The sequence below is a fragment of the Gallinula chloropus genome (assembly GCF_964237585.1).
Source record: "Gallinula chloropus genome assembly, chromosome: 34".
NCBI classification, from domain to species: Eukaryota; Metazoa; Chordata; class Aves; order Gruiformes; family Rallidae; genus Gallinula; species Gallinula chloropus.
In genome coordinates, this window is record NC_140119.1 from 433,029 (window position 1) to 504,057 (window position 71,029).

General features: G+C 54.6%; 1 protein-coding gene across 1 annotated transcript; it reads right to left on the bottom strand.

The window, feature by feature from the left end:
• Nucleotides 1–14,166: 14,166 nt before the first annotated feature.
• LOC311202995 (olfactory receptor 14A16-like) lies at nucleotides 14,167–57,927 on the bottom strand (the record flags this gene model as incomplete). The annotated part of the gene is made up of 2 exons (XM_084277633.1): nucleotides 57,178–57,927; nucleotides 14,167–14,283 (listed from the first exon to the last, which is right to left on the bottom strand). The coding sequence occupies exons 1-2, from the start codon at nucleotides 57,910–57,912 to the stop codon at nucleotides 14,167–14,169; spliced, it is 852 nt and encodes a 283-aa protein (XP_084133759.1). The 5' UTR covers nucleotides 57,913–57,927.
• Between the last annotated feature and the right edge of the window lie 13,102 nt (nucleotides 57,928–71,029).

Here is a 71,029-nt window from a genome sequence, read left to right on the forward strand (position 1 = left end):
CAAATTCCTACAGCTGTTCCCTACAAAATCTACCTCCCTGCAAGCCAGTTCCTGTGGGCCTCCTTATCTGTTTCTTTAAGCTACACAGTTACGTGACTTAAATCTTGTGAGCTATTCTTTCTATTTTTATATGCTCCCCCCATATCACTTTAATGACTTCATTAAGTTCTATCTTGATTGCTTTCCAATGTGCCTCTCCCCACAATTAATTAATTATCCCACACAGCTGCCACATCTTCCCTGGTGACTTTATAATTAATTAATTTAATCACTGCTTGTTTTTACTGGACACCTGAGACAAGACTCTTGTAACTAATGAATTAACTAATCAACTTATTAATTAATTTCTCCCTGGGCCTCTGCCATCCTCCTCTTCCTCGTCGCCCTCCCAGGTAACGAGCGGATTTTGAGGACGTGGCGATGGAGATTGATGATGATGATGATGATGATGATGATGATGATGATGATGGTGATGATGATGATGATGGTGATGATGATGGTGGTGGGAGCGGGCGACTCACTGGTGTCCTTCCTCCTTCCCCAGGGCTGCGGGCGGCCGTGACGCTGGTGGAGTCCAGAGGGGCCTCCAGACACCCGGGGGGTCCCTGCGCCTCCTCTGCAAGGGCTCTGGCTTCGACTTCAGCAGCTTTGGAATGGGATGGATGCGCCAGGTACCCGGGAAGGGGCTCGAATACGTCACAGGTATTAGTAGCGGTGGTGGCACCAACTACGCGCCATCAGTCAAGGGCCGGTTCAGCATCTCCAGGGACAACTCCCAGAGCACGGTGACGCTGCAGATGAACAGCCTCAGGGACGGTGACACGGCCACCTACTGCTGTGCCAAAGCTGTTGATAATTATGAGGTTGGTGCTGGTGGAGGCCCCATCCCCGTATCTCCACCTCCCTGGAGAACAAATTCAAGTTCAAAAATCAACCTTTTTTGACCCTTTGACTCGCCCGGTCCCACCATCACCCTCCTCATCTGCGCCACTGTCCCTCAGGGGGAGCAAGTCTGGGACGAGCTACTGAACGTGCTCCAACAGTCAAGAGCTGGGATTGAGCAGTTGAGAATTGGGGTGACCAGGTGACCGTTGGGTGGAACAGTGTCGTGGTTTCACCCCGGCTGAGAGCCGAGATTCATGCAGCTGCCTGCTCCTTAAAGGAAAAGAGCAGGGAAGAGGGAAGGAGCTGGCGGGGGGGGGGCGTGGGGGGGAGTGGGAATGATATAGGAAGGGAAAAGGAAGGGGCAAATAACCCCAAAACCAAGAAATTAAGAGGCCCGTGGGTTGGGATAAGGACAGTTTACTAAGATAACAGAAAGCTACAATATAACAATGCTAACAGGACTTCAAAGCAAAAATCTATGAAGCTGTTGATACCCAATGCAGTTTCTCACCAAACCCACAGCTCAGGCCGTGCCACCCAGAGCCGTCCCAGAACCCGACCGTCCCCCAAGATCCGCGCGTCCCGGAGCCGCCCCCGTTCTTCCTCCCGTCAGTCCCCGATATCCTGGGCAGGACGTAACTGGCTGGAATACTCTCTTTGGGCAGCTCGGTCACCTGTCCTGGCTTCGCCCCTCCTGTCTCATGAAGAGCTGAGAAAGTCCTTGACTGTCTGGCAGCAACTAAAACATCAGGGTGTTATCAGCAGTACTCCCATTTTAACTCCCAAACACAGCATTCCATCCGCTGCTACAAATGAAATTAACTCCATCCTGACCAAAACCAGGACAAAAAGAAAGTCTGTGCTTGCAATAAAGTTGAAGTGCTTTATCAATCACATTGATTGGCAGCATTCTTCCCTCTCATCGCGGCATGCCTGTACCGGGTGAGTGGTAATGGACAGCCTGCATCTACACTGAGGGTGTCCCAAAGGACAGCCTGCTTCTGTACTGGGGCTCTCATAATGGACAATCTGCCTCTGTCTGAGTCATCTCGCACCCCGTGCCTCTGTACCAGGGTGCTCTAAAGGACAACCTGCCTCTATACTGGGGGTGACTTGCACCACAAGTCTCTATAAGGGGTGTGTGGGAATTTAAAGCCTTCTTCTGTACTGGGGCTGTCTTAATGCACAACCTGCCTCTCTACCAGGGATGTCATAATGGACAGCCTCCCCAGCTACTGTGGATGTCACAATGGACAGCCTGCCTCTGTACTGGGGGTGTCATAATGGACCGTTTACCTCTGTACAGGGTGTGTCATAATGGACAGCCTGCCTCTGTACAGGGTGTGTCTAGCACCCCTTGTCTCTGTACTGGGGTGCTGGAAAGGACAACCTGCCTCTGTATCGGGGGTTTCTTGCATCCTGTGTGTCTGCACAGGCTGTGTGGCAATGGACAGCCTGCCCATGTAACAGGGGTGTCGTAATGGAAAGCTTGTCTCTGTACAGGGTGTGTCTGGCACCCCTTGCCTCTGTACCAGGGTGCTGTAAAGGACAGCCTGCCCTTATAACCAGGGGTATCTTGCACCCTCTGTGTCTGTACCGTGTGTGTGGTAACGGACAGCCTACCTGTGGAAGAAGTGTGTCTGCAACCCCGCAGCCATGTACATGAGATGCTAGAATAGGAAGCCTGCCTCTGTCATAATGGACAACCTCCCTGTGTGCCATGGATGTCACAATGAACAACCTGCCTCTGTACTGGGGATGTCACAATGAACAACCTGCCTCTGTCCGTGGAGCCTGGCACCCCGTGCCTCTGTATCTGGGTGCTATAAAGAACAACCTGCCTCTCTACTGGGGATGTCATACTGGAGAGCATCCCTGTGTACCATAGATGTGGCAATGGACAGCCTGCCTCTGTACCAGGGGTGTCACAATGGGCAGCCTGGTTCGCTGCCACTGGTTTCGTAATGGACAGCCTGCCTCTGTACAGGGTGTGTCTAGCACCCCTTGCCTCGGTACCGGGGTGCTGTAAAGGACAGCCTGCCTCTGTATCATGGGTTTCTTGCACCCTGGGTGTCTGTACGGGGTGTGTGGTAATGGACAGCCTGCCCATGTACCATGTATATCGAAATTAAAAGCCTGACTCTTTATCAGGGTGTTGTAATGGAAAGTTGGCTTCTGTATCAGCTGTGTCTGGCAACTCCTTGCTCTGTACCAGCTGTGTCTGGCATCCCATTCCTCTGCACCAGCTGTGTCTAGCACCCCATGCCTCTGTACCAGGGTGCTGTAAAGGACAGCTGGCCTTGAACCGGAGGTGTCTTGCACCCTGTGTGTCTGTACAGGGTGTGTGGTAACGGTCAGCCTACCTCTACACTGGGGGTGTTGTAACGGACAGCGTGACTCCATAACGGTGGTGTCTTGCACCCGCTGCCTCTGTACCACAGTTGTCATAATGGACAGCCTGCCTCTGTGCTGGGGATGTCATAATGGACAATCTGCCTCTGTCTGGGTCACCTCACACACTATGCCTCTGTACCAGGGTGCTCTGAAGGACAACCTGCCTCTATACTGGGGGTGACTTGCACCACAAGTCTCTATAAGTGGTGTATGGTAATTTAAAGCCTTCTACTGTACTGGGAGTGTCTTAATGCAAAATCTGCCTCTCTAGCAGGGATGTCATAAAGGACAGCCTCCGCAGCTTCTGCGGATGTCACAATGGACAGCCTGCCTCTGTACTGGGGGTGTCATAATGGAGTGTTTAGCTCTGTACCGGGTGTGTCGTAATGGACAGCCTCCTTCTGTGCAGCGGGTGTCATAATGGACAGCCTGCCTGTGTACAGGGTGTGTCTAGCACCCCTTTGCTCTGTATCGGGGTGCTGTACAGCCTCCCTCTGTATCAGGGGTTTCTTTCATCCTGTGTGTCTGCACAGGGTGTGTGGTAATGGACAGCCTGCCCGTGTAACAGGGGTGTCGTGATGGAAAGCTTGTCTCTGTACAGGGTGTGCCTGGCACCCCTTGCCTCTGTACCAGGGTGCTGTAAAGGACAGCCTGCCCTTATACCAGGGGTATCTTGCACCCTGTGTGTCTGTACCATGTGTGAGGTAATGGACAGCCTGCATCTATACTGAGGGTGTCCCAATGGACAGCCTGCTTCTGTACCAGGGTGGTGAGTGGACAGCCTGCCTCTGTACCATGGGTGTCATAACAGACAACTGTCCTCTGTAACTGGGGTGATGCAATGGACAGCCTAACTTTGTACCAGCTGTGTCTGGAAGCCTGTTCCTCTGTACCAGGGTGCTATAAAGGACAGACGGCCTCTATACTGGGGGTTTCTTGCACTGTGTACAGGGTGTCACATTGGACAGCTGTCCTCTGTACCATAAGTGTGGTATTGGACAGCCTGCCTCTGTAGCGGGTGTGTCATAACGGACAGCCTACCTGTGTAAGAAGTGTGTCTTGAGCCCCGTGCATGGGATGCCAGAATAGACAGCCTTCCTCTGTAAGGCGGATGTCATAATGGACAACCTCCCTGTGTGCTGTTGATGTCACATTGAACAACCTGCCTTTGTAGCAGGGATGTCACAACAGCCTGCCTCTGTCGCGACGGAGGGAAGACAAGGATACGCTCAATATGAGTGATCAGCAAGCTTCTGAGTTGCTGAGGTAGAGAGCTCAGGCGAGGGAGACTCAGCGTTGGAGCCTTCTGAAAGCGACAACCCCCGAGCATTTATCCTCCAGGGCAAATAAAATAACGAAAGAAGAAAAGGAGAGACCCCGCGATGCACACGGTGGCAGCCATTGCCTCCCGCTGAGACTGCATGTCGGAGTGACTCATTGGGGGCAGAGCTTAGCGCGGAGGAGGAAGAGCTGGGGCAGGATGGCAAAGCCGGGAGAGGTGTCGCTCCAAGGGCCGAGGTGCAAACCACTCAAAGATGGTTCAGAAAAGGCTGATAATGGGTAGGAATTGTACTTGGATAGGTGGGGTCACAGGGACCCTGTTGGGGCCACCAGCATCAGCATAATAACCAGTACAAGAACCTTTGGCGCAGTAGTAGGTGGCCGTGTCACCGTCCCTGAGGCTGTTCATCTGCAGCGTCACCGTGCTCTGGGAGTTGTCCCTGGAGATGCTGAACCGGCCCTTGACCGAGGGCGCGTAGTATGTGGGGCTGCCATCGCTGTAAATACCTGAGACCCACTCCAGTCCCTTCCCGGGTGCTTGGCGCACCCATCCCATGCCGTAGCTGCTGAAGTCGAAGCCAGAGCCCTTGCAGAGGAGGCGCAGGGACCCCCCGGGTGTCTGGAGGCCCCTCCGGACTCCACCAGCGTCACGGCCGCCCGCAGCCCTGGGGAAGGAGGAAGGACACCAGTGAGTCGCCCGCTCCCACCATCATCATCATCATCATCATCATCATCATCATCATCATCATCATCATCATCATCATCATCATCATCTCCATCGCCACGTCCTCACCACCCCCTCGTTACCTGGGAGGGCAACGAGGAAGAGGAGGATGGGGGAGGCCCAGTGGGTGCCCATGGTGATGGGTGGTGGGTTTGGGGAGGGGGGTGATGGTGCCATGATGGGGTCGGGGGTTTTATAGGGCGGAGGGGTGGGGGTTGATTTGCATAACAAGGTGAGGATGGTGGTGGTGGCTCGTTACCTCCCCCTGGGTATCGGATTGATAACAACCTCGCTGACATGTTTTGGTTTAGACTTAATTAATTAGTTCTCCAGGGAATGAGTTTTGGTGATAAAATAATAAATTAGTTAAGTTATTAATTCATTACAAGGGTCTGGTCTCAGGTGTCTGGTCAAAACAAAGAGTTCATCAATTAATTATAAAATCTCCAGGGAAGATGTGGCAGCTGTGCAGGTTCAATAATGAATTATGTGGAGAGGCAGGGTGGAAAGAAATCAAGAAATAAGTTAATGAAGTCATTAAAGGGGGCATCCTGGGAGCCCATGTCAGATGCACAACAAAAGTAATTAAGAAATCAGTTAATCAGGTAATTAAAGGTGGTCTATAGGGTGCCCACAGCAGACAAACAGTGAAAGTAATGAAGAAATCAGTTAATTAATTAATTACAGGGGGTTCTCTAGAGAACCCATGGCAGGTGCACAGTGAAAGCAATTGAGAAATTATGTTAATGAAGCCATTAAAGGGGGTCTTCACAGAGCCCAAGGCAGATGCCCAGCAAAAGTAAATTAGAAATCTGTTAATTAAGTAACTATAGGGGGTGTCTAGGCTGGACCCAGGGGTCCAGCCCCCGCTTGGTCCCTCTTCCCCTTCCTGGAGGCTTCAGCACCCACCCTGAGCAGGGGCGTGGGCAGCTTTGCTCCAGGGGAGAAGAACTTCGCCTCCTCACCTCCTTTTTTGGACCCAAAGCTGCTCTTCCCGTGGCTTCTCTGGTCACTTTGGACCCAGATGTCATCAAGCTTTGGGTCTGCCAGTCCATCATGACCCAAACCTGCTCTTCCTTTGGCTTCTTCTGGTCCATCATGACCCAAATCTGGTTTTCCTTTGGTTCCTTGGGCCAATTTTTACCCCAATCTTGAATAACTTTGGGGTTTGGTGCCAATTTGGACCCAAATCTGCTCTTCCTTTCCGTTTTTTGACCAATTTTAACCCAAATCCGCAGGGTGAGGGGAGGCAGCTGTGCTGATTGAGGGAGAATTGCTCCCCCCTGTGTCACCGTGGTGCTGCTTGTGGTTGGGGTGCTACTCACAGTGACACGGGTGGTGACAAAAACCCGGTGCTTCCTCATTCTACTGAGGTTCTCAGCAAATTTGGGCTGGTTTTCCCAGTTTTCCAGGGTTTTGACCCAATCCTGTTCATTTTTTGACCTAAAGTTGGGAAATTGTCCACTTTCTACCCAAATATTTCAACTCTTCTCCAAATTTTGACCCATTTTTCCCATATCTTCACATTAATGTCCTATGTATGCCACTTTTTCCACCAAATGTGGCCATTGTGTGCCTAAAATTGTCACTATCTGCCTCCAAATTGAACCTTTTTACCTATTTTGCCTCAAATATGGGCATTTTTCAAACTAAAATTCCCATTTTGACCCAAAATCTGGGAATTATTTACATTAAACCCATTTTTGACCAAAATATTTCAAGTCTTTTCCCACTTTTCCCTATTTTCCCCCCAAATCTTCACATTATTTTACCAATAATGAAATTTTCTACCCCAAATATGGTCTTTTATTGCCAAAAAATAGCATTTTTGCTCCAATGTAGCAATTTTTTCTTGCCCCATTGCCGTCCAAATTTGGGAAACGTGACATTTTAGGGCATTCCCATTCCAATCTTTTCATCTCACTAGGATGAGCCTAAATCCGCCCTCTTTACCCCCTTTTTTATCCCAATATTTTCTTATTTGGGGGAGTTTTTCATTGTTTTTTGGTAATGTTTCCCTTTTCCCACCATTTTTCAACCAATTTTTGCCCAAGTCCGTCAGTTTTCTCTCCCAAAATCCACCATGCACACAAAAAATTCCTGGAAATTTATGAAAGAATGTGAAAATTTAAAAATATTTTGAAAATTTTAGAGAATTTTTTAAAAATATGGAAATGTTTTGAATTTTTAGACTTTTTTTCCCAAAATTTATCTTTTTGACCCCAAAAAATTGTGCAGAAGGAAATTGCCGGGTGTGAATCATAGTGGTTATCCTGGTTGTATTAGTCATTGGGGCGCAGGAGCCGTCATCACCGTCTCCTCCGGTAAGTCCTCATCACCATCATCTCCCCAGAACAAATTTTGGCCTTTTTTGCCCCAAAATTTCACCATCCCCGGGCGGGGGCGGGTGGGAGAGGTGATGAGGGTCGACCCCCCATTCCCAAAATTCCACCCTCAAGGCCGTCGTTGGGTCAAAATGTGGGGTTTTTGGGGGAGGAGGGAAATTACATTTCGAGGTGAGAAATTTGATTTTTGGAGAGAATTTGGGGAATGTTGGTGAATTTTGGGGGGTTTTAATTAGGGCGGGTTTAGAGTGTCGCCCAGTCCAACTTGCCCAACCCTTGACTGCTTTTGTACAAACCCCAACTTATCACCGCAAACTTGGACCCCTGGAGCCACAGCAAAGGCTGGGCCCAGACTTGATCCCCTTGAAGGACGAGGACACGGACATGGAGGGTGATGATGGTGGGAGCGGGCGACTCACTGGTGTCCTTCCTCCTTCCCCAGGGCTGCGGGCAGCCGTGACGCTGGTGGAGTCCGGAGGGGCCTCCAGACACCCGGGGGTCCCTGCGCCTCCTCTGCAAGGCCTCTGGCTTCACCTTAGGCAGCTTTGGAATGGGATGGGTGCGCCAGGCACCCGGGAAGGGGCTCGAGTTGGTCGCGAGGATTAACAAGGATGGTAGCGGCACATGGTACGCGCCGTCGTTCAAGGGCCGATTCAGCATCTCCAGGGACAACTCCCAGAGCACGGTGACGCTGCAGATGAACAGCCTCAGGGATGGTGACACAGCCACCTACTACTGTGCCAGAGCTGTTACTCTAGCTGATGGTAGTTATAATAATGATGGTGGCCCCGACCCCGTCCCTGCACCCTGGGGGCTGCGTGCTGGGGCAGGGACTCTGCTGCTGCTGGGGTCAGCACTCAGCCTGGCTCGTGGGCTTTCCACAGGGATGTAGACAGCAGCTGTGTCTGGAGATGTGACCCAGGGAAGAGCAGCATAAGGTCCTTCTGTTGGAAGAAAGTGCTGCCTGGGTCAGCTTTGCTCCCAGCTCCAGCTGATCCCTGAGAGAAGGAACTTTGAGGAACAACATCAAGGAAGCATTTTCCTGCCAGGCAGAGTCTTTGCTTTGACTTTTCCTCTCCTGTGGGCTGTGCTGACTGTGGGAGATGAGAACTTAGTTCTCCCCTCTAGAATGTCCACATCAGAGCATCTCCTGAGCCCTGCACACACAGAGGTTCCCAGGGCAGTGCCCTGATGCCAGGAGGGGTCTGCAGAGCAGAGCTGAGCACAGGGCAGGTTGGATGAGCTCTGTGAGCACAGAGCAGGAGGTGAGATGGGCAGAGAAAAGCAGCTGCAGGGACAGCTGCAGTTGGCAGAGACATTGTCAGGGAGGGAGAAGGAGCTGCTCCCAGCAGTGCCCTGGCAGTGGGGATTTGGTACCTCCTGACAGCCCCGCAGTGCTGATGTGATGAGGGCATTCCATTGGATGTTTTTTTTCCCAAAACTCGATCACTTTGGCCAAAACATGACTGTGGTGCCCACCAACCCCTTGAGCCCTGTGCCCAACCCTTGGCCATTTTCCTCCAGCTTTGACTGTTTCCTTCAAATCTCAACTCTATTCACCCCAACCCTCAACTGCTCAGCCCAACACTTGGCCCTTTGAGAAACGTCTTGCCTGGCTTTGCCATTCTGCCCCCAGCTCGAGCTGCTTCAGGCCAAGCACTGACCATGTTTGTCTCCATGTGGCCAATGGGAAAAGTGCTTCAGGGGTTGGTGGGCACCACAGGCAGGGTTTGAAGATAACTGATCAGGATTTGGGCTGAAAATACTGAAGGACGGATCAAAAACTGCTGGTGATAAGCCCAAATTGTTCTTCCGGCATGTGGGGACACGGGGACAGGGTTCGGGCCACCAATACTGTAACCACAACCACTACCATAACATTTGGCGCAGTAGTAGGTGGCCGTGTCATCATCCCTGAGGCTGTTCATCTGCAGCGTCACCGTGCTCTGGGAGTTGTCCCTGGTGATGGTGAACCGGCCCTTGACCGATGGCGCGTAGTCGGTGTAACTACCACTGCTGTGAATACTCCCGACATATTCAAGCCCCTTCCCAGGCACCTGGCGCACCCAGTACATGCCAAAGCTGCTGAAGGTGAAGCCAGAGGCCTTGCAGAGGAGGCGCAGGGACCCCCCGGGTGTCTGGAGGCCCCTCCGGACTCCACCAGCGTCACGGCCGCCCGCAGCCCTGGGGAAGGAGGAAGGACACCAGTGAGTCGCCCGCTCCCACCATCATCATCATCATCATCATCATCATCATCATCATCATCATCATCATCATCATCATCATCATCATCTCCATCGCCACGTCCTCACCACCCCCTTGTTACCTGGGAGGGCGACGAGGAAGAGGAGGATGCTGGAAGCCCAGTGGATGCCCATGGTGATGGGTGGTGGGTTTGGGGAGGGGGGTTATGGTGCCATGATGGGGTTGGGGGGTTCTTATAGGTCGGAGGGGTGGGGGGTGATTTGCATAATGAGGTGTTGCAGGTGAGAGGAGGAGGGGGCCTCGGTAGCAACCCTCCCATGAGTATCAGTTAGCTAACAAGCACAGCCATAGGGTGGTTTGTTTTGACTTAATTAAATAGTTCTACAGAGAATGAGGCATGGGGAAAAAGTAAATATTTATTTAATTAATGAATTTATTAATTAGGAAGGTCTGGTGTCAGGTGCCCGGTCAAAAGAAGGGATTAATTAATTAATTAGAAGTTTTCCAAGGAAGCTGGGGCAGCTGTAGGATTTAATTAAGTAATTATGAGGGATTGGTGGCAGAGTGGGATTATGAACCCAACAGGTACACATGGGGATGGGTGGTGGGTTTGGGGAGGGGGGTGATGGCGCCAGGACATGGTCTGGTGGTTCTTATATGGTGGAGGGGTTCTTGTAGTGCTGTTCTGCCCCAAACTTGGAGCAAGTTTGGCTCCATGGGGCCAATGGACAAGGTTTGGGCAAAGGGCTCAAGGGGTTGGTGGGCAGCACAGGCAGGTTCTGAAGGAAACTGGTTGAGATTTGGGCCAAAGATGGATCAAAAGATTGTTCTCTAGTGAGGTTGGGACAATGTGACCAATGACACAGAGTAGGTGCTGCCAGCAGTGGGGTAAATACTTGCAAAGCAATCCAGGTAACGAGGGGGTGCTGAGGACGTGGTGATGGTGATGATCATGAAGATGATGATGATGATGATGATGATGATGATGATGATGGTGGGAGTGGGCGACTCACTGGTGTCCTTCCTCCTTCCCCAGGGCTGCGGGCGGCCGTGACGCTGGTGGAGTCCGGAGGGGCCTCCAGACACCCGGGGGGTCCCTGCGCCTCCTCTGCAAGGGCTCTGGCTTTGACCTCAGCAGCTTTGGAATGGGATGGGTGCGCCAGGTGCCCGGGAAGGGGCTGGAGTGGGTTGCAAGGATTAACAAGGATGGTAGCGGCACATGGTACACGCCATCATTCAAGGGCCGGTTCAGCATCTCCAGGGACAACTCCCAGAGCACGGTGACGCTGCAGATGAACAGCCTCAGGGACAGTGACACAGCCACCTACTACTGTGCCAGAGCTGATACTGCAGCTGATGGTAGTTATAATAATGATGGTGGCCCCGACCCCGTCCCTGCACCCTGGGGGCTGGGTGCTGGGGCAGGGACTCTGCTGCTGCTGGGGTCAGCACTCAGCCTGGCTCGTGGGCTTTCCACAGGGATGTAGACAGCAGCTGTGGCTGGAGATGTGACCCAGGGAAGAGCAGCATAAGGTCCTTCTGCTGGAAAAAAGTGCTGCCTGGGTCAGCTTTGCTCCCAGCTCCAGCTGATCCCTGAGAGAAGGAACTTTGAGGAACAACATCAAGGAAGCATTTTCCTGCCAGGCAGAGTCTTTGCTTTGACTTTTCCTCTCCTGTGGGCTGTGCTGACTGTGGGAGATGAGAACTTAGTTCTCCCCTCTAGAATGTCCACATCAGAGCATCTCCTGAGCCCTGCACCCACAGAGGTTCCCAGGGCAGTGCCCTGATGGCAGGAGGGGTCTGCAGAGCAGAGCTGAGCACAGGGCAGGTTGGATGAGGTCTGTGAGCACCGAGCAGGAGGTGACATGGGCAAAGAGCAGCAGCTGCAGGGACAGCTCTAGGCAGCAGAGACATTGTCAGGGAGGGAGAAGGAGCTGCTCCCAGCAGTGCCTTGGCAGTGGGGATTTGGTACCTCCTGACAGCCCCGCAGTGCTGATATGATGAGGGCATTCCATGAGAAGCAGAAGGGGTTTTCCTCAAAGAAGAGTTCCCTCACTTCTCACTGCCTTTTCCAACTCACACAGCTGGTTTTGGTCACACTGACTCCGTCACCAGTCTGGCCCAACCCCTGACCACGTCTGACCATTTTTTCCAGAACCCCCCGGACGGTCCTGCCCCACAGCCCAGCTCCTCCCCCACACCGGCACCTCTCTGGCTCTGGCCTGGACAGGTTTGCCCCAGGCCCTGACGGCTCCTGGCCCCAACTCTGACCCTGGAGCTTTGGGCCCCGAAGGATGGAGGTTTGGGGCAGTGGGGTCAGGGATGTCCCCTCCCAGGTGGGGTTGGAGCAGAAACGGGCACGGGTTGGTCCCAGAACACTCAAGGTCGGGGAAACATGGTCAGTGCTGGGAGCTGGAGAAGGCCGAGCTGGGGCAGGATGGCAAAGCTGGGTGAGGTGTCGCTGCAAGGGCTGAGGTCCAAAACACTGAAAGATGGGTTAGAAAAGGCTGATAATGGGTCAAAATTGTTCTCCAGGGAGGTGGGGACATGGGGATGGCGTTGGGGTCACCACCAGCAGGAGCATAACTACTAACAGCTTTGGCACAGTAGTAGGTGGCCGTGTCACCGTCCCTGAGGCTGTTCATCTGCAGCGTCACCATGCTCTGTGAGTTGTCCCTGGAGATGCTGAACTGGCCCTTGACTGATGGGGAATAGCCGGACCAACCACCATTCCAGTTAATACCTGTGATGGATTTGAGCCCCTTCCTGGGCGCCTGGCACACCCAGAACATTCCAGTGCTGCTGAAATCAAAGCCAGAGCCCTTGCAGAGGAGGCGCAGGGACCCCCCGGGTGTCTGGAGGCCCCTCCGGACTCCACCAGCATCACGGCCGCCCACAGCCCTGGGGAAGGAGGAAGGACACCAGTGAGTTGCCTGCTCCCACCTTTGCCCTCCACGGCCACGTCCCAGCCCTTGGTGCGAGGAAGTCTGGCTCTGGGGGGATCAGGGCTCAGGAAGGGTCTGGGTGGTGCCAGGGTTGCTCCTGGGCCAAACATTCAAGGTTTTGACCAAGCCAGTCGAGGTCTGGAGCACGATCGGTCGGTGCTGGGGCAGGTGGTCAGGGCGGGATGGAGGCGGTTGAGTCCTTGGGTGCCTGGCCAAGGGCTGGGCCAACACTGCTGGGGGTTGGAGCAGGAACTGTCAAAGTTTGGGATATGTGGGTTGGGGTTTGGGGCAAGAGGGTCAAGGGACTGAGGCCACAAGGTCCAGGGGCTGAGAAGAAGGGTCGTGGTTTACGCTGAACCTGGTGATTATTGAGTTGACAAGGTTGCGTTGAGAGGTGGTTCCAAGGGCTGAGGTTTGGGGTGATGGGTAGGAGTTTGGGGTAAAACAGGTGGCAGTTTTGGCAAGTCAGATGAGGCGACTCACTGGTGTCCTTCCTCCTTCTCCAGGCCTCTGGGAGGCCATGATGCTGGTGGAGTCCAGAGGGGTCTCCAGAAATCCGGGGGGGTCCCTGCGCCTCCTCTGCAAGGGCTCTGGCTTCACCTTCAGCAGTACCAGCCTGGGACGGGCTCACCAGGTGCCCAGGAAGGGGCTGGAGGTTGTCGTGCAGATTGGCACTGCTGTTGACAGACAATACACACTGTAGGACCAGGGCCTGTTCAGCATCTCCAGGGACAACTCCCAGAGCACGGTGACGCTGCAGATGAACAGCCTCAGGGACGGTGACACGGCCACCTACTACTGCGCCAGAGCTAATCCTACTTGTGCTGGTGGCCCCGCCCCCGTCCATGTGTTCTCACCTCCCTGGAGAACAATTCTGCCCCAATATCAACCTCTTTTAACCCATCTACAAGTTTTTTTGTTCCAAATCTCAACCAGTTTCTTTCTGAACCTGCCTGTGGTGCCCACAAACCCCTTGAGCCTTGTGCCCAACCCTTGGCCATTGGCTTCAAGATCAACCCTTGGTCCTCTTAGCGACATCTCACTCAGCCATTCTGCCCTGAGCTCAGGCTGCTCTGTGCCCAAACTCGACACTGTTAAAAAAATGTGGAGTGTTTTTGGCCCAAAACTTGGTTAGTTTTTTCCAACCCGTCACCATGTGGCCTGAAACTCTTGTTGGAGCAGAAATGGGTGGAGGTAGGCCCAGGATAGTCTTGAGGAGAGGTGGGGACAAGGGGATGGGGTCACAGCCAACAGGAACAGCAGCACCATAACTATAACCAGATTTGGCACAGTAGTAGGTGGCCGTGTCACCGTCCCTGAGGCTGTTCATCTGCAGCGTCACCGTGCTCTGGGAGTTGTCCCTGGAGATGCTGAACTGGCCCTTGACTTAAGGCGTGTACTCCGTGCCACCACTGCTGGTGATACTCGTGACGTATTCAAAGGTCTTCCCAGGCACCTGGCGCATCCATCCCATGCCAGTGTCGCTGAAGTCGAAGCCAGAACCCTTGCAGAGAAGGCGCAGGGACCCCCCGGGTATCTGGAGGCCCCTCTGGACTCCACCAGCGTCATGGCCACCCGCAGCCCTGGGGAAGGAGGAAGGACACCAGTGAGTCGCCCGCTCCCACCATCATCATCATCATCATCATCATCATCATCATCATCATCATCATCATCATCATCATCATTTCCATCTCCACGTCCTCACCACCCCCTGGTTACCTGGGAGGGCGACGAGGAAGAAGAAGATGGGGGAGGCCCAGCTGGTGCCCATGGTGATGGTTGGTGGGTTTGGGGAGGGGGGTGATGGCACCATGACAGTGTCAGGGGGTTCTTATATGGTGGAGGGGTGGGGGGTTATTTGCATAATGAGGAGTGTGGGGGGTGAGGGGGTGGCTTGTTACCTCTCCCTGGGTATCAGATCGCCAACAAGCGCACCCACTTACTTTGTTTTGACTTAATTAGTTCTCAAGGGCATGAGGTTCTGGGAGAAATTCATCAATTAACTAATTAATTAATTATGAGGCTCTGGTCTCAGTTGTGTGGTCAAAACAAGAAATCAATTAATTAGTTTTAAAATCTCCAAGGAAGACATGGCAGCTGTGCAGGATAAGTAATTCATTATGGGGGGAGGCAGGGTGGAAATCAATCAAGAAATAAGCTAATTAAATCATTAAAGGGGGTATCAAGGGTGCCCAGATCAGATGCACAGAAAAAGTAATTAAGAAATCAGTTAATTAAGTAATAAAAGGGGATCTATATGGTGTCCACAGCAGACAAACACTGAAAGTAATGAAGAAATCAGTTAATTACCTAATTATAGGGAGTCCCTATAGACCAAAGGCAGCTGCACGTCAAATGCAATTAAGATATTGATATGGGGGGGGTGGGCATATAGAAATAGGAATAGCTCACAAGATTTAAGTCATGTAATTATGTAGCTTAAAGAAACAGATAGGGAGACGCACAGGAACTGGCTTGCAGGGAGGTAGATTTGGTAGGAAACAGCTGTAGGAATTCAGGATTCAGGAGACAGAATGGGAACAGGATAACATCCATCACAGAGATGTCAATTATCTCTTTGCTAATGAGGGAACAGATAGCTGGAATACATCCATAGGTCTCCCTATAGGGACATAAATTAGTCCAAACGGATAAGAACACTGCAGGTTGGCAAGATTCTGGCGTTCCAGGCAAGGGAGTTGAAAAGTACATCGTGAGGAAGACTCGGGGCCTTCATCCCATGGACCACCAGACACCCAGGCCCATCACTTTTTGAAGGATCTGCACAAGCGTGAAAGATGATAAACTAATTAGCATACGAGGCGAGGGTAGGCGGGTACAGGTAATTAATATGTATAGGTGTTAAATGAATATTCATTATTAAATTGTATAAATACACAAACAGCTTGCTGTGTAGGGGTGCACGCTTGTGGTGGAGAGATGCCCCGTGCACCCAGCGCTGAATAAACACACCTACTTTATAACTTTCGAGTTATAGAGTCTGTTTTCCACACGTCAATTAAGCCAAACAAAAAACAAGTGGGTGTGCTCGTTAGCAATCTGATACCCAGGAAGAGGTAATGAGCCACCCCCTCACCCCACACCCGCCTTACCTCCTTATGCAAATCACCGCCACCCTTCCACTTTGTAAGAAGCAGCTGACCCCACCGTGGTGCCATCTCCCCCCTTCCAAAAGCCACCACCCATCACCATGGGCACCCACAGGGCCTCCCCCATCCTCCTCTTCCTCATCGCCCTCCCAGGTAATGAGGTGGTGGTGAGGACGTGGCGATGGAGATGATGATGATGATGATGATGATGATGATGATGATGATGATGATGATGATGATGATGATGATGATGGTGGTGGTGGGAGCGGGCGACTCACTGGTGTCCTTCCTCCTTCCCCAGGGCTGCGGGCGGTCGTGACGCTGGTGGAGTCCGGAGGGGCCTCCAGACACCCGGGGGGTCCCTGCGCCTCCTCTGCAAGGGCTCTGGCTTCGACTTCAGCAGCGTCCAAATGGGATGGGTGCGCCAGGCGCCCGGGAAGGGGCTGGAGTGGGTTGCAAGGATTAACAAGGATGGTAGCGGCACATGGTACACGCCGTCGTTCAAGGGCCGGTTCAGCATCTCCAGGGACAACTCCCAGAGCACGGTGATGCTGCAGATGAACAGCCTCAGGGACAGTGACATGGCCACCTACTACTGCGCCAGAGCTGATACTGTAGCTGATGGTAGTTATAATAATGATGGTGGCCCCGACCCCGTCCCTGCACCCCTGGGGGCTGTGTGCTGGGGCAGGGACTCTGCTGCTGCTGGGGTCAGCACTCAGCCTGGCTCGTGGGCTTTCCACAGGGATGTAGATAGCAGCTGTGGGCTGGAGATGTGACCCAGGGAAGAGCAACATAATGTCCTTCTGCTGGAAGAAGGTGCTGCCTGGGTCAGCTTTGCTCCCAGCTCCAGCTGATCCCTGAGAGAAGGAACTTTGAGGAACAACATCAAGGAAGCCTTTTCCTGCCAGGCAGAGTCTTTGCTTTGACTTTTCCTCTCCTGTGGTCTGTGCTGACTGTGGGAGATGAGAACCCCCAGTCCCTGCCCCTCCCTGTGCCATGACAGGGGGAAGAAGGGGGTAAAGTCGTGTATAAAGTGCAGTCTTCTAGGAAGGGAGGGGTGGGGGAAGGTGCTTTATGACCTGTCTGTGCTTCTCATCACCTGACTCTGTTGTCACTGGGGGTGTAGTTGTAGTGTAATAAATCCCTTTTCTTTCCTTTAGTCTGTTTTGCTCTTTGCACTAATTGCAGAGTGATCCCTCTGTCCTTAGCTTGGATCCTGACCCTCCTGAGAGCTGTTTGCTCCCATTTTTGGCTCAAAAGGGTTGTGAGCGAGCGGCTTGTTGGGCATTTGGCCTCCCAACCCTCTCTACCTGCCTCGTTATGCAAATCACCCCCCACCCCTCTGCCCTATAAGAATCCCCTTACCCCATCATGGCACCATCACCCCCCTCCCCAAACCCACCACCCATCACCACGGGCACCCACTGGGCTTACCCCATCCTCCTCTTCCTCGTCGCCCTCCCAGGTAACGAGGGCGTGGTGAGGACGTGGCGATGGAGATGATGATGATGATGGTGATGATGATGATGATGATGATGATGATGATGATGATGGTGGTGGTGGGAGTGGGCGACTCACTGGTGTCCTTCCTCCTTCCCCAGGGCTGCGGGCGGCCGTGACGCTGGTGGAGTCCGGAGGGGCCTCCAGACACCCGGGGTGTCCCTGCACCTCCTCTGCAAGGGCTCTGGCTTTGACGTCAGCAACACTGGCATGTCTTGGGCTCGCCAGGCACACGGGAAGGGGCTCGAGTACGTCGCAGCTATTGGCTACAATGGTGGTTGGACCAGCTACGCACCGTCAGTCAAGGGCCGGTTCAGCATCTCCAGGGACAACTCCCAGAGCACGGTGACGCTGCAGATGAACAGCCTCAGGGACGGTGACATGGCCACCTACTACTGCACCAAAACTGCTTCTGGTACTGGTTGGGTGACCCCGACCCCGTCCCTGTGTCCCCACGTCCCTGAGGTGTCCCACGTAGGTGGCCGTGTCACCGTCCCTGAGGCTGTTCATCTGCAGCGTCACCGTGCTCTGGGAGTTGTGCCTGGAGATGCTCAACCGGCCCTTGAACGACGGCACGTAGTTGGTGTAACCACCACTGCTGTAAATACCCGCGACGAATTCCAGCCCCTTCCCGGGCGCCTGGTGAGCCCAAACCATGTCATAGCTGCTGGAGGTTAAGCCAGAGCCCTTGCAGAGGAGGGTCAGGGACCCCCCGGGTGTCTGGAAGCCCCTCCGGACTCCACCAGCGTCACGGCCGCCCGCAGCCCTGGGGAAGGAGGACGGACACCAGTGACTCACCCGCTCCCACCATCATCATCATCATCATCATCATCATCATCATCATCATGATCTCCATCTCCACGTCCTCACCACCCCCTCATTACCTGGGAGGGCGACGAGGAAGAGGAGGATGGTGGAGGCCCAGCGGGTGCCCATGGTAATGGGTGGTGGGTTTGGGGAGGGGGGTGATGGCGCCACGATGGGGTCGGGGAGTTTCTTATAGGGCGGAGGGGTGGGGGGTGATTTGCATAATGAGGTGGGGAGGGTGCGAGGAGGAGGGAGGCCTTGAACCTCTGAGCTCGGACCTGAATGTTGTCCCAAGGGCTCTGGGCTGCTGTGAGGCTGTTTGATTCCAGAGGGGCCTCCAGACACCCAGGGGGCCCCTGCGCCTCCTCTGCAAGGGCTCTGACTCCACCTTCAGCAGCTATAACATGGTTTGGGCTCCCCATGTGCCCAGGAAGGGGCTCAAGTACGTCAGGAGTATTATTAGGGAATTTTGGGAGGAAACGAGGGAATTTCAGGGAATATGGGCGCTGAGGAAGAGGAGGATGGCAGAGGCCCAGTGTGTGCCCATGGTGATGGGTGGTGGGTTTGCTGAAAAATTAATTAATTAGTTACACTGACCTCAGTGTAACTAAGTACTTGTCCCACTATCACCCTCCGTGTCCATGGGCTGAGCCTTTCCCATGGCTCCAGGGGTCAAATTTTGGGGTTATCAGTTGGGGTTTGGGGCAAACACGGACGAGACATGAGGGGAACTGTCAAAGGACCCAGACATGACCCTTCCACCCAACCCTCAACTGGTCACCCCAACACTAATCTGGTCACCCCAAGCCCCAATTTGTCACCCCAACCCTCGGGCCTTGGAGCGACATGTCGCCCAAGACTTTGCCATCCTGCCCCCAGCTCGGCCTCCTCCAGCTCTGTCCCAGTTCTGGGTCGCTGGGTGCTGGGAGAGAACAGGGGCTGCAGCAAAGGGCTGCTGCAGGGAGCAGCCAGAAGCTCTCTGCAGCCCCACAGAGCAACATCGGCCAGTTCAAGGCCGGAGTCGCTGCTGACCAAGGCCGAGCCCATCAGCGATGGTCACAGCGCCTCTGAGAACCACATTTAAGGGGGAAAAACCCGAAAGCAAATGGTTTGTGCCCCCAGAGAAAGGGGTGAGAAGGTGTGAGGAGCCATATGGACACCAAGGCCATGGAAGAAAGAGGAACGGGGGAAGAATGGAGCCCTACAGGATACCAGAGAGAGAGATTCCCCTGCAGCCCGTGGAGAAGCCCATGGTGCAGCGGGTGTCCCCTCGCAGCCCATGGATAAGGACGGGGAGCAGAGACCATCTACAGCCTGTGCAGAGACCGACCCAGCCCGCAGCAGGTTTGCTGGGGACTTGTGACTCTGGGGGGGACCAGGCTGGAGCAGTCTGGGCCCCAAGGTCAGCACCCCATGGAAGGAGCCGCGCTGAGGCCCGTGGTGAGGAGATGACTCCCTGACAGAGAGGACTCAGGCTGCAGAAGTTGGTGGAGGTCTGTCTGCCATGGGTGGGACCCCACGGTGCCGCAGGGGAAGGGGGTGCAGAATTCCCCCCCTCCAGCTAAGAAGGAAAAGAAGTTGGGAGGAACTGACTGGAACCCGATCCCCCAGTCCCTGCCACTCCCCATGACACAATGTGGGGAAGAAGTGGGTAAACTAAAGACTAAAGTGCAGTCTGCTAAGAAGGGAGGGGTGGGGGAAGGTGCTTTAAGACCTGGCCACACTTCTCATCACCTGACTCTGGTGTCACTGGGGGTATAGTTGTAGTGTAATAAATCCCTTTTCTTTCCTTTATTCTGTGCTGAGTCTGTTTTGCTTGTTGCACTAATTGCAGAGTGATCCCTCTGTCCTGAGCTTGGATCCTGACCCTCCTGAGAGCTGTTTGCTCCCATTTTCAGCTGAAAAGGGGTGTGAGCGAGTGACTTGCTGGGCATTTGACCTCATTCCCTCCCCACGTCATTATGCAATTCACCTCCCACCCCTCTGCCCTATAATAACTCCCTGAAACTTTTGTGGTGCCATCACCCCCTCCCCAAACCCACCACACATCACCATGGGCACCCGCTGGGCCTCCCCCATCCTCCTCTTCCTCGTCGCCCTCCCAGGTAACAAGGGGGTGGTGAGGACGTGGCGATGGAGATGATGATGATGATGATGATGATGATGATGATGATGATGATGGTGGTGGGAGCGGGCAACTCACTGGTGTCCTTCCTCCTTCCCCAGGGCTGCGGGTGGCCGTGACGCTGGTGGAGTCCGGAGGGGCCTCCAGACACCTGGGGGGTCCCTGCGCCTCCTCTGCAAGGGCTCTGGCTTTGACTTCAGCAACACTGACATGTCCTGGGCTCGCCAGGTGCCGGGCAAGGGGCTCAAGTTCGTTGCATATATTAACACTGGTGGCAGCGCCGGCTATGCGTCCTCGGTCCAGGGCCAGTTCAGCATCTCCAGGGACAACTGCCAGAGCACGGTGACGCTGCAGATGAACAGCCTCAGGGACGGTGACACGGCCACCTACTACTGCACCAAAAGTGCTGGTGGTACTACTGGTGGTGCTGGTGGTAATTGGTGTGGTTTCGGCCTCAAGCGTGTGGCCTGAGTCCCCTGAGCCTGTTCCCCCCACCCCTCAGCCTCCATCTTCTCCCTCCCTGGCCCAATGGCGCCCGGTTCTCCTCAGCCTCAGCCCTTGGCAACCGGCCTGGGACAGGGGCCCAAGGGACAAGGGTTGGGGTGACCAGTTGAGTGTTGGGGGAACCAGTTGAATGTTGAGGGGACCAGTTGAAGGGTTGGGATGAAGAACATTCATGTTGCAGGGAAACGTTTACAGCTGGAGGCCAATGGCCAAGGGCTGGACAAAGGCCTCAAGGGGTCGGTAGGCCCCACAGTTGTCTTCTGAAGGAAACTGGGGGAGATTTGGGCTAGAAACAGTCAAAAATGGGTCAGAAAAGTCTGAGAATGAGCCAAACTTGTTCCCTAGTCTGGTGTGGACACGGGGATGGGGTCTGGACCTCGGCAACAGCACCACCATAACTATAACTAGATCTGGTGCAGTTGTAGGTGGCCGTGTCACCGTCCCTGAGGCTGTTCATCTGCAGCGTCACTGTGCTCTGGGAGTTGTCCCTGGAGATGCTGAACCGGCCCATGACAGAGGACACATACTCGGTGATGCCTCCGGTGCTGCCAGTCCCCACCACCAACTCCAGTCCCTTCTTGGGTGCTTGTGGCACCCACATCATGCCAAAGCTGCTGAAGGTGAAGCCAGAGCCCTTACAGAGGTGGCGCAGGGACCCCAGGGGTGCCACAAAGACCCTCCGGAGTCCACCAGCGTCACAGCTGGAAAAATTAGAGGATTTTGGAGGTATATGAATGAAAATTTTTTGGGGAAATGGAGGAATTTGAGGAAAATATGAAGGAATTTTGGGTAAATTCAGGAACTTTAGACGATAATTAAGGAATTTAGGAAAAAATTAAGAGAATTTGGGGGTAAATTAGGGGTGAGGCTGGTGGAGTCCAGAGGGGTCTCCAGACACCCAGGGTGGTCCCTGTGCCTACTCTGCAAGGGGTCTGGCTTCACCTTTAGCAGCACCCACATGTATTGGGCACATCAGGCACCTGGGAAGGGGCTGGAGGACGTCGCAAGTATTAGCAACAATGGTAGTTACACCAGCTACATGTCCTTGTTCAAGGGCCGGTTCACCCTCATATTTTAAATAAATGTTTTTAAAAATATGGAAATGTTTTGAATTTTTAGGTTTTTTCCCTAAATTTATCTTTTTGACCCCAAAAAATTGTGTGTGTGGGAAATTACCGGGTGTGAAACATAGTAGTATTCCTGATGGTATTAATCATTGGGGCACAGGAGCCGTCGTCACCGTCTTCTCCAGTAAGTCCTCGTCACCATCATCTCCCTGGGACTAATTTTGGCCTTTTTTGCCCCAAAATTTCACCATGCCAGCGCAGGGAAGTGTGGGGGAGGTGACGAGGGTCGACACCCCATCCCCAAAATTCCACCCTTGAGGCCGTTGCTGGGTGAAAATGTGGGGTTTTTGGGGGGAGAAGGGAAATTGCATTTTGAGGTGAGAAATTTGATTTTTGGAGAGAATTTGGGGAATGTTGGTGAATTTTGGGTGATTGTAGTTAGGGTGGGTTTAGAGTGTCGCCCAGTCGGACTTGCCCACAAACCCCAACTTATCACCCCAAACTTTGACCCCTGGAGCCACGGCAAAGGCTCGGCCCAGACTTGCTCCCCTTGAAGGACGAGGACAAGGACATGGAGGGTGATGATGGCGGGAGCGGGCGACTCACTGGTGTCCTTCCTCCTTCCCCAGGGCTGCGGGCGGCCGTGATGCTGGTGGAGTCCCCACATTTTGACTCAACGACAGCCTCAAGGGTAGAATTCTGGTGTTGTGCAGTTGACTCTTGTCACCTCCCCCATGCACCCCCGCCCGGGGATGGTGAAATTTTGCGGCTAAAAAGGTTAAAATTGGTCCCGGCGAGATGATGGTGACAAGGACTTACCGGAGGAGATGGTGACAACTGCTCCAGTACCACAATGATCAATACGACCAGGATAACTACTATGATTCACAACTGGCACTTCCCTCCCCAACAATTTTTTGGGGTCAAAAGATAAATTTTTGGAAAAAATTTCTTAAAATTCAAAACATTTCCAGATTTTTAAAAAAAGCTGTACAATTTTCAAAATATTTTAAAATTTTCACATTCTTTCATAACTTTCATACCCAGGGGGATGTAACGAGCCACGTCCGCCATCCCCACCTCGTTATGCAAATCACCCCTCTGCCTTTTAAGAACCCCCCGAAACCGTCATGGCACCATCACCCCCCTCCCCAAACCCACCACCCATCACCATGGGCACCTGTTGGGCCTCCACCATCCTCCTCTCCCTCGTCACCCTCCCAGGTAACAAGGGGGTGGTGAGGACGTGGCGATGGAGATGATGATGATGATGATGATGATGATGATGATGATGATGATGATGATGATGATGATGATGATGATGATGATGATGATGATGATGGTGGTGGGAGCGGGTGACTCACTGGTGTCCTTCCTCCTTCCCCAGGGCTGCGGGCGGCCGTGACGCTGGTGGAGTCCGGAGGGGCCTCCAGACACCCAGGGGGTCCCTGCGCCTCCTCTGCAAGGGCTCTGGCTTCACCTTCAGTGACACTGGCATGGGATGGATGCGTCAAGCACCTGGGAAGGGTCTGGAGTACGTGGCGGGCATTGGCAGCACTGGTAGCGGCACTGGATACGCGCCATCTGTCCGGGGCCGGTTCAGCATCTCCAGGGACAACTCCCAGAGCACGGTGACGCTGCAGATGAACAGCCTCAGGGACGGTGACACGGCCACCTACTACTGCGCCAGAGCTGCTGCTGCTGTTTTTTTTCTTCCTTCTGTTACTGGTGCTGGTGGCTCTGACCCCATCACCATGTCCCCACCTCCCTGGAGAACATTTCTGGCCCATTATCAACACTTTCTGACCCATTCTGGGTATTTTCAGCCAAATTCTCATCCACTGTTGTTCAGAACCTGCCTGTGGTTATCAGCAACCCTTTGAACCCTTAACCCAACCCTTGGCCATTGGCCACATGGAGTCAAACTTGGTCAGCGCTTGGCCCGGAGTAGCCCGAGCTGGGGGCAGACCGGCAAAGCCAGGCAGGGCATCACTCAAAGGGCTGAGGATTTGCTGACCGGTTGATGTTTGGGCTGAGGAGGGTTGAGGTTGCAGGGAGCTGGTCACAGCTGGGATGCTGAGGAAGAGGAGGATGGAGGAGGCCCAGCGGGTGCCCATGGTGATGGGTGGTGGGTTTGGGTAGGGGGTGATGGCACCACGACGGGGTTGGGGCTCCTCCTAGGGCAGAGGGGTGGGGGGTAATCTGCATAACAAGTCTGGGAGGGCAGGAGTGTCTTGTTACCTCCCCCTGGGAATCAGATTGCTATTCCCTGAGTGCTCAACCTCAGGAAGGGGCTGACAGGGAGGGGAAGGAGAACAAAGCTCCCATAGGTCAGGAGGAAATGATGAGTTACCTGCTTGGCCAGTTAGAGACACAGAAGTCAATGGGGCCAGATGGGGTCCACTACTGTCTCCAGCCTTCCAGCCAAGGGAGAAGAGTCTCCAGCAATCCTGGCCAAGGGGGCGGAGTCTCCCCACAGAGCTGGAGAAGTGGCTCCCCCATCTCAGACTGAATCCAAGGGGGTTTTATTTCATTGTTTGGCTGATGTCGGTGTCACTGGGCAGGACTGTGTCTCAGGGGACAATGCCACCGCCCATGTCTGTCATTAGCAGTCATCCCCCTTATCTCATGCCCTATCTGCTGCATCCCTCCGCACTGCAGACCCCCTGGCTGCCTTTATCTCACTGCCAGGCAGCTGGATAGTGGCTGGGTTGGGGCTCAGGGCATATTGTTTGCTGGAGGAATCCCAGGGCTCAGCCCAGGTTTGGGTTCCCCATTCAGCCTGGTTGTGCAGGACAGCTCCTGTCTGAGCTCTGGACACAGCTCCCCAGGGGCTGTCTCTGCTGAGATGGGGCCTCAGGGCCATTCCAGGCTGAGTGCCATGACAGCCCCCCGTGAGTCGCCTGATGGGCTGGGCATCTCACCTGGCTGTGCTGTTCTGAGCTTGGGCTGCTTCGGGCCCGACCATGGCCGTGTTGCCCCAACTCAGGGGGGTTTTCACCCACCCCTTGGGTGGAATTTATCCACCCCATCACCGTGTGGCCAGAAACTCTTGTTGGAGCAGAAACAGTCAGTGGTTGGCCCAGGATTGTCCTTAGAGGAGATGGGGACAGGAGGATGGGGTCGGGGCAACCAAGATTATTACCACCATAATCAGTTTTGGCGCAGTAGTAGGTGGCCGTGTCACCGTCCCTGAGGCTGTTCATCTGCAGCGTCACCGTGCTCTGGGAGTTGTCCCTGGAGATGCTGAACCGGCCCTTGACTGATGACACGTAGACTGTGCTGCTCCCATCCTTGCTCATACCCGCGACACGCTCCAGCCCCTTCCCAGGTGCCTGGCGAATCCATCCCATGCTGTAGCTGCTGAAGGTGAAGCCAGAGGCCTTGCAGAGGAGGCGCAGGGACCCCCCGGGTGTCTGGAGGCCCCTCTGGACTCCACCAGCATCACGGCCGCCCGCAGCCCTGGGGAAGGAGGAAGGACACCAGTGAGTCGCCCGCTCCCACCATCATCATCATCATCATCATCATCATCATCATCATCATCATCATCATCATCATCATCATCATCATCATCATCATCATCTCCACCGCCACGTCCTCACCACCCCCTCGTTTCCTGGGAGGGCGGCGAGGAAGAGGAGGATGGGGGATGCCCAGTGTGTGCCCATGGTGATGGGTGGTGGGTTTGGGGAGGGGGGTGATGGTGCCATGATGGGGTCAGGGGGTTTGTATATGGCAGAGGGATGGGGGGTGATTTGCATAATGAGGCGGGGAGTGTGAGAGGAGGGGTCAGGCCTTGAACCACTGAGCTTGGTCATGAATGTTGTACCAAGGTCTGTGGGCTGCTGTGATGCTCTGCAAGTCCGGAGGGGCCTCCAGACACCCAGGGGGACCCTGCACCTCCTCTGCAAGGGCTCTGGCTTCACCTTCAGCAGCTATGCCATGGTTTGGGCTCACCATGCACCCAGGAAGGGACTCGAGTACGTTGGGAGTATTAACAGTGTTGGTAGTGGCAGAGCCTACACATCATCAGTCAAAGGCCAGTTCAACATCTCCAGGGACAACTTCCAGAGCACAGTGACGCTGCAGATGAACAGCCTCAGGGACGGTGGCACGGCCACCTACTACTGTGCCAAAACTGCTACTGGCAGTACTGTTAGTGGCCCTGACCCCACACCTGTGTCCCCACCTCCCTGCTGAAAAATTCTGGCCCATTATTGACACTTTTTCACCCATCCTTGAGTATTTTTGGCCCAAATCTTACCCACTTTAGTTCAAATTTCTTGTGTTGCCCACCAACCCCTTGGGCCCTTTGGAAAATCCTTGACCATTGGCCCTCAGCTTAAGGTTAGGGATAGGGACTGTAAACATCGGCCAACTCAAGGCCAAATTAGCTGCTGACCAAGGCTGAGCCCATCAGCGATGGTCACATCACCTCTGGGAATCACAGTTTGGTAGAAAAAGACCCGGCAGGCAGCTGCATTTTGCCCCCAGAGAAGGGGGTGAGGAGGTGTGAGGAGCCATATGGACACCAAGGCCAGGGTAGAAGGAGGAGGGGGAGAAGAATGGGGCTCTACAGGTTACCAGAGAGAGAGATTCCCCTGCAGCCCGTGGAGAAGCCCATGGTGCAGCGGGTGTCCCCTCGCAGCCCATGGATAAGGACGGGGAGCAGAGACCATCTACAGCCTGTGCAGAGACCGACCCACCCCGCAGCAGGTTTTCTGGGGACTTGTGACTCTGGGGGGGACCAGGCTGGAGCAGTCTGGGCCCCAAGGTCAGCACCCCATGGAAGGAGCTGCGCTGAGGCCCGTGGTGTGGAGATGACTCCCTGACAGAGAGGACTCAGGCTGCAGAAGTTGGTGGAGGTCTGTCTGCCGTGGGTGGGACCCCACGGTGCCGCAGGGGAAGGGGGTACAGAATTCCCCCCCTCCAGCTAAGAAGGAAAAGAATTTGGGAGGAACTGACTGGAACCCCATCCCCCAGTCCCTGCCCCTCCCTGTGCCACGATAGGGGGCAATTACCAAGGCGAGGTAATGAGCCCCAATCTGCCTCCACATCCACCTGGCCTCATTATGTAAATCACCCCCACCCCTCCACCCTATAAGAATCCCCCGACCCCAACGTGGCGACATCACCCCCCCTCCCCAAACACACCACCCATCCCCATGGGCATCCGCTGGGCCTCCCCCATCCTCCTCTTCCTCGTCGCCCTCCCAGGTAACGAGGGGGTGGTGAGGACGTGGCAATGGAGATTGATGATGATGATGATGATGATGATGATGATGATGATGATGATGGTGGGAGCGGGCGACTCACTGGTGTCCTTCCTCCTTCCCCAGGGCTGCGGGCGGCCGTGACGCTGGTGGAGTCCGGAGGGGCCGCCAGACACCCGGGGGGTCCCTGCGCATCCTCTGCAAGGGCTCTGGCTTCACCTTCGACAGCTTCCAAATGGGATGGGTGCGCCAGGCACCCGGGAAGGGGCTTGAATACGTCGGGAGTATTTACAGCAGTGGTAGTTTCACCGACTACGCGCCATCGGTCAAGGGCCAGTTCACCATCACCAGGGACAACTCCCAGAGCACGGTGACGCTGCAGATGAACAGCCTCAGGGACGGTGACACAGCCACCTACTACTGCGCCAGAGCTCCTGCTGGTGGTTTTCTTCATCGTGCTTTTACTGGTGCTGGTGGCCCTGACCCCATCACCATGTCCCCGCCTCCCTGGAGAACAATTCTGGCCCATTATCAACACTTTTTGACACAAAAAAAGATTTTTTCAGCTCAAATCTCTCCCACTGTTGCTCAGAACCTGCCTGTGGTTCCCAGCAACCCCTTGAGCCCTTTACCCAGCCCTTGGCCATTGGCCACATGGAGCCAAACATGGTCAGCGCTTGGCCCGAATCCGCCCAAGCTGGGGGCAGAACGGCAAAGCCCAGTGAGACTTTGCTCCAAGGGCTGAAGGTTGTGGTGACCAGTTGATGGTTGGGGTGGTTGATTGAGTGTTGGGTTGAAAAGGGTTGAGGTTGGAGGGAACTGGTCAATGCTGGAGGTCAGTGGCCAAGAGATGTATCAACTGGTTCCACTCTTGATCCAACCATCAAAGACCCCGGGGCGTTGGGGATTCCCAGGAAGGGGCTGGAGATGGTTGTGATGCCCAATACACATCATCATTGAAGGATGATGATACGGCCACCTACTACTGAGCCAGAGATGGTGGTGGTCGTGGCGATGGTGGTCACCACCCTATCGCCATGTCCCCACCTCCCAGCATCTCCTTGGTGTCCTGGCATAAAGATCCAGGTGTCATTCCAAGCACAAAACCCAAAATCTTCGGAATTTCACCCAAATTCTTCCCGGAATCCCAGCCATGACTCATCCAGCTTCACCTCTGGTTGTTCCAGGAAGTTCTCCACACCTGAGGAACTGGGAATTCCCCCAAATCCTTGTATCTTCCACCAAATCGTCATGACTCCTCCTAAAACCTTAATTTTCCTCCCAAATTCCCTAATTATACCCCAAATCCCCACATCTTTTGCCAAAATTCCCTTACTTCAACATAGATGCCTTATTTGTCTCCAAAATTCCCTCATTTCCCTCACAAATCCCCCATTTTTCCCCAAAATTCCCTTTATTGCCCCAAATTATCTCATTTTTCCCAAAAATTTCCTTATTACACCAAATTCTCTAATTTCACCCGAAAATTCCCTGATTTCCTTCCCAAATCCCTTCTATTCCCTGAATTCCCTCATTTCCCCCATCTTCCCTCATTTCCATACAAATTCCCTTATTTCAAACAAATTCCATCGTAATTCCCCCAAATCCTCTATGGTTCCCCCCAATTCCCTCATTCCCCCCCAATTCCCTCTAATTCCCCCAAAATCTCCTATTTCCCCCCCCCCCAAATCCTTCATATTCACTCATTCCACCCCAAATTTCTTAATTTTCTGCTGGGGTCCTCCAGCCATTTCCTATAATTAATTAACAGGCTCCCCCAGAGACCCCTTTTAATGAATTAATTAATGGATTTATCATTACTTTTGCCATGCATGTGATATGGGCCTCCTAGAGACCCTCTATAATTTCTTTCTTAATTAAAAGCTTTCTTACCTGTTTTCAACATGCATCTGCCATGGGGCCCCCAGAGACCTTCTATAATTACTTAATTAACAGATTTCCCAATTGCTTTCTGTCACCCATCTCCCCATCATTAAGTAATTAAATCCTACAGATGCTTCAGCTTCCCTGGAGACCTTCTAATTAATTAATTCACCCCATGTTTTGAGTGAACACCTGGGACCAGACACTCTTAATCAATTAATAAACTAATTAAATAACTAATTAATTAATTTTTCTACATGCCTTATACCCTGGAGAACTAATTATTAAAGACAAAACAAATCACCTCATGGGTGCGCTCAGATACCCACGGGAAGTGTCAGTAAAGAGGCCCCCCCTCCTCCTCTGCCCCACCTCGTTATGCAAATCACCCCCCACCCCTCCGCCCTATAAGAAACCCCTGACCCCTGTCATGGTGCCATCACCCCCCTCCCCAAACCCACCACCCATCACCATGGGCACCCACTGGGCCTCCCCCATCCTCCTCTTCCTCGTCGCCCTCTCAGGTAACGAGGGGGTGGTGAGGACGTGGTGATGGAGATGATGATGATGATGGTGGTGGTGGGAGCGGGCGACTCACTGGTGTCCTTCCTCCTTCCCCAGGGCTGCGGGTGGCCGTGACGCTGGTGGAGTCCGGAGGGGCCTCCAGACACCCGGGGGGTCCCTGCGCCTCCTCTGCAAGGGCTCTGGCTTCGACTTCTGGAGCAACTGGATGGGATGGGTGCGCCAGGCACCCGGGAAGGGGCTTGAATATGTCGCAAGTATTGACAGCTTTAGTTTCATCCCTGACTACGCGCCATCAGTCAAGGGCTGGTTCAGCATCTCCAGGGACAACTCCCAGAGCACGGTGACGCTGCAGATGAACAGCCTCAGGGACGGTGACACGGCCACCTACTACTGTGCCAGAGCTGCTACTGGTCATGCTGGTGGTTATGATATTGGTACCCCCGGCCCCGTCCTCGTGTCCCCATCTCCCCTTTGGAAAATCCTGGCCGCACCACTGACCACCAACCACTTGATCGTGTGGCCTGAGTCCCCTGACCCCTCGGCCTCGATCTTCTCTGTCCCTGGCCCAACGTCAACCATTTGTCGTCAAGATTGGGGTAAATCTGGTTATGGCCGGGCCTGAAGCAGCCCGAGCTCAGGGGAGAACGCAAAGCTGGGCCAGGCGTCACTCCAAGGGCCGAGGGTTGGGGTGACCAGTTGAGTTTTGCGGTGAAAAGGGTTGAGGTTGGAGGGAACTGGTCAAAGCTGGAGGCCAGTGGCCAGCATAAGGGTCAACAGGTTCAACTCTTGATCCAACCATCAAAGACCCCGGGGCGTTGGGGATTCCCTGGGAAGGGGCTGGAGATGGTTTCCACACCCAATACGCATCATCAGTCAATGACGATGACACGGCCACCTACTGCTGTGCCAGAGATTGTGGTGGTGATGGTGGTCACTAACTCATCGCTCCGTCCCCATCTCCCGGCATCTCCTTGGTGTCCTGGCACAAAAATCCAGGTCTCATTCCAAGCACAAAACCCAAGACTTTTCGAATTTCACCCAAATTCTTCACGTAATCCCAGCCATGACTCATCCAGCTTCACCTCTGGTTGCTCCACGATGTTCTTCGTGCCTGAGGAACCAGGAATTCCCCCAAATCCTCATATCTTCCCCAAAATCCTCACGCTTTCCCCCAGATCTATTTTCCCAAAAATTCCCTACTTTTCCCCCAAATCCCCACATTTTCCCCACATTTGGCTCTACTTGGCCCAATTCTGACAAAAATTCTACTGTTCCTTTGGTTTCTTGACCCAATTTTAACCCAAATCATGACAAACTTTGGTTCCTTGAGCCAATTTTGACCCAAATGTGGTGTTTGGATCTTCTTCTCAAGTTTGACCCAAATTTGGTATTTCGTTGGTTCCTTGACCCAATTTGGACCCCAATCTGCAGGGTGAGGGGATGTGGCTGCACTGACTGAGGGGGGATTTTGTCCCCCCCTGTGTCACTGTGTCACTGTAGCTGGTACTGGTTGGGTTAGTAGATGACACGGTGATCCAGGTGGTGACATGGTGATACAGCTCTGCTTCTGCCTGGGCTCCGGGGGCCTTTCCCAGGAGTCCAGCCCCAGCTTGGTCCCTCTTCCCCTTTCTGGAGGCTTCCACACCCACCCTGAGCGGGGGCGTGGGCAGCTTTGCTCCAGGGGAGAAGAACTTGGCCTCCTCACCTCCTTTTTTGCCCCCAAAGCTGCTCTTCCCGTGGCTTCTCTGGTCACTTTGGACCCAGATCTCACCAAGCTTTGGGTCAACCAGTCCATCATGACCCAAACCTGCTCTTCCTTTGGCTTCTTCTGGTCCACTTTGACCCAAATCTGGGGTTCCTTTTGTTCCTTGGGCCAATTTTTTCCCTGATCTTGAATAATTTTGGAGTTTGGGGACAATTTGGACCCACATCTGCTCTTCCTTTCCCTTTTTTGACCAATTTTGACCCAAATGCGCAGGGTGAGGGGAGACAGCTGTTCTGATTGAGGGAGAATTGCTCCCCGCTGTGTCACCGTGGTGCTGCTGGTGGTTGGGGTGCTACTTATGGTGACACGAGTGGTCACAAAAACCCGGCGCTTCCTCATTCTACTGAGGTTCTCGGCAAATTTGGGCTGTTTTTCACAATTTTCCAGGGTTTTGACCCAATTCTGGTAATTTTTGACCTAAAGTTGGGGAATTTTCCACTTTCTACCCAAATATTTTAACTCTTCTCCAAAGTTTGATCCATTTTTGCCCATATCTTCACATTAATGTCCTATTTATGACAATTTTCCCCCCAAATTTGGCCTTTGTGTGCCTAAAATTGTCACTTTGTGCCCCCAAATTGAACCTTTTCACCTATTTTTCCTTAAATATGAGCACTTTTCAACCTAAAATTGCCATTTGGACCCAACATAGGGGAATTTTTTACATTAAACCCATTTTTGACCCAAATATTTCATCTTTTCCCACTTTTGCCAGTTTTTTCCCCAAATCTTCACATTATTTACCAATTATTTAATTTTGTACCCCAAATATGGTCTTTTATTGACAAAAAATAGCATTTTCTCTCCAAAGTAGCAATTTTTTAATTCTTTTTGCCCCATTTCCATCCAAATTTAGGAAACATATGACATTTTAGGGCATTCCCATTCCAATCTCTCCACCTCACTAGGTTGAGCCTAAATCCGCCCTTTTTGTCCCCTTTTTACCCCAATGTTTTCTTATTTGGGGGAATTTTTCATTGTTTCTTGGTAATGTTTCCCTTTTCCCACCATTTTTCAATGAATTTTTGCCCAAATCCATCACTTTTCTCTCCTGAAATCCACCATGCACACACAAAAAAATCCCAGAAATTTACAAAAGAATGTGAAAATTTTAAAATAATTTGTAAATTTCAGAGAATTTTTTTAAAATCTGGAAATGTTTTAAATTTTTAGATTTTTTTCCCCAAATTTATCTTTTTGACCCCAAAAAATTGCTGTGGGGGAAGTGCCGGGTGTGAATCATAGTAGTATTCCTGGTCGTATTGATCATTGGGGTGCCGGAGCCGTCGTCACCATCTCCTCCGGTAAGTCCTCGTCACCATCATCTACCCAGGACCAATTTTGGCCTTTTTTGCCCCAAAATTTCACCATCCCCGGGCGGGGGTGGGTGGGGGAGGTGATGAGGGTCGACCCCCCATCCCCAAAATTCTACTCTCGAGGCCGTTGTTGGGTCAAAATGTGGGGTTATTGGGGAGAGGAGGGAAATTCCATTTCGAGGTGAGAAATTTGATTTTTGGAGAGAATTTGGCGAATGTTGGTGAATTTGGGGGGGTTTAGGGTGGTTTTAGTGTTGAACTTGCCCAACCCTTGACTGCTTCTGCCACAAACCCCAACATATGACCCCAGACTTTGACCCCTGGAGCCATGGCAAAGGCTCGGCCCAGACTTGCTCCCCTAAAGGACGAGGACATGGACATGGAGGGTGATGATGGTGGGAGCGGGCGACTCACTGGTGTCCTTCCTCCTTCCCCAGGGCTGCAGGCAGCCGTGACGCTGGTGGAGTCCGGAGGGGCCTCCAGACACCCGGGGGGTCCCTGCGCCTCCTCTGCAAGGGCTCTGGCTTCACCATCAGCAGCACCAGCCTGGGATGGGTGCGTCAGGCACCAGGAAAGGGGCTGGAGTTCGTCGCGGGTATTCGCAGAAGTGGTGGCAGCACATGGTACCCGTCATCAGTCCAGGGCCGGTTCAGCATCTCCAGGGACGACTCCCAGAGCACGGTGACGCTGCAGATGAACAGCCTCAGGGATGGTGACACGGCCACCTACTACTGCGCCAAAGCTCCTGGTGGTTATAGTATTGATGGTGGTGGTGGCCCCGACCCTGTCCCCTGCCGCGACGGAGAGAGACGGGACACAGCTGGATGCAGCCAGAGTGGGTTCATTGCACAGAACCATTCCTGTTTATGTGCTCTGCAGGTGGCTGCTTTCTGTCAAACACACCCTGCTCCTGGGCTACAGCTGATGGGTCAACGTTTTGCTGTCACAGCAGCATCTCTATTTATCATGCTAATAGAACTTCTAAACCCTCCTCAGACAGCAGATAGACCTTAACAACAGAGGACACTCTTTCCTGGAGCCTGTCCCAGGAAGGGGCCGGCAACGATGCTGCCACCTTGTTTAGTTTCCCCGAGGTTCATAGCCTAAAGGCTCCATCCCCTTATCTGTTAACCTGGCAGTGCTTGAGGATTTGTTTCTCAAGCTGCATGCCACACCTCACAATTCTCTTACCTCACAATCCCCTTGCCTCAAAATCCCCTTACCTCACAATCCCCTTACCTCACAATCCCCTTACCTCACAATCTCTTTACTGCACAATTTATCTGTCAATCAAATCTCTGACTTCATAATCTCCTTAACTCACAATCATTATACCTCAAAATCCCCTTACCTCAGAATCCCTTTACATCACAATCCCCTTACCTCACAATCCCCTTACCTCACAATTTATCTGTCAATCAATTCTCTGACTTCATAATCTCCTTAACTCACAATCATCACACCTCACTATCCCCTCTATCCCCTTACCTCACAATCTCCTTGCCTATCAATCCCTTTACCTCACAAACATCTTACCTCACAATCCCCTTAGCTCACAATCCCTTTAACTCACAATCTCCTTACCTCACAATCCCCTTACCTCACAAAGCCCTTACCTCACAATCCCTTTATCGCACAATCCCCTTGCCTCACAATCCCCTTGCTTCACAATCTATCTGTCAATCAATTATCTGACTTCATAATCCCCTTAACTCACAATCATCATACCTCTAAATCCCCTTACCTTGGAATCCCTTTACCTCACAATCCTCTTACCTCACAATCCTCTTAACTCATAATCGCTGTACCTCACAATCCCCTTACCTCACAATCCCCTCACCTCACAATCCCCTCACCTCACAATCCCTTTACCTCACAATCTCCTTACCTCAGAATCCCTCTACCTCACAACCATCATACCTCATAATCCCCTTACCTCACAATCCCTTTACCTCACTGTCCTGGTTTTGGTCAGGATGGAGTTAATTTCATTTGCAGCAGCGGATGGAATGCTGTGTTTGGGAGTAAAATGGGAGTACTGCTGGTAACACCCTGATGGGTTTAGTTGCTGTCAGACAGTCAAGGACTTTCTCAGCTCTTCATAAGACAGGAGGGGCGAAGCCAGGACAGGTGACCGAGCTGCCCAAAGAGAGTATTCCAGGCCAGTTACATCCTGCCCAGGATATCAGGGGCTGACAGGAGGAAGGCCTGGGGCGGCTCCGGGATGCGTGGTTCTTGGGGGACGGTCGGGTTCTGGGACGGCTCTGGGTGGCACGGCCTGAGCTGTGTGGTTTGGTGAGAAACTGCATTGGGTATCAACTGCTTTATATATTTTTGCTTTGAAGTCCTGTTAGTATTGTTACATTGTATCTTTCTGTTATCTTAGTAAACTATCCTTATCCCAACCCACGGGCCTCTTAATTTCTTGATTTTGGGGTTATTTGCCCCTTTCTCTTCCTTTTCCCTTCCCTTACTTCTCACCCCCCCACCCCACCCCCCCCCCACCCCACCCCCCCCCCACCCCTTCCCTTTAACCTGCTCTTTTCCTTTAAGGAGCAGGCAGCTGCGTGGATCTTGGCCCTCAGCCGGGTGAAACCACGACAGTCTTTTTGGCACCCAACGTGGGGCCCGAAAGGTTGGGATAACGGTAGATCTGACCCTGACCCGATTGCAATTAAGACAAAGTTGTGATAAGCACTTTGATTTAAGCAGTCTCTGGTCACGATGCTCTGGTATTTACTGATATCGTTGATCGCGAACTTGTGCTGGTACCTGTATGAGATTTTGCTGCCCTGTCTATTCTTTAGACAGGGAGGGATTAATAATGGCAGCTGGTATGGTGGGAGTACAGAAAGAAATATCTACGCTGCTTTCTCTTCCTTTGGGCTAAATGCAACAGCTCTGGTAACAGTTTTTGAAAATATTCAATATCCCTGGGATATTCAAACTAGCATTTTGCTGTTTTTAGGTTTGGTGCAAATGGTTCAGCTTTTGTTAAACATTAAGTAAAGGTTTATGAATACCACTCAAGAGTTTTCTACGAGGCCAGATAATCACAAGTGGCAGGGTACGTGGCAGAGTATGGGCAACTACCTAGGCACTTTCTCACGCCCGATGTTTTGGAGTTTCACACCTGAACAGTTACAGGACCCTGATAAAGTGACTGCATATCTGAAAAGAAATCGCTGTAGGTTTCTCAGAGATGCACAGCTTACTGCACTGTGCTGGGCCCTGGCCACTATTTACCAAACACTGCTTGATAGCAGTCAGCACTGTCAGAGGGAAAGGAAGGAAAACAGACCAGCAGAAACTGCAGCTACTGTAACCACTGGGACTAACACTGAGGCCACTGTAAATTCTATGACTAGAACTGTGGCTACTGCAACCTGTCCAACTGATGCTGCAGCTACTGCTGCCCCTACAGCAGATACTGCCGGTAAAACAAAAAATCAACCCGCATCAGTGTCTGTTGCTCCCGTACGAAAGAGGAAATACACAAAGAGAGTTGTTCCTGTAGTGAAGGATGAGGATGAGGATGAAATTGAATCAGGGCCACCTGATGAAGGTCAGGATAAAGCAGGGTCATCTGATGAATGTCAGGATAAAGCTGGGTCATCTGATGAATCTCAGGATAAGCCAAAGCCATCCAAACCATCTCAGGATAAGGCAGGGCCATCTCAACCATCTCAGGATGAGGTTGTTGTCACACGATCCCTGACCCTGAGTGAGCTGCGTGAAATTCGAAAAGATTTCAGCCGCCGCCCAGGTGAGCACATCATCACTTGGTTGCTCCGATGCTGGGATCACGGGGCCAGTAGTCTGGAATTAGATGGCAGGGAGGCCAAGCAGTTGGCATCCCTAGCAAGAGAAGGAGGCATTGATAAGGCAATTGGGGAAAAGCCTGAAATCCTCAGCCTCTGGAGGCGACTACTGTCAAGTGTGAGGGAAAGGTATCCCATAAAGGAATACATCACATGTCAAACACCCAAGTGTAACAACCTAGAGGCAGTTATCCAGCACCTGAGAGAATTAGCTGTACGGGAGGTAATTTATTATGATCTGGACAACTCACAGCTTCCCTCTAATCCTGATGACGTCCTATGCACCCCAGATATGTGGCGTAAGGTTGTACGAAATGCACCAGCAGGGCACACCAATTCATTGGCAACAATGGACTGGAGTGATGTATATCCACCAACTGTATCTGAGGTGTCCAGCCACCTCCGGAGATATCAGGACAATGTTTCTCTCTCTGTCATCGCAGCAGTAGAGAAACTGGTCAAACGACTTGACGAAAATGTGTCCAACTCCCAACCCGTATGCAGCCATGTTGCAGCTATTGGGAGAAAGCGTCCATCGTCCCAGAAGGGAGGATACAGTAGGTACACACCGCGAGAGACGCTGTGGTTTTACCTGCGTGACCATGGTGAGGACATGAGGAAGTGGGGTATGCAGCCCACCTCAGCCCTTCAAGCACGAGTAAATGAGTTGCGAGGTAAAGGAATTGCACAACGCGGTTCTGCCAGGAAGAACGCTGCACCAGTGAACAGCCAACACAGTCAGCAACAATAGAGGTGCCCTGCCTCCAGCCAGGTGGAGGAGAGGGATAACCGTGTTTATTGGACTGTGTGGATCCGATGGCCTGGCACGTCAGACCCACAAGAGTACAAGGCTCTGGTGGATACTGGTGCCCAGTGTACGCTAATGCCATCGAACCATGTTGGGACTGAACCTGTTAGCATTTTTGGAGTGACAGGGGGATCCCAACAATTGACTGTGTTAGAGGCTGAAATGAGCTTAACTGGGAAGGACTGGGAGAAACACCCAATTGTGACTGGCCCAGAAGCTCCGTGCATTTTAGGTATGGATTATCTCTGTAGAGGGTATTTTAAAGACCCAAAAGGGTACCGGTGGGCTTTTGGAATAGCTGCTTTGGAGACAGAAGACATTGAACAATTGCGTGCCTTGCCTGGACTGTCGGACAATCCTTCTGTTGTGGGGTTGTTGAAGGTCGAAGAACAGCAAGTGCCAATTGCTACAACAACAGTGCACAGGAGACAATACCGCACTAACCGGGATTCCCTGATCCCCATCCATAAGCTGATTCGTCAACTGGAGAGTCAAGGAGTGATCAGCCGAACCCGCTCACCCTTTAACAGTCCCATATGGCCAGTGCGGAAGTCTGATGGAGAGTGGAGGCTGACAGTGGACTATTGTGGCCTAAATGAAGTCACTCCAGGTATGAGTGCTGCTGTACCGGACATGCTGGAACTGCAGTATGAACTGGAGTCAAAGACAGCCAAGTGGTATGCCACAATTGACATTGCAAATGCTTTCTTTTCAATACCACTGGCACCAGAGTGCAGGCCACAGTTTGCTTTCACCTGGAGGGGCATCCAATACACGTGGAATCGTCTGCCCCAGGGGTGGAAACACAGCCCCACCATCTGCCATGGACTGATTCAGACTACACTGGAAAAGGGTGAAGCCCCAGAGCACCTGCAGTATATTGATGACATCATTGTATGGGGCAATACAGCAGAGGAAGTATTTGAGAAAGGAAAAAGGATAATTGAAATCCTTTTAGAAGCTGGTTTTGCTATAAAGCAAAGTAAAGTCAAGGGGCCTACGCAAGAAATCCAGTTTTTAGGAATAAAATGGCAGGATGGGCATCGTCAGATCCCAATGGACATTATCAATAAAATTGCAGCTATGTCTCCACCAAGCAACAAAAAGGAAACACAAGCTTTCTTAGGTGTTATAGGTTTTTGGCGAATGCATGTCCCAAACTACAGTCTCATTGTGAGCCCACTTTACCACGTAACTCGGAAGAAGAATGATTTCCAATGGGGCCCTGAGCAGCAACAAGCCTTTGAGCAGATCAAACGCGAGATAGTCCATGCTGTGGCCCTTGGGCCTGTCCGGACAGGGACAGATGTTAAAAATGTGCTTTACACAGCAGCCGGGGAGAATGGACCTACCTGGAGTCTCTGGCAGAGAGTACAAGGGGGGACTCGAGGTCGACCGCTGGGGTTTTGGAGTCGGGCCTACAAAGGATCTGAGGCCAGTTATACCCCAACAGAAAAGGAAATACTGGCCACCTATGAAGGGGTTCGAGCTGCTTCAGAAGTGATTGGAACTGAAGCCCAGCTCCTCCTGGCACCCCGACTGCCAGTGCTGGGCTGGATGTTCAAAGGGAAGGTCCCTTCTACACACCATGCCACTGATGCTACCTGGAGCAAGTGGGTTGCACTGATTACTCAGCGGGATCAAGTAGGAAACCCTAATCGCCCAGGAATTGTGGAAGTGATCACAGACTGGCCAGAAGGCAAAGATTTTGGGATGTCACCAGAGGATGAGGAGGTGACACGGGCTGAAGAAGCCCCACCTTACAACAAACTGCCAGAGAATGAGAAGCAATATGCCCTTTTCACTGATGGCTCCTGTCGCCTTGTGGGAAAGCATCGAAGATGGAAAGCTGCTGTATGGAGTCCTACAAGACGAGTAGCAGAAGCTACTGAAGGAAAAGGTGAATCAAGCCATTTCGCTGAGGTAAAGGCCATACAGTTAGCCCTGGACATTGCTGAGAGAGAAAAGTGGCCAATGCTCTACCTGTATACTGATTCATGGATGGTAGCCAATGCCCTGTGGGGGTGGTTGCAGCAGTGGAAAAAGAACAACTGGCAACGTAGAGGCAAACCCATATGGGCTGCTGACTTACGGCAAGATATTGCTGCCCAGTTAGAGAAGCTTCTTGTAAAGGTACGTCATGTTGATGCCCATGTGCCTAAGAGTCGGGCCATGGAGGAACATCAAAACAACCATCAGGTGGATAAGGCTGCTAGGATTGAAGTGGCCCAGGTAGATCTAGACTGGCAACATAAAGGTGAATTATTCCTAGCTCGATGGGCTCATGAGTCCTCAGGTCATCAAGGGAGAGATGCAACATATAGATGGGCACGAGATTGAGGGGTGGACTTAACCATGGATGCTATTGCACAAGTTATCCATGAGTGTGAGACGTGTGCCGCAATCAAGCAAGCGAAGCGGTTGAAGCCCCTTTGGTATGGAGGACGGTGGATGAAATACAGATATGGGGAGGCCTGGCAGATTGATTACATCACCCTCCCACGAACACGCCATGGCAAACTTTACGTGCTTACGATGGTGGAGGCAACCACTGGCTGGCTAGAAACATATCCTGTACCCCATGCCACTGCCCGGAATACAATCCTGGGCCTGGAAAGGCAAGTCCTATGGCGACACGGCACCCCAGAAAGAATTGAGTCAGACAACGGGACTCACTTCCAAAACACTCTCTTAGACACCTGGGCCAAAGAGCATGGCATTGAGTGGGTGTACCACATTCCTTATCATGCACCAGCCTCTGGGAAAATTGAACAATATAATGGGCTCTTAAAGACTACCCTGAAAGCGATGGGTGGTGGAACATTCAAACACTGGGATACACATTTAGCCAAAGCCACGTGGTTAGTTAACTCTAGAGGATCCACCAGTCAACCTGGTCCTGCCCAGTCAAAATCTCCACGCACTGTGGAAGGAGACAGAGTCCCAGTGGTGCATATGAAGAGTATATTAGGGAAGACAGTTTGGGTCATCCCTGCTTCAGGCAAAGGCAAACCAGTGTCTGGGATTGCTTTTGCTCAAGGACCTGGTTGTACTTGGTGGGTGATGCAGAAGGATGGAGAATTTCAATGTGTACCCCAGAGGGAATTGATTTTAGGTGAGAATAGCCAATATAATTAATAAGGTAGAAATTGTATTATAATAATTGCTCTGTACATTCATTATTGCTATTATTGCTGTATGTTGTTGTATATTGTACCAATGGAGTTACAGCCGGAGTCATACAAGTCAATGAAGGAAGAGTGCCACGATGACGGGACCAAGACCTGGTGTTCCAAGAACTTTTTCCTCCTTCCCTTTGAAAATGAACATCTTTGATTCACAGACTATGAACATGGACCATGTCAGCTGTATCGACTGAGAGCCCGAGATACAACGATCCAACGGCGCATACTGACACCATGAGAGACTGTTACGAAGAATGAAGCCTGAAAAGCATCATGGACTAAATGTTCATTCACTCAACAAACTCAGAGGAATGGACTAAGGGAATGATACCTGTATGCACATATGTGCGTATACATGTGTGCACACATATATGTGTGTCTGAAAGAAGAAAATGGTTGGATTTGGTCATGACGTAAATGGTATGGAATAAGGGGTGGATAATGTCCTGGTTTTGGTCAGGATGGAGTTAATTTCATTTGTAACAGCAGATGAATGCTGTGTTTGAGAGTAAAATGGGAGTACTGCTGATAACACCCTGATGTTTCTAGTTGCTGTCAGACAGTCAAGGACTTTCTCAGCTCTTCATGAGAAAGGAGGGGCGAAGCCAGGACAGGTGGCCCAACTGGCCAAAGAGAGTATTCCAGCCAGTTACGTCCTGCCCAGGATATGGGGGGCTGATGGGAGGAAGGCCTGGGACGGCTCCGGGACGCGCGGTTCTTGGGGGACGGTCGGGTTCTGGGACGGATCTGGGTGGCACGGCCTGAGTTGTGTGGTTTGGTGAGAAACTGCATTGTGTATCAACAGCTTCATATATTTTTGCTTTGAAGTCCTGTTAGTATTGTTACATTGTATCTTTCTGTTATCTTAGTAAACTATCCTTATCCCAACCCACGGGCCTCTTATTTCTTGGGTTTGGGGTTATTTGCCCCTTTCTCTTCCTTTTCCCTTCCCTTACTTCTCACCCCCCCTCCCCTTTCCTTTAACCTGCTCTTTTCCTTAAAGGAGCAGGCAGCTGCGTGGATCTTGGCCCTCAGCCGGGTGAAACCACGACAGAGCAGTCGCTGGACGTTGTGCATGTTGGCCGGAGAGTGCTTCTCGGGCCGCGGCCTGCCACCTGGCACGTACCTCCCAGGTTCCCGGCCCAACGAAAGCCCCCAGACCCAAATGGAGAGGGGCTGCTTGGGGGCCCCCTGGGGCCCCTTCAGGCCAGCTAGGTCTTTGGGTCCTGGCTCCTTCGCTTTGGGAGCAGTCGCTGGACGTTGGGCATGTTGGCCGGAGAGTGCTTCTCGGGCCGCGGCCTGCAACCTGGCAGGTTCCTCCCAGGTTCCCGGCCCAACGAAAGCCCCCAGACCCAAATGGAGAGGGGCTGCTTGGGGGCCCCCTGGGGCCCCTTCAGGCCAGCTAGGTCTTTGGGTCCTGGCTCCTTCGCATTGGGAGCAGTCGCTGGACGTTGGGCATGTTGGCCGGAGAGTGCTTCTCGGGCCGCGACCTGCAACCTGGCAGGTATCTCCGAGGTTCCCATCCCAACGAAAGCCCACAGACCCAAATGGAGAGGGGCTGCTTGGGGGCTTGGGCCCTGTGGTACATGCCAGGTTGCACTCTCCGGCCAACATGCCCAACGTCCAGCGACTGCTCCCAAAGCGAAGGAGCCAGGACCCAAAGACCTAGCTGGCCTGAAGGGGCCCCAGGGGGCCCCCAAGCAGCCCCTCTCCAGTTGGGTCTGGGGGCTTTCGTTGGGCCGTGAACCTTGGAGGTACCTGCCAGGTTGCAGGCCTCAGATCGAGAAGCACTCTCCGGCCAACATGCCCAACGTCCAGCGACTGCTCCCAAAGCGAAGGAGCCAGGACCCAAAGACCTAGCTGGCCTGAAGGGGCCCCAGGGGCCCCCCAAGCAGCCCCTCTCCATTTGGGTCTGGGGGCTTTCGTTGGGCCGGGAACCTAGGAGGTACCTGCCAGGTGGCAGGCCGCGGCCCGAGAAGCACTCTCCGGCCAACATGCCCAACGTCCAGCGACTGCTCCCAAAGCGAAAAAGCCAGGACCCAGAGAACTAGCTGGCCTGAAGGGGCCCCAGGGGGCCCCCAAGCAGCCCCTCTCCATTTGGGTCTGGGGGCTTTCGTTGGGCCGGGAACCTGGGAGGTACCTGCCAGGTGGCAGGCCGCGGCCTGAGAAGCACTCTCCGGCCAACATACCAACGTCCAGCGACTGCTCCCAAAGCAAAGGAGCCAGGACCCAAAGACCTAGCTGGCCTGAAGGGGCCCCAGGGGGCCCCCAAGCAGCCGCTCTCCATTTGGGTCTGGGGGCTTTCGTTGGGCCGGGAACCGGGGAGGTACCTGCCAGGTTGCAGGTCGCGGCCCGAGAAGCACTCTCCGGCCAACATGCCCAACGTCCAGCGACTGCTCCCAAAGCGAAGGAGCCAGGACCCAAAGACCTAGCTGGCCTGAAGGGGCCCCAGGGGGCCCCCAAGCAGCCCCTCTCCATTTGGGTCTGGGGGCTTTCGTTGGGCCAGGAACCTGGGAGGTACCTGCCAGGTTGCAGGTCGCGGCCCGAGAAGCACTCTCCGGCCTACATGCCCAACGTCCAGCGACTGCTCCCAAAGCGAAGGAGCCAGGACCCAAAGACCTAGCTGGCCTGAAGGGGCCCCAGGGGGCCCCCAAGCAGCCCCTCTCCATTTGGGTCTGGGGGCTTTCGTTGGGCCGGGAACCTGGGAGGTACCTGCCAGGTTTCAGGTCGCGGCCCGAGAAGCACTCTCCGGCCAACATGCCAAACGTCCAGCGACTGCTCCCAAAGCGAAGGAGCCAGGACCCTAAGACCTAGCTGGCCTGAAGAAGCCCCAGGGGGCCCCAAAGCAGCCCCTCTCCATTTGGGTCTGGGGGCTTTCGTTGGGCCGGGAACCTGGGAGGTACCTGCCAGGTTGCAGGCCGCGGCCCGAGAAGCACTCTCCGGCCAACATGCCCAACGTCCAGCGACAGCTCCCAAAGCGAAGGAGCCAGGACCCAAAGACCTAGCTGGCCTGAAGGGGCCCCAGGGGGCCCCCAAGCAGCCCCTCTCCATTTGGGTCTGGGGGCTTTCCTTGGGCCGGGAACCTGGGAGGTACCTGCCAGGTTGCAGATCGCGGCCCGAGAAGCACTCTCCGGCCAACATGCCCAACGTCCAGCGACTGCTCCCAAAGCGAAGGAGCCAGGACCCAAAGACCTAGCTGGCCTGAAGGGGCCCCAGGCGGCTCCCAAGCAGCCCCTCTCCATTTGGGTCTGGGGGCTTTCGTTGGGCCGGGAACCTGGGAGGTACCTGCCAGGTGGCAGGCCGCTGCCCGAGAAGCACTCTCCGGCCAACATGCCCAATGTCTAGTGACTGCTCCCAAAGCGAAGGAGCCAGGATCCAAAGACCTAGCTGGCCTGAAGGGGCCCCAGGTGGTCCCCAAGCAGCCCCTCTCCATTTGGCTCTGGGGGCTTTCGTTGGGCCGGGAACCTGGGAGGTACCTGCCAGGTTGCAGGTCACTCAGGTGGCCGGTTGGGCAAGGCAACCCATCAGGCCAGGAAGCCAGTGTGCATGGTGGCCACCTGACCCGCCGCCTGACGTGACCTGTCGCCTCCTCTGACACGCCATGAACAGCAACTGTGGAGCACTTCTGCGGCTGTGAACAGCACCTATGGAAATATCTCAAAGGTTTCCTGGCAAACCAAAGCCCTCAGAGCCACAATGCTAGGGGCTGCTTGTGGGCCGCCTGGGGAGGTTTCAGGCCAGATATGTCTTTCAGTCCTGGCCGCATTGCCCTTCCTGACCAGCCGCCTGACCTGACCTGACCAGCCACCATGCCCAACCGGCCACTTGACCTTACCTGACCAGCTGCCTGACCTGACTGGCCGCCTGCACGATCTGACTGGCCGCCTGCCCGACCGACGGCCCAACATGACCAGCCGCCTGCCCCACCTGACCAGACGCTTGACCAACCTGACCGGCCGCCTTCCCGACTGGTCACCTGACCTGACTGCTTGACTCTCCCTTCTGGCCGCATGACCTGACCTGACCGGCCGCCTTGCCTGAACTGACTGGCAACCTGACCTGACAGGCCGCCTTGCCCAACCGGCCACCTGACCTGACCGGCTGAGTGACTTGACCTGACCTGACCGGATTCCTGACCTGACGGGCTGCCATGCCCAACCTGACCAGCCGTCTGCCCGACTGGCCACCTGACCTGACCTGACTGGCCGTCTGACCTGACCAGACCGTCTGCCATCCTGATTGGCCCCCTTGCCCGACCGGCCGCCTGCTTGACCAGCCGTCTGACATGACCGACCGCCTTGCCCGACCTGACTGGAAGCCTGCCCAACCGGCCGCCCGACATGACCAGCCGCCTTGCCCGACCTGACTGGCCGTGTGCCCGAATGGCCTCCTTACCCGGCCTGACCTGCCGCCTGCCCGACCTGACCGGCCACCTTGCCCAACCAGCGTCCTGACTTGACCGATCGCATTGCCCGACTGGCCGCCTGACCTGATCTGACCAGCCGCCTTACCTGACCTGACTGGCCACCTGTCCTGACCGGACGCCTTGCCCGACCTGACCGTCATGCGGCCACTCAGGTCAGGTCAGGCGGCCGGAAAGGTCAGGCGGTCGTTCGGGCAGGCGGCCGGTCGAGCTGGCGGCCGGTCATGTCGGGCAAGGCCACCACTCAGTTCAGGCAGCTGGTCGGACAGGCAGCCTGTCAAGTTGGGCAAGTCAGCCGGTCAGGTTAGGCGGCCGGTTGGGAAGGCGGCCGATAAGGTCGGGCAGGCTGCCGGTCAGGTCAGGCGATTGGTCAGGTAGTGCGGCCAGTCAGGCAGTCAGTCAGGTCGGGTGCCTGGTCGGGCAGGCGACCGGTCAAGTCTGACAAGATGGCCGGTCAGGTAAGTTGGCCGGTGATGTGAGGTGTCCGGTCAGGGCTGGCGGCCGGTCAGGCAGGTTGCTGGTCAAGTCTGGCAAGGCGACCATTCAGGCAGGCGGATGGTCAGGTCAGGTCAGGCAGCCAGTCAGGTAAGGTCAGGTCAGGCGGCCAGTCAGGTAAGGTCAGGCGGCCAGTCAGGTCAGGCAGGTGGCCAGTCAAGCAAGGTGGGCAGTCAGGTCAGGTGGCCTGTCAGGTTGTGCAAGGTGGCCAGTCAGGTCATGTGGCCGGTGAGGTTGGGCAAGGTGGCCGGTCAGGTCAGGCAGCCTGTCAGGTAGGTGGCCTGTCAGGCAGGCAGCCTGTTGGACAAGGTGGCCGGTCGGGTAGGTGGCCAGTCTTGTTGGGCAAGGCAGCCATTTGGGCAAGGTGGCCAGTCAGGTCGGGCGTCCAATCGGGTAGGAGGCCGGTCACGTCGGTGGGCTGATTGGGCAAGAGGCCGGTCACATCGAGCAAGGGGGCCAGTCAGGTTGGGCCGTTGGTCAGACAGGCTGCCGGTCCCGTCGGACAAAGCAGCCGGTCAGATCAGCTGGCCGGTCAGGCAGGCAACCAGTCAACTCTGGGAAGGCGGTCGGTCAGGTCACGCGGACGGTCAGGTCAGGTCACATCAGGCGGCCGGTCAGATAAGCTGGCCAGTCAGGCAAGGCGGCCGGTCAAGTCAGGCGGCCGGTCTGGTCACGTCAGGTGGCCGGTCAGGTACAGGCGACTGGTCGGGCATGCGACCGGTCAGGTCAGGCAAGGCAGACGGTCAGGTCAGGTGGCCATTCTGGCCAGGTCAGGTTAGGCAGCCGGTCAGGTAGTGCAGCCGGTCAGGCAGGCGACCAGACAAGTCTGGGAAGGCGGCCAGTCACGTCGGGCGGCCAGTCAGGTAGTCGGCCATTCAAGTCTGGCAAGGCAGCCTATCAGGTCAGGCGGCCGGTCACGTCAGTTCAGGTCAGGCATCTGGACAGGTCAGGCGGCAGGTCAGGTCAGGTCATGTCAGGTGGCCAGTCAGGGAGTGGGCCAGTCAGGCCAGGTCAGGTCAGGTGGTCGGTCGGTCAGGTGGCCAGTCAGGTAAAGGAAGACGACCGGTCAGATCAGGCAGGCGGCTAGTCGGGGAGGCAGCCTGTCAGGCAAGGTGGCCGGTCAGGTCAAGCAGCTGGTCAGGTCAGGTCAGGCGGCTGTTCGGGAAAGGCAGCCGGTCAGAGAGGCCAGTCAGGTCAGGCGGCCGTTCAGGTCAGGAAGGCGGCCGGTCAGGTGGGGCGGCTGGTCCAGCAAGGTGGCCGGAAAGGTCAAGCGGCCGGTCAAGTCAAGTCAGGTCAGGCGGCCGGTCAGGTCAAGCGGATGGGCAGGTCAGGCGTCCGGTCAGGTTAGGTCAGGTCAGGTCAGGCAGCTGGTCCGTTCGGGCAAGGTGGCTGGTCCGGACAGGTCAGGTGAGGCAGCCGGTCAGGTCAGGCAGCCAGTCAGGTCAGGTCAGGTCAGGCGGCTGGTCAGGTCAGGTGGCCAGTCAGGTCGGGAGAGTTGTACGGTCACGTGTGGCGGCTGGTCGGGCAGGCATCTGGTCAATTCGGGTAAGGTGGCTGGTCAGATCAGGTCAGGTCAGGCGGCCGGTCAGGTCAGGTCAGGTTAGGCGTCCGGTCAGGTAGGCAGCCGATCAGGTTGGGCAAGGCGGCTGGTCAGGCGGCCGGTCAGGTCAGGCAAGGTGGCCGGTCGGGCAAGGCGGCCAGTCAGGTCAGGTGTCTGGTCATGTCAGGTCATGTGGCCGGTCAGGCAAGGCGGACTGCTAGGTCACGTGGAAAGTCAGGTCAGGTCAGGCGGCCAGTCGGGCAAGGCAGCCGCTCAGGTGAGTCAGCTGGTCGGGCAGGCGGCATGTCAGGTCGGGCAAGGCGACCGGTGAGGTCAGGATGCCGGTCGGGCAGGTGGCCGGTCAGGTCGGGCAAGGCGTCAGGTCGGGCAGGCGTCTGGTCAATTCGGGTAAGGTGGCCAGTCAGATCAGGTCAGGTCAGGCGGCTGGTCAGGTCAGGTGGAAGGTCAGGTCGGGCGAGGTGGCCGGTCAGGTCAGGCGGCTGGTCGGGCAAGGCAGCCGGTCAATTCTGGCAGGCGGCAGGCCAGATCACGCGGCCAGTCAGGTCAGGCAAGGAGTCCTGTCAGGTCAGGCAGCAGGTCGGGCAGGCAGCCAGTCAGGTTGGGCAAGATGGCCGGACAGGTCGGGCCGTTGGTCAGGCAGGCGGCCTGTCAGGTCAGGAGGCCGGTCAGGTCAGGTCAGGCATCGAGTCAGGCATGGCGGCCGGTCACGTCAGGTGGCTGGTCTGGCAAGGCGGGCAAGGAGGCCTGTCAGGTCAGGCGGCTGGTCAGGTCAGGTCAGGTAGCCAGTCGGGTAGGAGGCCAGTAAGAAGAGCAAGGCAGCCAGTCAGGTCAGGTGGCCGGTCAGGACAGGCAGCCGGTCACTCAGGCGGACGATCAGGTCGGGAAGGCAGCGGGTTGGTCAGGCGGACGGTAATGTTGGGCAAGGAGGCTGGTCAGGTCAGGCAGGCGTCCGGTAAGGTGGGGCAGGCGGCCAGTCAGTTCGGGCGGGCGGTCAGGTCAGGTGGCCGGTCAGGTGAGGTCAGGCGGCCCGGTCGGGCAGGCGGGTGGTCAGGTCGGGCGAGGCGGGTGGTTAGGTCAGGTGGCTGGTCAGTTCAGGCCAGGCAGCCAGTCAGGGAGGCAGCCGGTCACGTCGTGCAAGGCAGCCAATCAGTTCAGGTGGACGGTCGGGTCACACGGCCAGTCAGTTCGGGCAGGTGGCCGGTCAGATCGCGTAGCCGGTCAGGTCAGGCAAGACGGCCGGTCAGGTCAGGCCGCCAGTTGGGTCAGGTCAGGTCAGGCGGCCGGTCAGGTCGGGCGAGGTGGCTGGTCAGGTAGGGTGGCCGGTTGGGTACGCGGCCGGTCAGGTCGGGCAAGGAGCCCGGTCAGGTCAGGAGGCTGGTCGGGCAGTGGACAGTCTGGTGGGTCGGGCGGCCGGGCAGGTCGGGCAGGCGGCCGGTCAGGTTGGGAGAGGCGGATGGTCAGTTGGCCTGTCAGGTCGGTCAAGGAGGCTGGTCGGGCATGCGACCGGTCAGGTCAGGCAAGGCAGACGGTCAGGTCAGGTGGCCATTCTGGCCAGGTCAGGTTAGGCATCCGGTCAGGTCAGGCTGCCGGTCAGGCAGGCGGCCGGTCGGGGAATGCGGACAGTTGGATATGCAGCCGGTTGTGTCGGGCAAGGCGGCCAGTCAGGAAAGGCAGCTGGTCAGGTCAGGCAGCCAATCAGGAAGGAGGCTCGTCACGTCGTGGGGCCGATCGGGCAGGAGGCCGGTCACGTCGAGCTAGGTGGCTGGTCAGGTTGGGCCGTCTGTTGGACAGGTGGCCAGTCAGGTCAGAGAAGACGGCTGGTCAGGCCAGCTGGTCGGTCCGGCAAGGCAGCCGGTCAGGTAGTGCAGCCGGTCAGGCAGGCGACCAGACAAGTCTGGGAAGGCGGCCAGTCACGTCGGGCGGCCAGTCAGGTAGTCGGCCATTCAAGTCTGGCAAGGCAGCCTATCAGGTCAGGCGGCCGGTCACGTCAGTTCAGGTCAGGCATCTGGACAGGTCAGGCGGCAGGTCAGGTCAGGTCATGTCAGGTGGCCAGTCAGGGAGTGGGCCAGTCAGGTCAGGTCAGGTCAGGTGGTTGGTCGGTCAGGTGGCCAGTCAGGTAAAGGAAGACGACCGGTCAGATCAGGCAGGCGGCTAGTCGGGGAGGCAGCCTGTCAGGCAAGGTGGCCGGTCAGGTCAAGCAGCTGGTCAGGTCAGGTCAGGCGGCTGTTCGGGAAAGGCAGCCGGTCAGAGAGGCCAGTCAGGTCAGGCGGCCGTTCAGGTCAGGAAGGCGGCCGGTCAGGTGGGGCGGCTGGTCCAGCAAGGTGGCCGGAAAGGTCAAGCGGCCGGTCAAGTCAAGTCAGGTCAGGCGGCCGGTCAGGTCAAGAGGATGGGCAGGTCAGGCGTCCGGTCAGGTTAGGTCAGGTCAGGTCAGGCAGCTGGTCCGTTCGGGCAAGGTGGCCGGTCCGGACAGGTCAGGTGAGGCAGCCGGTCAGGTCAGGCAGCCAGTCAGGTCAGGTCAGGTGGCCAGTCAGGTCGGGAGAGTTGTACGGTCACGTGTGGCGGCTGGTCGGGCAGGCATCTGGTCAATTCGGGTAAGGTGGCTGGTCAGATCAGGTCAGGTCAGGCGGCCGGTCAGGTAGGCAGCCGATCAGGTTGGGCAAGGCGGCTGGTCAGGCGGCCGGTCAGGTCAGGCAAGGTGGCCGGTCGGGCAAGGCGGCCAGTCAGGTCAGGTGTCTGGTCATGTCAGGTCATGTGGCCGGTCAGGCAAGGCGGACTGCTAGGTCACGTGGAAAGTCAGGTCAGGTCAGGCGGCCAGTCGGGCAAGGCAGCTGCTCAGGTGAGTCAGCTGGTCGGGCAGGCGGCATGTCAGGTCGGGCAAGGCGACCGGTGAGGTCAGGATGCCGGTCGGGCAGGTGGCCGGTCAGGTCGGGCAAGGCGTCAGGTCGGGCAGGCGTCTGGTCAATTCGGGTAAGGTGGCCAGTCAGATCAGGTCAGGTCAGGCGGCTGGTCAGGTCAGGTGGAAGGTCAGGTCGGGCGAGGTGGCCGGTCAGGTCAGGCGGCTGGTCGGGCAAGGCAGCCGGTCAATTCTGGCAGGCGGCAGGCCAGATCACGCGGCCAGTCAGGTCAGGCAAGGAGTCCTGTCAGGTCAGGCAGCAGGTCGGGCAGGCAGCCAGTCAGGTTGGGCAAGATGGCCGGACAGGTCGGGCCGTTGGTCAGGCAGGCGGCCTGTCAGGTCAGGAGGCCGGTCAGGTCAGGTCAGGCATCGAGTCAGGCATGGCGGCCGGTCACGTCAGGTGGCTGGTCTGGCAAGGCGGGCAAGGAGGCCTGTCAGGTCAGGCGGCTGGTCAGGTCAGGTCAGGTAGCCAGTCGGGTAGGAGGCCAGTAAGAAGAGCAAGGCAGCCAGTCAGGTCAGGTGGCCGGTCAGGACAGGCAGCCGGTCACTCAGGCGGACGATCAGGTCTGGAAGGCAGCGGGTTGGTCAGGCGGACGGTAATGTTGGGCAAGGAGGCTGGTCAGGTCAGGCAGGCGTCCGGTAAGGTGGGGCAGGCGGCCAGTCAGTTCGGGCGGGCGGTCAGGTCAGGTGGCCGGTCAGGTGAGGTCAGGCGGCCCGGTCGGGCAGGCGGGTGGTCAGGTCGGGCGAGGCGGGTGGTTAGGTCAGGTGGCTGGTCAGTTCAGGCCAGGCAGCCAGTCAGGGAGGCAGCCGGTCACGTCGTGCAAGGCAGCCAATCAGTTCAGGTGGACGGTCGGGTCACACGGCCAGTCAGTTCGGGCAGGTGGCCGGTCAGATCGCGTAGCCGGTCAGGTCAGGCAAGACGGCCGGTCAGGTCAGGCCGCCAGTTGGGTCAGGTCAGGTCAGGCGGCCGGTCAGGTCGGGCGAGGTGGCTGGTCAGGTAGGGTGGCCGGTCGGGTACGCGGCCGGTCAGGTCGGGCAAGGAGCCCGGTCAGGTCAGGAGGCTGGTCGGGCAGTGGACAGTCTGGTGGGTCGGGCGGCCGGGCAGGTCGGGCAGGCGGCCGGTCAGGTTGGGAGAGGCGGATGGTCAGTTGGCCTGTCAGGTCGGTCAAGGAGGCTGGTCGGGCATGGCGGCTGGTCAGGTCAGGAGGCCTGTCAGCTAAGGTCAAGTGGCCAGTTGGGCAAGGTGGCCGGTCAGCTCAGGCGGCCAGTCAGGTCAGGTCAGGCGGCCCGTAGGACAGGGGGACCAGTCAGATCGCACAGCTGGTCAGCTCGGGTAAGGCAGCCGGTCAGTTCAGGCGGCCGGTCGGGCAGGCGGCCTATCAAGTTGGACAAGGCGGCCGGTCGGTTCAGGCGGCCATGCAGGTCAGGTCAGGCGGCCAGTCGGTCAAGGCAGCTGGTCAGGTCAGGCAAGGCCGCCGTTCAGGTCAGGTAGGCGGCTCTTAGGGCTTTTGTTTGCCAGGAAACCTTCGAGCTCTCTCTGTAGTTGCTGTTCACGGCCTCAGAAGTGCTCCCTTGAAAACATGCCGAACGTCCAGCAATAACTCCCAAACCAAAGGAGCCAGGACTGAAAGACATAGCTGGCCTGAAACCTCCCCAGGCAGCCCACAAGCAGCCCCTAGCATTGTGGCTCTGAGGGCTTTAGTTTGCCAGAAAACCTTTGAGCTGTCTCCATAGGTGCTGTTCACGGTGGGTCAGGGGAGGTGACAGGTCACGTCAGGTGGCGGGTCAGGTGGCCACCATGCACACTGGCTGCCTGGCCTGACCGGCCGCCTTGCCCAACCGGCCACCTGAGTGACCTGCTGCCTTAGTGACTGGCTGCCTCACTGACCGGCCACCTGCCTCACTGGCCACCGTCACTGACCGGCCGCCTCAGCGACCGATCGCCTTGCCTGACCTGCCGTCTGCCTGACCAGACACCTTGTTTGACCGGCCTCCCTGCCTCACTGGCCACCTTGCCTGATCATACACCTGCCTGACCAACTACCTTGGTTACCGGCCTCCCTGCCTGACCAGCTGCCTACCTGACCTGATACCTTGCCTGACCAGCCACCATGTAGACCGGTCTCCTTGCCTTACTGGCCGCCATGTTGACCGGTCTCCTTGCCTGACCGGCCGCCTTGCTGACTGGGCCTTACCTGACCGGCCGTATGTGGGGAGATCACATGGGGAGAAAGTCAGAAGGGCTGAAGCCCAACTGGGACTCAGCCTGGCCAGTTCTGTACCAGAGAATCAAAGTCCTTCTCTAGGGAGATGAACAGGAACAGGAGGGTCAAGGGGAATCTCCAGCCCTGACTGGACGCAGGGGGAACAGGAGTGACAAGGGATGAGGACAAGGCTGAGGTCCTGAATTCCTTCTTTCCCTCAGCCTTTACTAGTCAAATTATTTGCAGGAGACTGCGGGCGCTGCACTTACAGTGCCTTCCTCCTCCTCCTCTGCATGGGGGTGCAGCAGCGCAGGACAGAGCGGCGCCCTGGGTAAAAAGGGAATCTATGAGTCCCCTGCCTCGCTCCCTGCTGCCCGGCCACCCTTGCGTCGCCCACCGCCCGCAGCCCCAGGACATCCCACAACGCCTGGGGACAGGCCCCCATTTCCATGGCCTCCCTTGGCGTTGCTGCCTGTGGCTGGCAGCTGGCTGCCTCCCCCTTCTCCGGCTGTGTGTCTGCCGGGTGCGCCTGGAGCGGTGTCTCTGCCGGCGGCTGCTCCAGCTGTGGCTGCAGCGCTACCCAGCCATGGCTCCTGCTGCCACGGCTGCTCCTGGCCTTCTGGCAGCCCCACAGCCGCCACACCCCAAGTTATAGTGGAGGGTGAGTGTGACGTGTGATGACATCACAGTGCCGAGAGGTGACGGCGCAAGGGGCAGCCAACCATGTGCCGCCACCTGGGCAAAGTCAGTGCCTGGCGTCGCCTGGGAGACCAAGAGGAGCTGGCCCTGGCACCCCAAATGCCCCCAGCCCCTTGCCCGGGGGGTGAGGGTCAGCTGGGGGCCTGCTGAGGCTTTGATTCTGGCTTTTCCAGGATTCAGGATGAGTCCCCAAGCCTGCCAGCTGCCCAGAGGCCATGTAAAAGCCACGGTAAGAAGATGGGAAAGGGAGTGAACCTCTGGGTCAAAGCCCCCCCCAAGCACAGCACTTGGTCTGAGCAGCCCCTCTTCTCTCCCAGCACCCAGCGACCCAGAACTGGGACAGAGCTGGAGGAGGCCGAGCTGGGGGCAGGACGACAAAGCTGGGCCACGCGTCGCTCCAAGGGCAGATGGCTGGCGTGACCAGTGGAGGGTTGGGGTGACCAGTTGAGGGTTGGGGTGGAATGGTCATGGCTGCGTCCTTTGACCATTCCCCTCATGGCTCGGCCGTGTTTGCCCCAAACCCCAACCCAAACCTTAACCCCTGGAGCCATGGTAAAGGCTCAGCCCAGACTTTCTCCCCTTGATGGATGAGGACACGGACGTGGAGGCAACTTCCTGTATCTCTGTCCTCAGCCAAGCTGGCTTCCTTCCTGGCCGACTCCTCTTCCCACAGCCTGGGACAGCCTGTTCTTGTGCCGCCAAGATTTCCTTCAAGGGGTCGGTTGGCCCCACAGTTGGGTTCTGAAGGAAACTGGGGGAGATTTTGGCCAGAAACACTCCAAGTTGACTTAAAAGAGATTGAAAATGGGACAAACCGGTTCTCCAGGGAGGTGGGGATACAGGGATGGGGTCAAGGCCACCACCAGTAGTAGGTGGCCGTGTCACCATCCCTGAGGCTGTTCATCTGCAGCATCACCGTGCTCTGGGAGTTGTCCTTGGAGATGGTGAACCAGCCCTTGACCGATGACCCGTAGTCGGTGCTGCTACCATCGTTACTAATGTGTGTGACCCACTCCAGCCCATTACCGGCGGCCTGGTGAGCCCAGAATATGTGGGTGCTGCTGAAGTCAAAGCCAGAGGCCTTGTAGAGGAGGCGCAGGGACCCCCCGGGTGTCTTGAAGCCCCTCTGGACTCCACCACTGTCCCAGCTGGAAAAATTAGAGGGTTTTGGAGGAATATAAAGGAATTTGGGGGGAAATGAAGGAATTTGTGGAAAATATGAGGGAATTTTGGGGTAAATTAAGGAAATTTAAAAGATAATTAAGGAATTTGTGGAAAAATTATGAGAATTCTGGGAAAAATTAATAGAATTTGGGGGTAAATTAGGGGTGAGGCTGTTTGAGAGAATGGGGGCTGCAGAAAATGGGTGCTGTAAGAAGCAGCCCAAAACTCTCTGCAGACCCCAGAGAGTAAACATTGGCTGATTCAAGGCTGGAGTTGCTGCTGACTAAGGCCGGGCCAATTGGTGATGGTCACAGCGCCTCTGGGAATCACATACAGGAGAAAGAGAAACACAAGCAGCTGCATCTGCCACCAGAGAAGGGAGCAAAATCCTGACTAAAATAAAGTCTGTAAAGAAGGGAGGGGTGGGGGAAGGTGCTTTGAGATCTGGTCACGCTTCAAGGGGAGTGATAGATCGACTTTGGTGGGCGTCTGGCCTCCACCCAGGTCTAAACCACCACACATACTAATCTCACAGAACTGGGGCCTCATTGTTTCCTTGCACCCCCTCAGGATGCTGGGAGCTGTGGTACCCTTGTACCACACGCTGCATCACACACCCCATGTGACACTGGCCCAGGAAGAGCCCTGAGGCAGTGCAGGGGGCAGAATCCCACTTCTGTGGGACTGGCTCTTCTGCTTGATAAAATACATCAAGGCTTTACTCAGCATCAGCTCCACCTGCACACTGCCTCAGTCTACCTTAAATCACAGCCTCCACTTCTCTGCTCTAACCCATCCCTGAGGAGAGAGGCTTTCTCAGTAATGGGCCTCAGTGGGGCCAATTAACACTCTAATTAACACTTGAGCTTTTTCTTCTGACCTTCACTCTTGGAGAGATGCTTCAATCTCCTCACAGTTCATGGAACCAGCACCAAATACACCACGGGGCTCATTAAAATTGAAAGAGCCCTAACGAGCTGTGTGTCTTCCCATCATTTTCTTCAGGGTTTCCCACACTTGTGAAGATAATTGGAGAAGTTTCAGGACTCTAATTAAAGTGGAAGATTTCAATGAGCACTTAATTAAAAAAAAAAAGGGTTTTTAAATATTTTCAGGCTTTTTAGTTTTTCAATTTACAGAAGTGACAGGAGCTTTCTCCAACTAAAATAGAACCAGAGGATCTCCTAAGGAGGTGTGGAAAGGTCATAACAGCTGTCTCCCTGAGTTCCCACACTGCCTAGACACCTTTACACCTCCCCAACCCCACCATGTCTCCAAGGGATGTTTGGGAGTTGCACGCTTTTCCTCCATCAGGCTTCTGCTCTGAGTCTGCAGCTGAATGTTGCAGCCCCTTTGCTGCAATTCCCACCCCGTTTCCCCTGAGGACTGGCTGGGAATAGAAACAGAATTCTTCCTCATTTTGAAAAAAGTTATAAAAGAAATAAAACACATTCCCCAACTCTGAGTAAAAAACTGTAAGGGGGTGGAGTAAATCCCAAAAGCAAAGGACAGGACACATGGCCAGAGAGTCTGCTTAGAAGGGGCCCTGAGACACAGTCGGTTTCCTCAGGGCAGGTGGAAATACCCGAAAGGCAAGTTTCAGTGCACAGTGTGACAGTGTCCTGACACCCCAAGGACTCAGGAGGATGTGTATTTCCCCTCCTACTTTTAATACATATCCCCAGAGTTCCTAACTTAGTCTGAGTTGAGAGGCAAGAATAAACTGATGATAGTGGCTGCACACTAACAAGCTTCCAGGGGAAAGGCACTGAGTGTGGAGGGCCATGGCAGGAATGAAGATTCCTGGAGGTTTAGTAGAAGCTGCTGAGGGCTGTGGGTGATGAAACTCCTCCAGAACATTGATGTGTGACTCCCTGAATGCTGATTGGAGCAGGAAATCAGAGGGAGCAATTTCAGGATGACAAAGTGAGAAGATACAGACGTCCCATGTCATTGACCCCCTTGGATGTGTCCTGTCACCCCACAGGGTCCAGTGGTAGTCCAGTGCCCAGCAAAATGGGGAGGCTTTTGCTCATCACCAGCTGAGGTTACTCTCTGGTCACCATGAGGATGGAAACTCACAGAGTGCCCACACACCCTGGTTCTTCCAACCTGGCACAGAGCCCTTGCCCTGGAGCTCCTCTGGCAGATCTCACCTCGGGGCAGGGCAGCCTGTCCCAAGCTGGCACCCACAGCCAAGGGTTTCTCTTGCTGGTTCTTCCCTGCACGTACATATACGGTGTCCTATTCCTCTCCCAGGACATCTCATCTCCCCAGAGAGCCTTTCCTAACCGTGATGCTCCTCTGTGATGGCCTGGTTGGCCATTCCTACATCCCTTTCCCATCTTCTCCTCCACCCTTGCACTGGCAGTGCTACTCTGCAGAGCAAGAGGGTTGTGGGTCCTGGGCTCAGGAGGACTCTGCAAGGGACATGCTGCTCAGGCTGGGAAGCAAACCCAGCTCAGGGATATGAATGCCACTCAGTGCCTCCCACAGCAGCTCGTCTGTGGCCGTGCAGGGTGATCTCACTGGTTTTGTAAGACATGTTTGGGTGCTGCACTGGGATCCAGCCTGTAGAAGTCCAGTGATGGGAACAGGAATCCCTCAGCAGGCTCCTGTCCCTGTGTCTGCAGAGTCCCCTGGGCTTGCAGAAACTGCTTGGGGGTTCACACCCAGATTTAGCCCTTCATCTCTGGGTCACTTCACCTCTGACAGCCCCACGTCCACTGGGCTCCGTTCACTCCTGACCTCTTGGAACATGATATCACTGCAGCTCCCCTGTGCTCTTCTGTCAGCCCCTGAGTCCTTCCTGAAAAACAATCCTCTGCCACCAGCCCTGTCGCAGCCTGGAGAGCTCCAGGCAGGTCAGTTGGAGCCCATTCACAACGTGTGGGTGCTGCCCACAAGATAGAACACCTGAGCTGTTCCTCAGTACCTGGAACACCTCACTGGGACCCTGATCTCACCCCACTGTGTCTGTTGGACAAACAAGCGAAGCATCAGGGGGTTTTGAGTCTGTTCCTTGGGCATGGGCTTGAGAGTGCTTCTGGAAAAAGCCTGAAGCCTTTGGGCAATGCCCTGAGGAGATTCCCTTTCCTGATGGAAATCCTGCTAGAGAGGCAAGCTCTTTCAAAGACCTGCTGTGCAAGGATTCCATACAGAGGAGCCTCAGCTGTAGCTCCAGAGAAGGTGTCAGAGGAAAAAATACCAGACTGAAATGTTAATGCTGGGTCATTTTTAATGTTTAAATACAGGGAGAGCGTGGAAATTCATTTACAGGGTCCCAAGGTGAAGCCAGAGAGGTAGGTAAGGGATTTATTCCTCACTCTCCAAACTCCACTCATGAGTTCCACGTTCCTCATGCTGTAGATGAGGGGGTTCACTGCTGGAGGCACCACTGAGTACAGAACTGCCACCAGCAAGTCCAGGGCTGGGGAGGAGATGGAGGGGGGCTTCAGACATGCAAAAATACCAGTGCTGATAAACAAGGAGACCACGGCCAGGTGAGGGAGGCAGGTGGAAAAGGCTTTGTGCCGTCCCTGCTGCGAGGGGATCCTCAGCACAGCCCTGAAGATCTGCACATAGGACACCACGATGAACACAAAACACCCAAAGAATAAAGAGGCACTAGCAATGAGAAGAGAAGCTTCCCTGAGGTGGGTGTCTGAGCAGGAGAGCTTGAGAAGCTGAGGAACTTCACAGAAGAATTGGTTCACAGCATTGCCATGGCAGAGGGGCAGTGAAAATGTGTTGGCTGTGTGCAGCACAGCATAGAGAAACCCACTGCCCCAGGCAGCTGCTGCCATGTGGACACAAGTTCTGCTGCCCAGAAGGGTCCCGTAGCGCAGGGGGTGGCAGATGGCAACGTAGCGGTCATAGGCCATGACAGTGAGAAGAAAGAACTCTGCTGACATTAGAAAGAAAAAGAAAAGGACCTGAGAAACACATCCTGTGTAGGAAATAGCCCTGACTTCCATCAGCAAGTTAGCCATGGCTTTAGGGACAGTGGTGGAGATGCAGCCCAGATCAGTGACAGAGAGGTTGAGGAGGAAGAAGTACATGGGGGTGTGGAGGTGGTGGTCACAGGCTATGGTGATGATGATGAGGCCATTGCCCAGGAGAGCAGTCAGGTAGATGCCCATGAAGAGCCAGAAGTGCAGGAGCTGCAGCTCCCGTGTTTCTCCCAGTGCCAGAAGCAGGAACTGACTGATGGAGCTGCTGTTGGACATTTTCTTCTTCTGGACCTGGGGGCATTTTCCTAAGGAGGAAAACACAAAGGAATATGACACCACATTTTTCTGAGCAAAGCCACTCCGTTGTTCACAGACATCCTGCTACCTCAGCCAGTCCCAAGCCATTTGCTTGATTTCTCAGTCCTATCTGGATGTTCTTTGAGAGGCAGGAGACCTCTGCCCACGTGCTGCCATGGAGTCTTTCTACTGCCACGGGTTGTGCACTAGTTTGAGGTGTAGAAATCCTCTTAGGACAAGCCAGGCAGAGGGCAGACCTAGGACCTCTTCTTTTTCCAGCCCCAAGGTGGAAACTTGATGGAGGAGGCAGAACACGGCCCCTCTCTGAAAGAAACAAAGGAACAGCAGAGGAGACTGGCAGCCCACGAGTGATGGAGCAGCACTCCCTGGGACACTACATGAGAGCCATGCCTCTCTGCAGGGAGACCACACAAGCCCAGTGGGGTAGATCAAGCAGACGGTCAGGCCTGGTGAAGGTGAGACCTCCTAAAGAATGTCAGCTCCTTGCCTAGCAGACGATGCCTAGAAGTCATTAGGATGAAGGAGCACAAGTGAGCTGCCTGACAATGTCTCTGCTGCTTAAAGCTGTGTTTCCAGCACGTGTGTCCTGCCTTCAGCTTCAGCTCCCTCTCAGTGTGTCACACCCACCTCTGGGGCTGGAATGCAGGTGTTCCAGCAGTGCCAAACAAGGGGCAGGATCTATGGGGCAGGATGTGTGGGGCAGGATGTTCTGAGAGTTTCCCAAAAGCTACTCAGAGGAACTGATACTCCCAGACCTCTACACTGCATGGAACTGAGAAAGCTGAGAGCTGGAGAACAAACCTACATGGTGATAACTCTGAGAGTGGGAGAACACGAACAGCAGCAAGGAAAACAATCTAAAGAACGACCAGAACAAAAGGAACCTAAAATATCCCTGTGAAGGTCGAAGGGCACAGACAACATGACCCAAAAGATCACCCACCCAGTCAAGGTGGGAGAGCGTCCAGCAGCTGTCTCTTGGATCTTAGGGTGCAGTGCCAGGAGTTTGGGGGTTTCTGGGAGAAGAGGGGAGCTGGGGTGGAAGCACAGGCAGGAGGGAGCAAGGCTGAGACTCTGCTCTCTATGCTCTCGTGTCACCTGTACAAAGACCCCACAGCTTGGCTAGTACCACCCAGATTTCACCCACCCTCATCACATCCAGCACAAACCTGTAGCCCTTGTCATGTGGAGGTGACGTCTGCTCTGATGATGAGTCTCCAGCAGCCCCTGAAGGCTCCACTCTTTCTGAAGTGTCCCAGGGATTCAAGCAGAAAGGGAACTAAAGGCTCCTGATGCATCGTGTCCCTCCTGGTTTGCAGAGCGTGAGAACAAGATAATTGACTCCCTGGTGGGATGGAAGCTCTGAGCTGGGGAGGACTCAGTACAAGGAAAGGAGAGGGAGAGATCATTCTGCAATTAGTGTCACAGGCAAAAGAGAGTCAACACAGAATAAAGGAAAGAAAACTAATTAATTACACCACACTACATACCCAGGGACACCTGAGTCAGATAGTAAGTACAACTAAATCTTACACCTCCCTCACCCCCCTCCTCTCAGCAGACTTCACTTCACTCAGGATTGCTCTCCCTTCTTCCCCCCAGGATGGCGCAGGGTGTTGGGAGCAATGGGAGTTTTGGTCAGTTCCTCACCAGCTGTTTTCCATCTCAATAGGGGGGCATTCATTCCTCACCCCCTCCCCCTGCTGCACCCTGGGGTCCCACCCACGGCAGACAGTCCTCTAGGAACTTCTCCAACCTGAGTCCTTTCCCACGGGGCTTCGGCTCTTCCTCAGCTGCCCCAGCGTGGGTCACTGCTGCGGGGTGCAGACGTGACATCATAGAATGTCTCTCAGTCTCTCAAGCCCAGACTGCTCCAGCCTGGTCCTCCAGGGAGTCACAAGCCCCCCCAACCCAAGAAAACCTGCTCCAGCATGGGTGTCTCTGTCTCTCTGTCTGTCTCCCGCTCTATACCAACTGCACATCTTCTGCCAGGGCTTGCTTTGTGAAAATAAACCTCAACACTACTTCATCACCTCTAGAAGCATGAATTTCCCTTCGTGAACCTGTGCTGGCTGGGCCTGATCCCCTGGTTGTCATATATTTGCTCTCTGATTACCCACAGGATGACTTGCCCCATAATCTTCCCTGGCACTGAGGTCAGTCTAATAGGCCTGGAGATCCCTGGATCTTGCCCAGGATTTTTAGTATAGATGGGCATCACATGAGCAAGTCTCCAGTCATCTGGTACCTCTCTGGTTGCCCATGGCTGCTGAGAGAAGATGGAGAGCAGCTCAGCAACTGGATCCGCCGGTTCCCTCAGTGCTCTCGGGCGGATCCCATCTGGCCCCAGGGACTTGTGACAGTCCAGCTGGAATAGTAGGTCTGTAACTGGTTTGAGCCAGCTTGGCTGAGTAGAGAGATCCAGGACGATATGAGATGATTGATGATGATGATGATGATGATGATGATGATGATGATGATGATGATGATGATGATGATGATGATGATGATGATGATGGTGGTGGTGGTGGGAGCGGGCAACTCACTGGTGTCCTTCCTCCTTCCCCAGGGCTGCGGGCGGCCGTGACGCTGGTGGAGTCCGGAGGGGCCTCCAGACACCCGGGGGGTCCCTGCGCCTCCTCTGCAAGGGCTCTGGCTTCACCTTCAGCAGCAACAACATGGGCTGGATGCGCCAGGCACCCGGCAAGGGGCTTGAGTACGTCGCGAGTATTCACAGCAGTGGTGGTTACACCTACTACGCACACTCGGTCAAGGGCCGGTTCAGCATCTCCAGGGACAACTCCCAGAGCACGGTGACGCTGCAGATGAACAGCCTCAGGGACGGTGACACGGCCACCTACTACTGCGCCAAATATGCTGGTAGTTATGCTGCTTATGTTGGTGGAGGCCCCGACCCCATCCCCGTGTCCCCACCTCCACAGAGAACAAGTCTGCCCCATTCTCAACCAATTTTGACCCAACTTGGAGTGTTTCTGGCCCGAATCTCCCCCAGTTTCCTTCAGAACCCAACTGTGCTGCCTACCAACCCCTTGAGGCCTTTGCCCAACCCTTGGCCATTGGCCTCCAGCTGTGACCGTTTCCCTCCCACTTCCCCGTGGTCGGAGCGGTTTGGGCCTCAAACGTGTCGCCTGAGTCACCTGAGCCTGTTCCCCCCACCCCTCGGCCTCCATCTTCTCCCTCCCTGGCCCAATGGCGCCCGGTTCTCCTCAGCCTCAGCACTTGGCACCCGTCCTGGGACAGGAACCCAAGGGACAATTGTTGGGGGGACCAGTTGAGTGTTGCGGGGACCAGTTGAGGGGTTGGGTTGAAGAACGTTGAGGTTGGAGGGAAACGGTCACAGCTGGAGGCCAATGGCCAAGGGTTGGGCAAAGGCCTCAAGGGTTCGGTAGGCCCCACAGTTGGGTTCTGAAGGAAACTGGGGGAGATTTGGGCCAGAAACACTCAAAAATGGGTCAAAAGAGGTTGAGAATGGGGCAAACTTTTTCTCCGGGGAGGTGGGTCATGGGAACGGGGTCAGGGCCACCAGCAACACCACCAGTAGCACCCCCAGCACGTTTGGCACAGTAGTAGGTGGCCGTGTCACCGTCCCTGAGGCTGTTCATCTGCAGCGTCACCGTGCTCTGGGAGTTGTCCTTGGTGATGGAGAACCGGCCCTTGACCGAGGGCGCGTAGTAGCTGCTGCCACCACTGGTAATAAATGCAATGAACTCGAGTCCCTTTCCAGGCGCCTGACGTGCCCAAACCATGCCGGTGCTGCTGAAGGTGAAGCCAGAGCCCTTGCAGAGGAGGCGCAGGGAACCCCTGGGTGTCTGGAGGCCCCTCCGGACTCCACCAGCCTCACCCCTTATTTACCCCCAAATTATCTCATTTTTTACCCGTAAATTCCCTCATTTTCCTCAAAAATTCCTTCATTTCCCACCAAATTGCCTCATATTCCTCCAAAATCCTCTTATTTTTCCAGATGTGATGCTGTTGGAGTCCGGATGGGCCTCCAGCAAGATTTGCTCCCCTCAAAGGTCGAGGACACAGGCATGGAGGGTGCTGGTGGGACTGGGCGACTCACTGGTGTCCTTCCTCCTTCCCCAGGGCTGCGGGCGGCCGTGACGCTGGTGGAGTCCGGAGGGGCCTCCAGACACCCGGGGGGTCCCTGCGCCTCCTCTGCAAGGGCTCTGGCTTTGACTTCAGCAGCTATGACATGTTCTGGGTGCGTCAGGCACCCAGGAAAGGGGCTGGAGTGGGTCGCAGGAATTACCAGCACTAGTAGCTACACAGCCGATGTGTCATCAGTCCAGGGTTGGTTCAGCATCTCCAGGGACAACTCCCAGAGCACGGTGACGCTGCAGATGAACAGCCTCAGGGACGGTGACACGGCCACCTACTACTGTGCCAAACGTGCTTATAGTGGTGGTGCTTATAGTATTGGTGGCCCAAACCCTGTCTCCATGTACCCATCTGCCTGAAGAACAATTTGGGCTTATCACTAACAGTTTTTGACCCATCTTTCCATATTTTCAGCCCAAATCCTGACCAGTTATCTTCAAACCCTGCCTGTGGTGCCCACCAACCCTTGAAGCCCTTTGCCCAACACCTTGCCATTGGCCACATGGAGCCAAACACGGTCAGTGCTTGGCCTGAAGCAGCTCGAGCTGGGGGCAGAATGGCCAAGTCAGGCAAGACGTTTCTCAAAGAGCCAAGTGTTGGGCTGACCAGTTGAGGGTTGGGGTGAATAGAGTTGAGATTTGAAGGAAACAGTCAAAGCTGGAGGACAATGGCCAAGGGTTGGGCACAGGGCTCAAGGGGTTGGTGGGCACCACAGTCATGTTTTGGCCAAAGTGATCGAGTTTTGGGAAAAAAAACATCCAATGGAGTGCCCTCATCATATCAGCACTGCGGGGCTGTCAGGAGGTACCAAATCCCCACTGCCAAGGCACTGCTGGGAGCAGCTCCTTCTCCCTCCCTGACAATGTCTCTGCTGCCTGGAGCTGTCCCTGCAGCTGCTTCTTTTTGCCCATGTCACCTCCTGCTCTGTGCTCACAGACCTCATCCAACCTGCCCTGTGCTCAGCTCTGCCCTGCAGACCCCTCCTGGCATCAGGGCCCTGCCCCGGGGAACCTCTGTGTGTGCAGGGCTCAGGAGATGCTCTGATGTGGACATTCTAGAGGGGAGAACTAAGTTCTCATCTCCCACAGTCAGCACAGCCCACAGGAGAGGAAAAGTCAAAGCAAAGACTCTGCCTGGCAGGAAAATGCTTCCTTGATGTTGTTCCTCAAAGTTCCTTCTCTCAGGGATCAGCTGGAGCTGGGAGCAAAGCTGACCCAGGCAGCACCTTCTTCCAGCAGAAGGACCTTATGCTGCTCTTCCCTGGGTCACATCTCCAGCCACAGCTGCTGTCTACATCCCTGTGGAAAGCCCACGAGTGCTGACCCCAGCAGCAGCAGAGTCCCTGCCCCAGCACCCAGCCCCCAGGGTGCAGGGATGGGGTCGGGGCCACCACCAATGTGATAACTACCATCAGATGCAGTAGCAGCTCTGGCACAGTAGTAGGCGGCTGTGTGACCGTCCCTGAGGCTGTTCATCTGCAGCGTCACCGTGCTCTGGGAGTTGTCCCTGGAGATGCTGAACCGGCCCTGGACCGAGGACGCGTACCATGAGCCACTACCATCCTCATTAATACTCCCGATGTATTTCAGCCCCCGCCTGGGCGCCTGGAGCACCCAGTACATTCCATAGCTGCTGAGGGTGAAGCCAGAGCCCTTTCAGAGGAGGCGCAGGGACCCCCCGGGTGTCTGGAGGCCCCTCCGGACTCCACCAGCGTCACGGCCGCCCGCAGCCCTGGGGAAGGAGGAAGGACACCAGTGAGTCACCCGCTCCCACCATCATCACTCTCCATGTCTGTGTCCTCGTCCTTTTGGGGAGCAAGTCTGGGCTGAGCCTTTGCCGTGGCTCCAGGGGTCCAAGTTTGGGGTGATAAGTTGGGGTTTGTGGCAAAAGCAGTCAAGGTTTTTGCAAGTCGGACTGGGTGACACTCTATAACAACCCTGAATAAAAACCCCCAAAATTCACCAACATTCCCCAAATTCTCTCCAAAAATCAAATTTCTCACCTCAAAATGGAATTTCCCTCCTCCCCTCAAGAACCCCACATTTTGACACAACCATGGCCTCGAGGGTGGAATTTTGGGGATGTGGGGTCGACTCTTGTCACCTCCCCCACCCGCCCCCGCCCGAGGATGGTGAAATTTTGGGGCTAAAAAGGTCAAAATTGGTCCTGGGGATGATGATGGTGATGAGGACTTACCGGAGGAGATGGTGACGACGGCTCAGGAGCCCCAATAATCAATACGACCAGGAATACTACTATGATTCACTCCCAGCACTTCCACCACAGCAATTTTTTGGGTTCAGAAAGATAAATTTTGGGGAAAAAAATTCTAAAAATTTAAAACATTTCCAGATATTTAAAAAGTTTTGTGAAATTTACAAATTATTTTAAAATTTTCACATTCTTTTGTAATTTTCTGGGATTTTTTTGTGTGTGCATGGTGGATTTCAGGAGAGAAAAGTGATGGATTTGGGCAAAAATTCATTGAAAAATGGTGGGAAAAGGGAAACATTACCAAAAAACAATGGAAAATTCCCCCAAATAAGAAAACATTGGGGTAAAAAGGGGACAAAAAGGGCAGATTTAGGCTCAACCTAGTGAGGTGGAGAGATTGGAATAGGAATGCCGTAAAATATCACGTTTCCCAAATTTGGACGGAAATTTGGCAAAAAGATGTAAAAAATTGCTACTTTGGAGAGAAAATGCTATTTTTTTGCAATAAAAGGCCATATTTGGGGTACAAAATTAAATAATTGGTAAAATAGTGTGAAGATTTGGGGAAAAAACTGGCAAAAGTGGGAAAAGACTTGAAATATTTGGGTCAAAAATGGGTTTAATGTAAAAAATTCCCCGATGTTGGGTCCGAAAAGCAATTTTAGTTTGGAAAGTGTTCATATTTAAAGAAAAATAGGTGAAAAGATTCAATTTGGGGGCAAAAAGTGACAATTTTAGGCAGACAAAGGCCGAATTTTGGGGAAAAAGTGTCATAAATAGGACATTAATTTGAAGATATGGGCAAAAATAGGTCAAAATTGAAGAAGAGTTGAAATCTTTGGGTAGACAGTGGAAAATTCCCCAACTTTAGGTCCAAAAATGACCAGGACTGGGTCAAAACCCTGGAAAATTGGGAAAAACAGCACAAATTCGCCGAGAACCTCAGTAGAATGAGGAAGAGCTGGGTTTTTGTCACCACCCGTGTTACCATATGAATCATCGCAACCACCAGCAGCACCACGGTGACACAGCGGGGAGCAATTCTCCCTCAATCAGCACAGCTGCCTCCCCTCACCCTGCGGATTTGGGTCAAAGTTGGTCAAAAAAGGGAAAGGAAGAGCAGATTTGGGTCCAAATTGGCCCCAAACCCCTAAAGTTATTCAAGATTTGGGTCAAAATGGACCAGAAGAAGCCAAAGGAAGAGCAGGTTTGGGTCATGATGGACTGGTAGACCCAAAGCTTGGTGAGATCTTGGTCCAAAGTGACCAGAGAAGCCACGGGAAGAGCAGCTTTGGGTCCAAAAAAGGAGGTGAGGAGGCCAAGTTCTTCTCCCCTGGAGCAAAGCTGCCCACGCCCCCGCTCAGGGTGGGTGCGGAAGCCTCCAGGAAGGGGAAGAGAGACCAAGCGGGGGCTGGACCCCTGGGACAGGCCCCCCTGATCCCAGGCAGAAGTGGAGCTGAGCTCGCTGTGGGGGTTTTGTCACCACCTGGATCACCGTGTCGTCTACTAACCCAACCAGTAGCAGCTACAGTGCCACGGTGACACAGGGGAGGACAAAATCCCCCCTCAGTCAGTGCAGCCACATCCCGTCACCCTGCAGATTTGGGTCCAAATTGTACCAAGGAACCAAGGGAAGACCAAATTTGGGTCAAAATTGAGAAGGAGCCAAAGACCACATTTGGGTCAAAATTGGCTCAAGAAACCAAAGTTTCTCAAGACTTGGGTCCAAATTGGGTCAAGCAACCAAAGGAGCAGCAGAATTTTGGTCAGAATTGGGACAAGTAGAGACAAATTTGGGGAAAATATGCGGATTTAGGCGTAAATTAGGGAATTTGGGGGAAAATAGGAGATCTGGGGGAAAGTGTGAGGATTTTGGGGGAAGATATGAGGATTTGAGGGAATTCCTGGTTCCTTAGGCACAGTGAACATCCTGGTGAAGCCAATTGAGTCATGGCCTGGATTCCAGGAAGAATTTGAGTGAAATTCCAAAGGTTTTAGGATTTTTGCTTGGAATGAGACCTGGATTTTTGTGCCAGGACACCGGGGAGATGCTGGGAGGTGGGGACATGGTGATGGGGTGGTGACCACCATCCTCACCATCACCATCATCTCTGGTGCAGTAGTAGGTGGCCGTGTCATCGTTCTTCACTGATGATGCGTATCGGGCATCACAACCATCTCCAGCCCATTCCCAGGGAATCCCCAACACACCGGGGTCATTGATGGTTGCAAAAAGAGTTGTCCCAGCTGACCAATCTCTTGCCCACTGGCCTCCAGGATTGACCATTCCCCTCCAACCTCAACCCTTTTCACCCCAATACTCAACCAATCACCCCATCCCTCAACTGGTCACCCCAAATCGCAACTGGTCACCGCAAATCGCAACTAGTGACCCCAACCAACAGCCACTGGAGCAACCCGTTGCCCAACTTTGCCGTTCTGCCCCCAGCTTGGGTGGATTCGGGCAAAGAGCTGACCATGTTTGGCTTCATGTGGCCAATGGCCAAGGGCTGGGCAAAGGGCTCAAGGTGTTGCTGGGCACCACAGGCAGGTTCTGAACAACGGTGGGTGAGATTTGAGCTGAAAAAATGGGGTTTTTTTGTGTCAAAAAATGTATGATAATGGGCCAGAATTGTTCTCCAGGGAGGTGGGGACATGGTGATGGGGTCAGGGCCACCAGCACCAGTAACAGCACGATGAAAAAAACCACCAGCAGGAGCTCTGGCACAGTAGTAGGTGGCAGTGTCACCGTCCCTGAGGCTGTTCATCTGCAGTGTCACCGTGCTCTGGGAGTCGTCCCTGGAGATGCTGAATCAGCCCTGGACCAATGGCGCGTAGTCTATCCAAATACCACCGCTGTTAATCTGCGCAACGTACTCCAGCCACTTCCCAGACGCCTGGCGCAACCACAACATGTTGTAGTTCCTGAAGTCAAAGCCAGAGGCCTTGCAGAGGAGGCGCAGGGACCCCTCGGGTGTCTGGAGGCCCCTCCGGACTCCACCAGCGTCACGGCCGCCCGCAGCCCTGGGGAAGGAGGAAGGACACCAGTGAGTCGCCCGCTCCCACCATCATCATCATCATCATCATCATCTTCTTCATCATCATCATCATCATCATCATCATCATCATCATCATCATCATCATCATCATCTCCATCGCCACGTCCTCACCACCCCCTCGTTACCTGGGAGGGCAACGAGGAAGAGGAGGATGGGGGAGGCCCAGCGGGTGCCCATGGGGATGGGTGGTGGGTTTGGGGAGGGGGGTGATGGCGCCATGACAGGGTCGGGGGGTTCTTATAGGGCAGAGGGGTCGGGTGTGATTTGCATAATGAGGTGTTGCACGTGAGAGGAGGAGGGGCCTTGGTATCAACCCTCCCATGGGTATCAAATAACTAACGAGAGCACCCATAGGGTGGTTTGTTTAAAAAAAATTATAAACCTAAAAAATACTGGGAGGGGAAGCACCAGGCGTGAATCACAGCGGTTATCCTGGTTGGATTGAGTTCTGGGGCGCTGGGATCGTCATCACCGGCTCCTCCGGTAAGTCCTCGTCACCATCATCTCCCCGGGACCAATTTTGGCCATTTTTGCCCCAAAATTTAACCTTCCCAGGGCAGGGAAGTGTGGGTGAGGGGACGAGGGTCGACACACTCCCCCCAAAATTCCACCCTGGAGGCAGTCGTTGGGTCTAAATTTGGGGTTGGGGTTGGGGGGTTTTGGCCCTGGCTAGAGGCCAAATGCCCACCCAGCCGCTCGCTCACTCCCCCGGGACAGACAGACAGACAAATGGAGCCTCCGTGGGGTGGGACAGGGCCAGTTCCTGACAGAAATCCCTGTGAGTGTAGAACAAGAACGGGCAGTTCCACTCCCCCCCAGTGCTGACACAGAGTCCCTGACTGACCCGACGGTTCCAGAGGGCTGCCTGACGGCCAGGACCGACTGAGCGGCCCCACACCCCGGCCACACTCAGCCTGTTCTGGAGGCAAACAGCCCCTCCCCTTTCTCCCCCAGCTGCTTTCATGGGGCAGTGGTGTCAGGGGGTGTGGAAAACAGCCCAGGCAAACTCAGCTCAGCTGTGCTGGCTGCTTGGGGAGCTGAGCTCTGGCCTGGCCAGCACCAGCACATTACCCACCCCTGTTTCCACACCATCTCCACCATGCCCAGATCTTACATTGTCAGAGCCCTGGGGAGTTTCATAACATCATTCCCCTGCCATGGACTGATTTTCCACACCAAGAGTTGAGTGGCTGTCCTCTATTGGCCCCCAGCTTTCCCCATCCCCATTCAAACGTGACCGTTCCACCCAATCCACAACTGGTCACCCCAACCCTCGGCCCTTGGAGCACTGTCAGAGCCGGATGATGAGGGCTGATTCTGAGGAGAAAGGGTCGAGGGAGGGAGAAGATCGAGGCTGAGGGTTTGGGCAAATGGGTCAAGAGGTTGACCAAGAACAGTCATGATTTGGGCCAAAACCACTCAAAGAATGGTCAGAAAAGGCTGATAATGGGCCAGAATTCTTCCCAGGGAAGTGGAGACACAGTGATGGGGTTGGGCCCACCAGGATTAGAAGCTCCAGCACTATCAACACGCTTCACACAGTAGTAGGTGGCCGTGTCACCGTCCCTGAGGCTGTTCATCTGCAGCGTCACCGTGCTCTGGGAGTTTGTGGCAGACACATGGTAAAAGTAATTAAGAAATACGATAATTAATTTATTATAGGGTGTCTCCCTCCACTTAATCAATCAATTAATTTCCCTGGTGGCAAACTGATTTCGAATTAATTAATTAATTACACATGTATTTGTCTTCAGGGAATCCCTTGGTCAAATTAATTAATTAATTCAATAACAAAACTGAGAGTTCCCCCAGGGTAACGACGGGTTGGTGAGGACGTGGTGATGGAGATGATGATAATGGTGGGAGCTAGTGACTCACTGGTGTCCTTCCTCCTTCCCCAGGGCTGCGGGCGGCCATGACGCTGGTGGAGTCCGGAGGGGCCTCCAGACACCCGGGGGGTCCCTGCGCCTCCTCTGCAAGGGGTCTGACTTCACCTTCAGGTACCACAACATGACGTGGGTGCGCCAGGTGCCCAGGCAGGGGCTGGAGTTCATTGCACAGATTAACAGCGGTGGTACTTGGATCAACTACGCACCGTCGGTCAAGGGCCGGTTCAGCATCTCCAGGGACAACTCCCAGAGCACGGTGACGCTGCAGATGAACAGCCTCAGGGACAGTGACACAGCCACCTACTACTGTGCCAAAGAAGCTGGTGCTGGAAATGCTTATACTGGTGGTGGCCCCAACCCCCTCCCCGTGTCCCCACCTCCCTTCAGAACAATTCAGTGCTCCAATATTGACTTCTTTGGACCTTTTGAGTTGCCCCATCCCATCATCACCCTCCTCATCTGCGTCACTGTCCCTTGGTGGGAGCAAATCATAGTTGAGCTATTGACAGTGATCCAAGGACCAAGGATTGGGGTGACCATCTGAGAGTGAAGTGCCTTGAGGTTGTACAGTAACAGTCAAAGCTGGAGGCCAATGGCCAAGGTTTGGGCAAGGGGCTCAAGGATTGGTGGGCACCTCAGGCAGGTTCTGAAGGAAACTGTTTGAGATTTGGGCTGGAAAAACTCAATGGTGTGTCATAAGAGGTTAATAATGGGCCAAAATATTTCACCAGGAATATGTGGACACGGTGATGAGGTCGGTGCCACTAGCAGCACCAGCATAACCAGCATCAGGACATTTGGTAGTAGGTGCCACCTCAACTGCTGCAAATACTCCCAATGTACTCCAGCCCTTTCCTGGGTTCCTGGTGCACCCAGAATATTCCAAAGCTGCTGAAGTCGAAGCCAGAGCCCTTGCAGAGGAGGCGCAGGGACCCCCCGGGTGTCTGGAGGCCCCTCCGGACTCCACCAGCATCACAGCCGCCCGCAGCCCTGGGGAAGGAGGAAGGACACCAGTGAGTCGCCCGCTCCCACCATCATCACCCTCCATGTCCGTATCCTCGTCCTTCAAGGGGAGCAAGTCTGGGCTGAGCCTTTGCCGTGGCTCCAGGGGTCAAAGTTTGGGGTGATAAGTTGGGGTTTGTGGCAAAAGCAGTCAAGGGTTGGCAAGTCAAAGTGGGCGACACTTTAAAACCGCCCTAACTAAAACCTCCCAAAATTCACCAACATTCCCCAAATTCTCTCTAAAAATCAAATTTCTCACCTCAAAATGGAATTTCCCTCCTCCTCCCAAAACCCCCACATTTTGACCCAAAGACAAGAGTGGAATTTTGGGGATGGGGTGTCGACCCTCATCTCCAAACCCCGCCCTGGCATGGTGAATTTTTGGGGCTAACAAGGTCAAAATTGGTCCTGGGGAGATGATGGTGACGAGGACTTACGGGAGAAGATGGTGACGACGGCTCCTGCGCCCCAATAATCAATACGACCAGGAATATTACTATGATTCACTCCCAGCACTTCCACCACAGCAATTTTTTGGGTTCAGAAAGATAAATTTTTGGAAAAAAATTCTAAAAATTTAAAACATTTCCAGATTTTTAAAAAATTCTGTGAAATTTACAA